Genomic DNA, 72,089 nt, shown 5'->3' with positions numbered 1-72,089 from the left:
GCTGCTGCACCCCCTGGCTTGAAGTGGTTTCCATCATATCCAGGGTTTTGTTTGGTTCAATGGCTCTCAGCACCCCCACTATACAAATTGTTCCAGCACCCCTGCATTGCTAAATATGACTGTTGCTAGCTGGGTTCTTTCATAGTTTTCTTAACTCGTATGGCAAAGTATTTTCAGTCTGTAAGCACATATGGTGTGGTTAAATCTATAGCACAGTTTTGCTAGCACTGTTCTAAGAACAAAAATATCAGGCCCTAATAGGTGTCTCAAGTAGCATGACCAAAGTTGAAGCACCCAAAGTGAATGAATACTTCTGAAGAATTTTAGGCTAAATTGTCTATAGGAACAACTAGAAAAGAACCCCGTTAGTATTAAAGTAGTTGTAGACAACATAGACCTTAGATTCAGGAAAAAGATAATTTGGGGTCATGGGAAATTACCTCCCCAACTCCAACCCATTAAAGTCACTACTGGAGTTGCTCACTCTCAAACACTATATTCTGTTAAACAGTTGTTAATGTAGGAAAGCAATGTGTTATATGAATGTCAATGTAAAAACCGGAGCGGGCTGACTGACCTTTTAAAAATTAGGGAGTTGAGAATAAAAAATGATTACCCTTCAAACCAGACTCCTTGAGACTACTCATTATACTATCATGTTAAAAATGCTTAGTAGGCTGCAGACAATTAACTTACAATTTCTCTCATCTTGTTCCAACTGGATCAACGAATATGCTGTCTGCATCCCCTCCATATTCCTTAAAACTCCAATGATATTCCAAATCATATTTTATAGCAGAAGATATGCTGCTATTTGGAATGCTGTTGACAGGTGACAAAAGCTTAAACTGATTTTTTTTTTTAAATAGATGCAACTGTTCAGGAATTTAATTTTTTAATATAGCTTTCTTAAAATGAGATGCAGTTGAATTTTATTTGCTCAGTTGTTGTTTTGTTGTTTATCCTGCCTCAAAATGGAAACTGCAAGCCCTTGGATCAATGGATTGAAAAGCCATATGGTTTCACTATCAGTAGCACATTCAAATGCCTCTATAGCCCCTGTATAATCTTGTAGAGCCATACTCCTCAATCAGTCACAGCAGATCACAACCAGGACTTCCTTCATCAAGTGTTTGGTGGGCAGGATGATGATCTATACTTCTTTCTTCATCCATGGAAGAACACTATTATTTCAAATTTGTGCTAAATTAGGGAACTATGAACATACAAATTCTGATAAAATTAACCTTTGTAGTTGCTGGGTAACAATTATAGAGGCTACATTGCAGAGCATGTGTAGATCTATTTTGGAGCAGGGTGGAAAATCTTCCACTCACTCAGTCTTTCAGCATCTTCCAGGTGTGGCAGTTCCTAAACATTGCTGAACCACAGTGTGCTAAAAGCTCTGGTCACCTGCTCTTTAGGTCCCTTTGTTTGTTTGTGTTTGAAATTTTATACCTCTTGGGGATGGAAAGCCTTAGTATATCTAAGTTGTCCTGAATTTATCTCCCAAATTGTGTTTGCTCAGTGGGAGTGCTTTCAAACAACTCCAGAGCATAGCTAATCCAAGCTATACATGTATATGTTCTTATCTTTGTCTGCAGTATCCATGGCTGTGTGCTGAGGTGTTGTGTTCTGCTTCCTTCTCTAACTCCATGCTGTTTCCTCATCATGCCTGCCTTTCATTCCCTTTCTTTTCTCTGTAAAAAGCACTCTACTTATGCCCTGTTCTCACTTGCTGAGAGTTAAAACTGCATTTTAAAAACTGCTTTAACTTCTTGTAGTTAAAACTGCTTAACCTTGTGGAGTTTCAGGTTTTCCACAAGCAGGTTAGGGTCTCCACAGCAGAGTTTGGTGAATTTCCGCAAAACCAAGTCTTTGTTTTGCAGAATTGTCACCTGAAAAGTTGGTGCTTTCACTTCATCCTCCATTTCTCCACCCTTTGCTTACAGTTTGGAAAAAAAATTCTATAATTCTTTCAATAGATGTCTTGGAAGAAACACATTTGTCACTCAAACGTTGCCCCTTTGTACTACGAAGTAGGCCTGTTATTACTTGAAAAATCTGCATATTTTAGAAAAATGTTCCACAAAAATTGGCATATATTCAAGGTTATAACAGAATCTAGTAACCTTTCAATTTGAAATAGTTTTGCATTTTATTGTGCATGTTCCTAACCCACTTCTTCTCTGTCTGGAATTATGAAACAAAAGCACATAATATCCCATGACTCCTGACACTGTTGTCATTGACCTGCATTACATGAAAGGAAGGATCCTCTAACCACCACCAGTGTGAAATCATTAAAATCAGTTTTACATGGGGCTGATCTGTGCAGTGTGAGCTGCTGTCCTGCCTGTTTTAAGTCTGTAAACAAACAAAAAGCCAGCAAGATATTTAATATATTTTGTAAAGATTTTTTTCCAGAATGTTGAACCAATAAAAGTTGCTCATTTCAAAAACTGAGAAAAAGGATGGAAAGATGAAGGTCAAAGTGCAGAGGAAGTTGTTGAAGAAATGCAGGCTCAGAACCTGGCAAGAAAAAGTAAAATACAGTGGAGATCATTGCCAACTTAACAGCCATAATGGAAAAGATGTTTGAGAGATGAAAAGAAAGATTGGAAGATAACATAACATTAAAACTATGAGCACCCATGCTAAAATAAGGCCTGATCCAAAGAAAAGAGGATCAGGAAAGAGTCTCATTGGCATAAGTGGACTTTGGATCAGACTCATATATTCCAATGAAATGGATGAGTGGAAACAAAGAATCTGAGCTAAGTAATCTGGATACCAACTCAGTAAGCCAAAGGTTTCAAAATGTGTGGTAGCCTCTGCGAAATATTTTGCCTTTCCTTTGAAAATTGCCCCTTTGTGGTTGAAATCAAGGCCTTTATTAACAGTATAAGTATAGTAAAGTTGAATATTACACGATTAATTCAATCTCTTAAAAGTTTCCTGGATATATGAACTTTCTTTTTTGGGAAAGAAAGTCCACCTAAAGTTATCAATGTTACACTGGTTACACATGTTTACTTCTGACCTTAAACTCATTCTCTTTTTGTAAATATTGGACCTTTTTCCTTTTTAGTTTTCATGGCCAAAAAAAATCCCCAGGATAGCACTTGAAATTTAATTTAAAAATAAAAAAAAAAAAAAAAAAAGGAGGCCCAAAAATCTTTGACACTTCCTGTTATATTTCTGAGCTTTCCACTTAGAACATACAGCATTGTGTAAGGAAGGAAACTCAGCGAATAACTTGATGTAAATAGAACAATAAAAAGCTGCAACTATTAAAGTAACAAATGTATTGTATAGTAATATAGAGGAGTTTCCTCCCGCTTCAGTTGCCCCTTTGAAGATGTGCAAAAATCCAACTGTGCATGGCACCAAGAAAATGGAGAACAATATTAAAATAACTGTAACTACCCTGACTTCTTTTATCGAGACCCTGGCATGAGATCCAAACTTTCTTCTGGGAGCAGGATTCCCAATATATTTACAATAGAAAGGAAGGGAGTCAGGCACAATAAGGACTTGATTTACAATGATACTATTATGATTATACAATACAGATTTTTACATTCAGAATGAAGAAACATTGTTATTTGTCAATAAAGACTTCTTTTTTTTAAAAGATGACATTTTAAAACCCCTATTCCAATACATGCAGTGGAAACATTGTTAATGATTGAAAGCTAACAAAACATTTCTATAGGCTTCTGTAACCAATCACAATTTTTTTCCCCCTGTGGTCCGAAGACATGAATAGCACTCTTAAAGAAGAGGAAGGGGTATATATCCTGGAAGCAGTACATGAATCCTACTATAAACAACTACCTGAGGCAAAGAGATTGTTTCTTAATGTATAAGATTATTCCAGGTGTCTGTCTAATATAAATATATTCCAGGCTGATCCCCATTATCCTATCACTCTCTCTTTGATCATGTACCGTGGTCTATAATTTCTGGGAGTTATCTGAAAAACAACATGGGGAAATGCTTAGACTTTACTACCTCTAGATACAAAAATTTGCTGATGGGGTCAAATACTGCTTAACCTTTCTCCATGAATAGGTCATACCATTGGGCTTTCTGCAGAGGATCTAAGTTAGATTGAAGGAGAAGGAATTTGCCCCAACAACATTGTTGTTTGATGGAGATAAGTCATATAGCTGCTCTTCTGTCACTGCTATGGCTCATGGGTGGTGGTAGCAGCTGTGGCTCTGAATACCAGAGGGCTTTAGCCCTATGGAATTGTATAATTGTTGCCTACTCCAAGTATGCCCTAAACTCTCACTTTGTACTGTGGAGCACAGTTTTATGGCCTCCAGAATTGTGGAATCCCTGTGCGTAGCCTCTCTGGGTTTGTCTTCACTTGAAACTTACATCAAGTTAAAATACGACTTTGAGAAGTTATGTTAACTAGTACAATGCTAACATCATCTTTACACTCAGCATAGACAAAAACATGTTGTGTTAAGCATTGTGTCAGCTGGTCACTAGTAAAAATTTAGAGACAGATACATGAAACTGTGTACTGTATATTGATTTTTAGAAACATGTTTATTGACACACAAACATTACAACACAAAATAAAATGCTGACTACAAAGAAGGAGAGTAATGGTCAATAAACTGTATCCCTCCTGAGGGTTAGATGACCTAGTAATTAATCATTTATATTCAAAGTCAATAATGGAAACCACTTTTCCTCTAAAAAGTCCTTCTCCTCCACAAAAGCTACTCTGCTTTTGATTATAATCCATTGATAAAAGGCCTTACATTAAAGACAGCCATTGATCCAGGACAGGAGAATACTCCAATAGTTTAAGGATACATCATACATTTTGTAGGGAAAAAGAAGATGCAATACAAGCTAATGTTTCTGTTTCATTATTGCCTCTCTAGATTTATTGTCAATAGGCCAAATGCTACCGCCCAACCTTGTAAAAGGGTGGCAGGACACTTCTGTTGACCTCCCCTGTAAACAAGGGTTAGAACCCTTCAGGGAATTCTTTTAATAGGTTCCTGAGGATCCACACAGCACATGGGGAGAAGGGTTGGGCTAGAATTTGTTATATTATTAGTTTCTTTGCAAATAAAGCCAAAGCTTACAAAAGGTGTGAGGACTGACCTTGTGCAACACATGGCACTTTCTTTCGGAGCAGGTTGTAAAAACCATATGCTCACTCACCCTCTTGCCTCCTTTCAGGTATGAATGGCCCTAAACACAGCTGAACCTTAGTGAGGTCACTGCAAAAGCATCAGAGGGTTTCTCTTCACTAGAAAATTACATTGAGTAATGCCCCCTACTCCCTTAGGGGTGATGTGTGTTCCTGGGGCCACAGAGGAGGCAATCCTTGCACTCTTTCAAATACAGGGACTCCTCATATCTTCAGCTCTTGTGTATGGTGGCTGAGAGGAGTGAAGGCTCTTTGGCCCAGATCCATTAGGGTACTTATGTGTTGCAATACTCACTCTTTCTCTGGCCCAATTGCTGTGTGGTTATTCAATTGTTTAATTAAAAGGGGAACAGCTTCAACAGGACAGACTGAGGGAGTCCCACATCAGAATAATCCATGGCCCAGTGGTTAGAGTTCTCTCCTGAGCCCCTGTTCAAATCCCTTTGCCTGATGAGGCAGAGGGAGGACTAGAACCTGGGGGTTTCCCATTTCCTGGATGAGTGTGCTAACCACATATAGTTATAAGAGTGGCCTGTGACCACCTCCTCCTCCAGGCTATTTTGTGTGGAAGCAGCGTCTGAGCAGTTCTACCAGATCGGGTCCTGCAAACAAGGTAGGTGAATCAATCTGGGGCTTACATGGGATCCCTAGAGAGAGGCAGCAATGAGCATGCCCAGAGGCAGAAAGTTATGCACTTAGGGAACTTTTACTGCAAAAATGTAGGGACTGATTGAATTTAGACACCTACAGGCTTAAGGCAGAAGCCAAGCAGGGGTTTTATGGATCACTGCAATGCCTAAAAATGGAACTTAGGCATCTAAATCTGGCCTAAGTACCTTTACAGATCTGTACCTTTGAATTATCTTCTCTCCATGCGCAGTCTTGGACTCAAAACAATCTGGTCCAGGGGATTTAATAACATGAACCTTAAAAAAAACCTCCTTTTAATATTTTTAGTTATAACTAGAGAGGAAACCCTAAAAGCAAAATCAGCTTTGTCCATTGGTCAGTAACCACGTTGCTTTCTCAATCGTACTTGGGACAGTAGTTGGCTTTTGCAAATTACCAACTGCAGCCATTCTTAGTTTTCAATAGACAAAGTACTTTTGACTTTGCTTGTATATTTATTGGATCTTGTGATCTTTTGGGGCCAAAATTATATCAGATCTTTGGCCTATTTTCACAGACTTTAGATTCACACAAATGATAGAAATATGTGACAGAGTAGGGTATTTTGGCGTTTGTTTTTGCCTTGTTTCTTTGTCTTCCTAATCCCATCCTCAGCTGGTATACATGTGTGCAGTTCATATGGAGTTAAAAGGAGTTTCACCTATTTACAGTAGCTGAGAATTTGGTCTGTTATGTCTAACATACATTTTAAAATTGGAAATAACTTGTAATTATTAAAGACTGAGGTGGCACTGCAACTGTAATGGACAATTATGTTAAGGAAGCTCCAATTAGCAAGAGTGCCTGAGAGTGCTTGGCAGAGATGGGAAAGCTCTGGAGAGCTTGATCGGGTGTGACTTCAAGGATAATTATCTGAAATGAACTCTAGAGTGAGATTTTCAAAGCTACTTAAGGGATGTGAATGACAGCTCTCATTAGCAATAAATGGGAATTGAATATCAAGATCCTCTAATCTGTGTTGATGATATCACAACTAAACTTTTTGGGGGTATCCTGTGTAAAGAATACCTTTCCTCTATCTAATTCTCAATTGGAGGACGGCCCAACTCTCCAATCCATTAAAGGCCTACATTGTGCTTTGGTTGAGGAGAGCTATATGGGACTCCTTTCAGAATTCACCAGTGCCAATCCTCCGCCACAGTGATTGATGTAGAATGAATCAGGATGAACTTTTCTGAGTGCACGGTTTTGTTTCTAGCCTTTGCCAATCCAGGGAATGAGACACAAACCCTTGTACCTGGCTGACTCCCTCTGAGCCTTGGAGATTTGCCCATCACTTAATGACAGTGAATTGCTTACAATAAAGAAGTGTTAGATGTAATTTGTTGCCATCTGCCTGTATTTTGCTAATCCACATGATTGGACACCACATTATGTTTGTTTATGTTTGCAATTTATCATACCTCTTACTCTCCTGTGTATGCAGACTCCTTTCATAAAGAAAGAACAGCCAGCCACAAAAGAAATGGTCTCAGCTATTGCACAATATATGTGCAAATTAATGAAATTAATTGGAAAATAAAAAGAACATACAGCACATATTGCAGATTTTAGACAGACTGCACTTGCTTACAGTACATGTACTTATTTATGCAATTTAGTCTTGTTTAATTTGACTATTTATTCCAGCAGCTGTCATATCACATTGTGTTTGTGCTACAGTACCTCTGAGATGCAGAGAAGCTTCTCTAGGGACACGGTCATATGAACTGTGTTTTTCAGAGAAAGAGATGTGTTTTAGTAAGCAAGCACATATCCTAGTTTTGAGTTCTCGGTACTTAATAACTAATTCTGTTCTCCACTAACCGGTTGTACTGATGTTCTCTACCATTTTGAATTTTTTAAAAATGGGAAACTCCTGTTTTTTTAAAAAATGCGCTTGTTATTTTGAATGCATGTTGTGGACATGTGGCTGGGGATTACTGTGCATGCAGGGTTTTTTTTTTTTTTGTACAATTGGAAAATACAGTTCTATACAGTATATAGCCCCAATCATACAAAGTGCTCCACCTAGTGGAGACCAATGTAACTCCAGATAGGTAGAAGTCAATAGGCTTCTAGAGATGCCACATTCTGTATATCCATCACTGACAGACTTTATTTCCACTGTTTGACTTTTCTCTGTACACATCCAGCCTCATACCCGTCCTTTAGTGCAGTGAGGATGGAGGCAAGGGTAGTGTACCAGTCCTGGATATCGATGGTCATGCAGGGCCATTCCCACAATCCACTAATCCCTTTGCTGCCTGACCCTTACCCAGTTGTATAAAGGTTGCCCCCGCCCCATTGACAGCAGTAGTAACAACCTTCTCCATGCCAACATGGTCCCTGAACAACACAGTTATAAATCAATGGTTCTATTGGAATTCTATGAACCACTGTAAAGCATTTAGTGGGAGCTATAATAGGTTATTAACAAGCAGACAATGTGCCCCTGTGTCTGTGCATTTCTTCATCAGTACTGACAGCAATTGTCCCTGGGCTGCATGAAATGGGGGGAGGGGGGGGGGAAGAGGAGAAGGGAGGGAGAGAAGGGTCAGCTTTTAAAAGAACATTTTAGTGACACTTACAGTTTAGCAGAAATCCAACACCACCCCTCTCCCACTGACCAACCCCTATTTTTTTTCTTCCCCATTATGAATGGAAATAGTACAGGAGGGAAGTTGGTTGGTGGCTTGCGTGCAGGTCTACCTAGATCTGGGAAGGGAAAGAGAACTATTTGTTTGTCTGAGGAAAGTCAGAGTAGTCCAAACATTTCAAATGTTTTGTACTGATCCCAGTCCCTAGCGTCTGTCCTCTCCCTGCACTGAGTCACTCTCAGTGAGTGAAGCATCCATTCCAGTGGTTGCACAAACACAATGCCATGTCCCTTAGCTGTGGAGAGAAAACTGGCTTGTGGTGTTAATTCAAAAGTTCAGGGAAGAGTATACACTTCTGGAGTCACTCTCTGTTTCCCTGTCCTTTTCAGTGCTGTTTGCTGGACACAGGGGCTGGAGTTTCTGGTGATGCAGAAACTGGGTTGATGAATGCTCTTTGTGGTTCTCTGTTCCTCTTCCATGGGAACTCTGTCTGCCTGCTTGCTTAGAATATAGCCAATTTCTTCTCAAATTGCCCTCCCCCGCCCAAGCATAATTCAGCAACTTTTTGGTGTAGCAGAAATTCAAGCTGGTTCTTTGGGTTTTAAGGCAGGGCAAATGTGCTTGGTCACCTTTATAGCTCACCAAACCCTCCACTTAGCATTATGTAAGCAAAATATTAGCAAAATATTTCTCTGGCAACGATGGCTGTATATCCTCCACAGGCCTAGAAAGCCACTTCTCTTTTCCAGTCTGATATTTTCAAAACAGCTATGTTCTCCAGCCTTTGAAGAAGAAAAGGGCAACTAGTAACATTTCCCTAAAGGAACCGAATCACACCCCAGCTGGCTCCTGGAGGCATTGCACACATTACAACATTTTAATATATGGTATCTTACCACTTTTAGCTTTGGCTCCTTCTTGGTGGACAGCAAAAGAAGAGGACTGTAACAGCTGCATTCCGGGGATGCTAAAAAGTACCGTTATGTTATGTGGGACAATTTTTTAGGTTCCTGCAAAGAAGAAACGAAATATAAAGCTAGCCTTGCGTTTGACTTGGCAGGGCATTCCAATGCTGGTAGGGAACACATTCAACTGGGAGGACAGGAGCAGCAACTCAGAGGTAATAGAGAAAGATGCTGACGGACTCTGGAGAACCTGTGTGTTGGCATAGACAGAAAGAATCAAGAGCAGCTGGACTTTCTTTGGGAAAAGCAGGATTGAGTTGTTAGGGAAGATGAGGCATTCCTGCAAATGGAGAGACAGCACGGGCAATGGGAGTGTGCCCACAGGGAATGGGAGCATGCACAGAGGGAACAGGATCATGCACTCATGCAATCCCTAGTCCAACTGGGTGGTGGAACACTTTTGGGGCCCGCCCACTGCCACTGCTGCTGCTCCTCTTCCGAATGGGCACCTCCTCCTCCTCCTCCTCCTCCACCTTTTCTTCCTCTTCCAGCTGCTGCCCACATTGCTGCTGGGGCAGTGAATTCCCACTCCCCACCCCACACCAGACAGGAGCATGCTGGTTGCTTGGAACAACATACTCTACTGCACCCAAACCCACCATCTCCTCAGAGCCCAGAGGAGGGAGATGATGAGTCCCATGGTGTCTCTGTAGCTCAGCCTTTGCTCAGCCCCCAAATTCCATGCAGTAGATGTCCTCATTTGTCTCCCCGCACAATAATCTACAGTTGTCCTCTCCCCTCACCATCCCCTGGGGGGGAGGAGGAGGGGGAGGGCAAGAGCAAGGAGATGGTTGTTTGCCCACTTCTCTAAGAACTTTTTTTTTTGGTTCATTTGTTCCTGTCAAACACCATTTTCGATCTATGTTCAATATATATAAATACAAGTTACTGTTCACTTCACTTGTGTGTACCTTGTCTTTCAAGTATGATCAACATGATACTTCCCAGAGTTTTGGGATGGGGTAGCAGAATTCATAGCGCATAACTGTGCATTTCCACGGCACCAGACTTTTAATAAATCAAACACTTTCATCCTTTCCACAAACCCTCCTCCCCCCAATGAATTTGCTGTTTTAAAGGTTTCTTGACAATGAAGTAAGCTGTGAAATAACTGTTGTTGTCCAAAGCCCCACATTGAAAAACAGAGGAGAATTTAATTGAAATGGCTTTGTCTTTGTTAATAATTTACATAATAAAGAGAAAAGAAACAAAAGTAAAATAACATTGAAGATATCTGACAATGAGCAGTACATTTATGACCTCTTTCCCCCCACCCAGCCATTACTACTGACAACCATGGGAGAGTATTCATGCCATGGGAATGATCACGCAGGGCTCCTGACAAGTGCTGTGAGCAATGCTGCCAGAAAACATTGTGAGGAAGGAATTTGTGAATTCCCTCCCCAAACCCTACAGTACTTTTTAAAAATTACTTTAACAATGCTTAAGTGCTCCCCATAAACCAGCCTGGAACAGTGCAGTTAACATAACAAAAACATTGCTAAATGATGGCATTACAGTGCATTATCATTCACCTCAGCACAAAACCACCGCAAGCTCCTCACGCAAATCAATGAATATCTGCTTCCTCATTCAGAACTTCTGCACGCATTGGTCATCTGTAGGAATGCATAGCTCCCAAATTGCCAGCCCATGGTTACGGCACACTGTTTCTGTAGGAATGTGTTGTTCCCGAATCGTATGCCCACGAGAACGGCAAACTGTTCCCTTGGCAATGAGGCAGGAGTGACCTTGTCCTAGCGTCTGTATTTGGGAAACTTATTGGCAACCTGACATCACCCTTGCAGCTGGTGTTCACGCGCTCAAGAGATGGGTTTGTAATCTCATGTGCATGTATACTGCCTGCCTTCTGTTTGCGCAAGAATGTAACCACTAAGAACTGTTGTAAACAAAGTAAGGAGAAGAATAAAAACCCCAGGAAAAGTTTTCCTGGGAGGCTTTTGCTTGAGGCTTTTGAAGCTCTCTAGCTACCAGAAACCTGGTGTTCTATTTCCTTTCCTGTGTCGTGGCCACAGCTTCCATGGCTACAAGGCAGGAGTGGCCTTCACCCCAGCGTCTGTGATTTGGGAAACTTCTTGGCTGGCCTGTTTGTCTCCCTCGCAGCTGGCTTTCACGTGCACAAGATATGGGTTTGTTATCTTATGTGGCTGTACACTGCAAGTTCTTTTTATGCGCAAGAATTCAACCACTGAGAAGTGTTGTAAACAGAGTAAGGAAAGAAATAAAAACCCCAGGAAAAGTTTTCCTGAGAGGCTTTTGGCTTGAGGCTTGTAAGGCTTTCTGGCTACCACAGACCTGGTGTTCTGTTTCCTTTCCTCTGTCGTCGCCACAGTCATCATCCCACGTTTCCAAGTTAATCTGGTCCCACCATGCTGATTCTCCAGGACCAGAAACAGTGGTCATAGGTAATTAACACTTTTGGGCATACTGTTATGATCCCTGCATTCAAAACATCTGCTCCATGGGACCCAAGTGGATTTTTATTCCCCCTCTGGGTCAGCTCTCTTTAGACCAATTCCGTCCAGTGTCTGGTACCATGGTGCATGAACATTTGTCCAGTGAACAGTAGCAGGAACAGAATGACATCATCATGGACTTGCTCCTTATCTCCAATGCAGTTTGGCAGAAAGGAGAGATGGCAGGGAGCTGCCAGCGTCAAATGCATGAAGGTGGCTAACAGCTCAATCAACATGCAGTAAGGCAGTTCCTAGAGTGTCCCCTGTGATGCACAGACCTCTGGGATATCATCCCTGAAATGTTAGCACTAATGTCATGTACCAAAAAGGTGCAGTTTGAATAAAGGAATATGCCAGTGCACAGCGTATACTCTGCCCAGCACAGCATATGTGGATACTTGGTGTGGGTACAGAGTACATGCTCTAGCAATACATGGATAAGTAATTGTGTACACTCACAAGTGTAGATGTAGCCCAACAGTTCTAGCGTAGCCCTGCCTTCAGACCCTAGCACAATGCTAAGTGACTGCAAGAATGACTTGTTGGCACTCCCACAGCCAGCCTAGGGCTATGTCTACGCTGGCAATTGAATGAGAAAAACTTTTGTCTTTCAGAGGTGTTAAGCCCTCTCCCCCCGAAAGACAAAAGTTTTGCTGCAACAAGTGCCAGTGTGAACAGCACATTGTCAGCAGGAGCGCTTTCCTGCCAACAAAACAAATGCTGCTCATTGGGGGTGGAAGTTTTTTGTAGGCAGGAGAGCCAACAAACAGCGGCTACACTGCACAGCTTTTAGCAGCACTCCTGTAGCGAGACAGCCATGTCACTAAAAGCTGTGTAGTGTAGACATAGCCTAATTTTTCCCCAACATATCCAGAGGCCGAAGTTTAGCCAGTTCTATTTCCTTTACAGGAAAGAATAGGAAAAGTATCTGGGAATGGAAGTTTCTAATAGTCCTAATGATTATTCTTTAAATGTTCAGTTGGGAATGGAGCAGGCACAAAGGCTGAAAGGGAAACATAAGTTGGAAGTAGTTTATCATCATTCTCCTTTCAAATTATTATTCTGTAATATCATCCCTCATGCCTTGTAATCCTTCTGTTTTGTCATGGGAACAATACAATTTTAAATAAAAATACCCAAGATTTTTTGTCAGAATAGCTTAGACTTATTTCTGTGTTTGATTATAGAAAACACACCATACTACTATGTACTTGTAACACACACTTGTCAAAGATATATATCCTGAATCTGGAATCAACAGCCCTAATAAGAATATATTCTGCTAGGCGCTTTGTGGAGTTCTTGTAACAAATGAGGTTCCTGTGATCTGAAATCACTAAACACAAATCAAAAGTTTGGTAAGCAAGTAATTTTTTAGTAGCAGGTCAGCTTCCCTACTCTCTGCTAGGCAGAGAAAGATCAGCCCACAGGAACAGGACATACTAGAAGTTTCAAGGATTTGCAAATGGAACAGGTGCTAATGAAGGAATAATTATCTTCAACTAGCCAGCAGATGGCCCTCAGGCATTCAGAGCCATATAAAAAAGAGAGATTGAACTCTCCTGTGGGAAATGGTTTCTGTGCTTTGAGACTTTGGAGTGTTTTGGCTATATCTTAAACCAGGCAGAGAATGTTCATGGATTTACACATAAAACAGCAACACTGTGCTCATAAGAAAGAGTAGGAACATGTTAAGGACAGGACAGAGGTGTTTGTTATTTTTTTGTTTTTTGTTTTTTTAAAAGCTTTATATCTTTTTGTGAATGTTCTCATAGTTAGTAAGCTAGGCTGGCTGACATAAAATCATTTGTGGAAGCAGCTCATTTACCTGGCATGTAAAGTGTACCATTAAAAGTACTAGATAAGGCTTTTTGGGTACGTCTTCACTACCCGCCGTAGCGGCGGGTAGCAATCGATTTATCCGGGATCGATATATCGCGTCTCGTTAAGACGCGATATATCGATCCCCGAACGCGCTCACCGTCGACTCCGGAACTCCACCAGAGCGAGCGGCGGTAGCGCAGTCGACGGGGGAGCCGAGGCCGTCGATCCCGAGCCGTGTGGACCCCAGGTAATTCAATCGTAGATACTTCGACTTCAGCTACGCTATTCTCGTTGCTGAAGTTGCGTATCTTAGATCGATTTCCCCCCCCTAGTGTAGACCAGCCCTTCATTTCATACTGTACATTCCCCTGAATTTGCTGCACAGATTTTCCAACAGGATTTTATTCTATCAGTCCCAAACTAAGCTTTATAACTCCAATTTACTGACATAAGCTAACAGTCTGCATTGAGTTTGGCATTAAAAAGGTCAAGTATAGTGTAGTGGAGAAAGAGAAATCACAAAAGACTGAATTGATGACAGGTATTTCTATGAGGCTTACAGGCTTTGTAGGTAGTTCTAATTTAAGTACCTAACATGAATTAGGGGAGCATGCTACCACTTGTACTGTTGCTGTTTGATTGTGTAGCTAGAGTCTATCAAAATAGAACATACTTTGAAAGACAACATAGTTTCAGTGCTGTTTGCTGAGTCATTCTAAGGAAATAAGTCCCCTTACTTGATGTGACATGAGATTTTATATAAAGAAGTGTAAGAATGCATATAGGGAAGAAAAGCAGTAGAGGCATATAAAATGCTATTTGAGCTTGATTGTAAATTTGCAATCTGCCTTGAGAAAGGGGCAGCATATAGCTGTGCTGCTGCAGGAGCAGACCAGACAGGGAATTGTGACTAACACCAGACCACTTCACTTCCCATTTGCAATCCTGTAGCATTCATAGTGCAACTATAACCATTGCTTATGTGGAAAAGAAACATTAGGAAAGTATTGAATGTATTTTAGCTGTCTTCTGTTGCAATTTAGCTTCTAGAAACAAGGAGTGCAAGTACCATGTGATTAGCCAGCTGTACAGACCATAGTTTTAGAACCTGTGTGTTAAATGACCAAGTAGAGCAGGGGTAGGCAACCTATGGCACGCGTGCTAAAGGCCACATGCGAGCTGATTTTCAGTGGCACTCACACTGCCCAGGTCCTGGCCACCAGTCCGGGGGGCTCTGCATTTTAATTTAATTTTAAATGAAGCTTCTTAAACATTTAAAAAACCTTATTCACGTTACATACAACAATAGTTTAGTTATATATTATAGACTTATAGAAAGAGACCTTCTAAAAACATTAAAATGTATTATTGGCATGTGAAACCTTAAATTAGAGTGAATAAATGAAGACGCGGCACACCACTTCTGAAAGGTTGCTGATCCCTGAAGTAGAGTTATAAAGATTTTAATACTTAAGCAATGTGCCCCATGTATTTATCTGTGACTAGCAATAAGGAATAGCATCATTATTGATGTCATTTAGTTTTGATCCCTAAATTGAAAGAGGAGAAACTGGATAAAGAAAAAGCTTCTGGGCTCTCCAGTGTAGGAGGAGGTGTAGGCATAAAAAAACAAAGGAAAACTACAATGCTGGCATATCTGAAAGGCCTGAAAAGTCAGCATTCCCTTCTAATGTCTGGAATATTTCCAGATTTAAATATGTTCAAAGCTACTTTTTACTTTGGAAACAGAATAATGAGCCCTGACAAGCCTGGAATCCATGTTGGCTAGCACTTCTACCCTCTGGTTCCATGTATGTTAACATCCCCCTCACACTTACTTATCTTCTTTATAATACAGAAATAAACTCCTGATCACATCAAGAGAAGCCTGCATGGAGGTTATATGCAGGCAGCATTTTGAAAGTTGCCTTTTCATTGTTTAAGTTGTCCTCTGTTGTACTCTATAAGTAATGAAAAGTAGGATCAAATCTAAAAACTACAGTGCACTAATACTGTAGATAAATGTTGATGTTTATTATACAAGTAGCATAATATGCGGGGAAAGGTAGAAGAAGGATATCAAGAAAATGATATTAGCTGTAAATGATCACACAATAGTCTGTTTTTCTGAACATGCCTTTAGAATAGCATTGCAAGAAACAGATAATACAAACTGGATTGTGTGATTATCCATTCGGCAGCACCATTTATCATTGCAACCCTGACACTGACAGCTAGGTATGACTGTCTTAAAATTGTATGAAATATAACAACACAGTTAGCTATCAAATGAGGAATGATGCTCTTGGTATGCCTGCATATTAATAGAATGCCATTCTTTACAATTATGCTATGAAAGCTTGCTCTCCTTAGACACATTAGTGACAATAGGGATAAAATGCATTATTCCAGAATAACTAAGATATAGTGAAAGATAGCAACAGGATTCATTCTTAGTCTTTTGCATCTTGTAACCAGCTAATATACAGTGAGGGAACAGGCTATTATATCTAATACTGGAGAAGTGGAATTGTAAAGTTAGTTTTTGTTTAAAACAAGTTGCTGTAATCCTTTGTTTAACAAGACACCACATTGCACACCTGCTGTGGCAGAGCCACTAAAAAGGAGCAGCTCTTGCATGAATTTTTAAGATTATCATTTATTCAAGGAAGCTTGTTATAACGGCCAACATCAACCTTCTGCCTTCATCCACACCTAAGTGTCACCCTATGTATCTCCTTTTTTACAGATCACCAACCAAGCAGTCAGGCAAGTCCCCTTCATAGATGACATCAATTGGTCCATACTCCAAGTATTATAAAGAATTCAAATGCCAGTTATCTAAGTATTCTAATAGCACCAGAAAGAGTCTTACACTCTTTCTTCATATGAGTGGCTTTGGCACAGCCGGTGTACAAGCAATGCAGCTCTTGTCAAAGTTACCTTTGATTAACTTAGACAGTTTCTGTTCAGGGCCCACTTGAGTTTCTGTCTGAATTTCCTAATAATAACAGCTGAGCTTTCATTAGCATCCTGGGAATGGATCAGATTCTTTAAAGAACACCATCATCAAATATTTAACAAGCTCACATATGTGCTATACACATTAGCAATATTTGCATATCTTTGCCATTCCAAATGCCCATCTGTGTACTTACCAGGTATGCTTAAATAACCACGAGGAGGGTTAAGGTCTTGTAGGAAAGGTAGTGGACTGAGACCCCTGTGTTTAGTTCCAAGCTATGCCACAGATTTTCTATGCAACCTTGTGTAAATTCCTTAATCTGCCTCAGTTCCCAATGTATAAAATGAGAATATCAATACTTCCTGTTGCTCACTCCTTCATCTGTCATTGTAAGATCTTTGGGGAAGGGCCTTTTTACTGCTTTGTGTTTGAATAGCACCTGGTACAATGGGGCTTTGATCTTGGTTGCAGCCTTTAGGTGCTACCATAATTCCCTAGTGGGGAAGCTACAGATGACCATAACCAGAAAATAGATTTTTAATTCACCACAACTTGCCCACTAAGCCACGTCCTGTTAACCATGTTAGTTAAAATGTGTTAGTCAGCATATTTTACAATGTAAACTATTTTTCTAGTCTAGTCATGGCCTTTAAAAGGAGTGAAAGTCCATTGAAATTCATTGAAGCAATCTGAGATTTTTCTCTCAATTTCCCTGTAAATGGAATTGCACTATCACCAACATGAAACACACTATGCAATTCACCTACCAGTATCTAGCTATGGAACTGATGTGAATGTTATGTACAAATAAAATAAATTGAAAGTCAAACACCATAGACCAGATCCTGACCACTAAAGGGAGTTGCAGGGTCACATCACATCTTATGATCGGGGCCAAATTATAGATGATAATTCTGCATATTATCTTTGAGCCACAGCTATTTCTCTTACTGACAGAAAGTGCTGCTAGTGCTGAAGAGCCAATATAGCTATGGAACAGTGAGCTAGATTTTATTCTGCTTTATCATCTGTACAATTGTCACCAACATTATAATTGCAGAATCCTACTACTAGCAATGATGTAGGAGATGCTGGTAGAGAGAACAGAGCTTGATTTTCAGATTCTAGTTTGAAATTTCAGGGCTGACAGTTTGACAAACCATGGTTTGATTTGTAAAAACTATGCAGAGTTTCTATGAAAGTCACTGAGAGACAATAAACATGGAACCCCCTTCATGTTTATTTTATAGTCACTCTTAGTATAATCACATTTGCTGTATTAAATAAAAAGGAACCAATCTAATTATTTCTTGTACTTCTGCTTTTTAAATTCTTTTCTTAGTATCAATTAAGCTGTTTTTTCATTCATTTTCTAAATTGGCAGTACAGTTGAAGCAGCATATTAAATTTGTAGAGGGAAGTTGATTGCCATCTCCATTCAGGACGAACTTGCCAGGTGAATTTCATTTAATGTATGTTGTAATACAAACAGGACATGTTGCTCTGTCTCTCTCCTCTTCCAGAATGATTATAGACGCCATGCCAAGCTGTTTAGTAGTTGAGAACCAAATAGCCAACTACCCCCTATAAACTGGCCAGTGTTTGGCCTTAAGTGAATCTGGGAACAGCAAGCATACTCTGATGGAACACTGAGTAAAAAGAACAGAATAAGGGCTACCTGACCAGTAAGCCTTCCCACTAGCCATTGCAAATGTTGTCCAAGTTAAGGGAAGGGACCCTGTGTGTTGCTTGTGATTAGCTTGCAAAGGGTTTCCCTGCTGGTGGAGTACACACCGTCCTCCCTCGTCCTTTGGATTTGGGAACCCCAACGTACATGAAGGGAATCAGACAAATGTGGCACAGAATAAAATACATTCTCTTTGATTTTGCACAATTAGGAGAGACTTTGCTATACCACCATCACAATGCATAATTGCAACCAGTCCTTGGGGTCATTCAGTTGACAGACTACTTGCTTGCACTAAAACATAGAAAACGCATTAAATCTGACCATTAGTATCCTAAGATTCTTGTAACTGCTGAAAGACTTTTTGTTTCACCTTAGCAAAGATACATTTTAGAAAGATCAAAAATCCCTGAGAAAGTTAGTGTTTTTGTATTTGTGGAACTGTTCTTAATACTTACATTTTGTAAGAAACAATGGAAGCAATTGGAAAGTTAACGTGGTGATTTCAAAATGAAACATTATATTTTTCATTAAGGTCATTGCTTAATAGGAAACCAAGTTTAACTTAAAAATGGAAAAAATTATGACACTCTTTATAACATTCAGGAAGCTTCAGTACAGACCTCTGAAAATAAGAAAGAGCTCTTTAAACATATGTATATCTCTAAAGAATGTGTTGCAATCTTAATTTCTTGATGGTATAATTAAACAAACACTGCACTGATTAATTGTGGTCTGGAATCCTTGCATGCTTTTATCTCTCAAATCACAGGCTATATAGTCAGAGCAAGATATTCTGAGACATTCTGCTCAGGTGTCAGAAGTAAAACAATTATCTGAAGTGACAGAGGGGGACTGGTAGTGATCCAAAACTGCACAGTGTATATATATATATATATATATATAAAAAATAAAATAATCAGCATAGTTACCTGACCACTTGAGCAGTTAGAGCTGTCAGTCTTAAGAGAGGCAAAGGATTGGATGTACATAAAGGAAAAACTATACTGTCATGCCAGAAGTGGTCTCTCCAAGGTATATTTGGGGCACAATGGAGGGTTTGTGGGAAGTCTGCACATTGCCACTACCTGTGCTATTCCTAGCCTCCAGATAAATAGAAAATTTTGGCCTCCAGGAATGTCAGTTCAGGGCCCATTGAGATTGCTGTCTTTATTTTAGTTTTTTTTTTAAAGATTTTGATGTAAAAATTCTCTCTGAAGACATTTTAAGTAGCAGATGGTTACTTAAATGTTCTAACATTAGCATTCAATTTTTGGTGCAAATCAGACTGACAAATACAAATCAAGAAGTTACTATCTGTCAGGGATATAAAATACTAACCTCCAGATTTGGTGCTGGCAAACAAATGAGACCCTGAGTCTAATAGTTTCTGATAAGTGTACAATTCCTTTGTATTTCCATGGAAAACAACTTGCAAAATCAGATAGTATTCCCAGTCTATGCCTGTTTTATGTGCTAGTTTTTTTCATTTGTGTCAATGACACAACCTTTTGCATCCAAAACAACATTTTTATTATGGCAATTCAGTTTTTAAAACATGCTGAATTTTCAAATAAGAAACCTACAGAACTCAGTTTTTCTTTAATGTCACCACATTTCTCCTGTTCAAACACTTAAGACTTGCTGATCAAAAATGCCTATCAAATTGAGCTAAATTAGTGCACTACAAATTTGTGATGCTCAATTTAACATTACTGTGAAAAATCCATTTGGGATAATAGCCTTTGCCCCAGGGATTGAGAAAACTCACAAAAAATAAGCCACAAGTCCTGGATTGCTAATTAAAAATTAGTAGCATTGGGAGATGTTTAAAGTTTCCTTCTAATTTTTGACATGCAAGCCCATATTCTCTAGTATGGCTGCTTTGTGCTGAATGACTAAAAGATTATAGTCTGAAAGATAAGGTGGCTGGCTGTGGGAGGGTCACCCCATTAGAGCTCTATGGATGATTTTGTGGTTCTAACTCTACCACTCCATGCTGCTGGCAGAGACATGGCTGGGACTCATCACACCTATTCCCAGCTGCTCTATCAGCCACAAATGTTGAGACTGTTCACAACCCAAACCTCTGAATTGTGCAAATGGTCTCTGCCTTTGTAATGGCCTGAACCAAAATTCAAATTCAAATGTTGAGGCTAGATTCCACCTGTATAGTTTTAAAAGGACCCTCCACTGCACGCATAGAAGGGCTCTAAAAGCTTCACATGTTCACAGGCTGCCTGCTCAGTTCTATCTGAGGCATAATTAGAGTAGTCCCAGAGACTGAGTTAGGTGTAGCCACAGCGGACAGCTGCCCCCCTTCTCTAGGAGCAGTGTTAAGGACCCTAATGGGCGAACGCTGAGCAGAGGGAGCGAGGAGCTGACTAGCCTATGATTTCAAGGAGGCAGTAGATAAGGATAAGGAGTCGTAGAGCAGTTTTTAAACTAAGGGCTGGGGGACAGCCGACAGGTGCGGAGGAGCACATGGTGCGGACAGAGACATCTCTTAGGGGATGATCTATTAATGGAGATTCTCTATGTCCTAGTAAGGAGGAGAGAATGGAAGATGATAAAATACAGGTAGGATCTGATGAGAAACAGTCAAATAAAAAGAGCCCCATTCAATGACATCATGTAATGGCAGACAGCTAAAAAGTGATAAGTTTTTAAAGTGCTTATATACAAATGGTAGAAGTCTAAATAATAAGGTGGGTGAACTAGAGTGCTTCATATTAAATGAGGATATTGATATAATAGGCATCACAGAAACTTGGTGGAATGAGGATAATCAATGGGACACAATAATACCGGGTACAAAATATATTGGAAGGACAGAACAGGTCGTGCTGGTGGGGGAGTGACACTATATGTGAAAGGAAGCATAGAGTCAAATGAAGTAAAAAACTTAAATGAACCAAACTTTACCATAGAATCTCTATGGATAGTAATTCCATGCTCTAATAATAACAATATAGCAGTAGGGATATATTACCGACCACCTACACAGGATGGTGATAGTGACTGTGAAATGCTCAGGGAGATTAGAGAGGCTATAAAAAACTCAATAATAATGGGGGATTTAAACTATCCCCATATTGACTAGGTACATGTCACCTCAGGATGGGATGCAGAGATAAAGTTTCTTGATACCTTAAATCATAGCTTCTTGGAGCAGCTAGTCCTGGAACCCACAAGTGGAGAGGCAATTCTTGATTTAGTCCTAAGTGAAGCACAGGATCTGGTCCAAGAGGTGAATATAGACTTTAAGGTCAGAAGGGACCATTATGATGGTCTAGTCTGACCTCCTGCACAACGCAGGCCACAGAATCTTACCCACCCACTCCTGTATCAAACCCCCAACCTATGTCTGAGCTATTGAAGTCCTCAAATCATGGTTTAAAGACTTCAAGGTGCAGAGAATCCTCCAGCAAGTGACCCATGCCCCACGCTGCAGAGGAAGGTGAAAAACCCCCAGGGCCTCTGCCAATCTGCCCTGGAGGAAAATTCCTTCCCGATCACAAATATGGTGATCAGCTAAACCCTGAGCATGTGGGCAAGACTCACCACCCAGACACCCAGGAAAGAATTCTCTGTAGTAACTCAGATCCCACCCCATCTAACATCCCATCACAGGTCATTGGGCATCTTACCGCTAACAGTCAAAGATCAATTAATTGCCAATATTAGGCTATCCCATCATACCATCCTCTCCATAAACTTATCAAGCTCGGTCTTGAAGCCAGATATGTCTTTTGTCCCCACTGCTCCCCTTGGAAGGCTGTTCCAGAACTTTACTCCTCTGATGGTTAGAAACCTTTGTCTAATTTCAAGTCTAATCTTCCTGATGGCCAGTTTATATCCATTTGTTCTTGTGTCCACATTGGTACTGAGTTTAAATAATTCCTCTCCCTCCCTGGTATTTATCCCTCTGATATATTTATAGAGAGCAACCATATCTCCTCCAGCCTTCTTTTGGTTAGGCTAAACAAGCCAAGCTCTTTGAGTCTCCTTTCATAAGACAGGTTTTCCATTCCTCGGATCATCCTAGTAGCCCTTCTCTGTACCTGTTCCAGTTTGAATTCTTCCTTCTTAAACATGGGAGACCAGAACTGCACACAGTATTCCAGATGAGGTCTCACTAGTGCCTTGTATAACGGTACTAACACCTCCTTATCTCTACTGAAAATACCTTGCCTGATGCATCCCAAGACCACATTAGCTTTTTTCACGGCCATATCACATTGGTGGCTCATAGTCATCCTATGATCAACCAATACTCTGAGGTCCTTCTCCTCTTTTACTTCCAATTAATGCATCCCCAGCTTATAACAAAAATTCTTGTTATTAATCCCTAAATGCATGACCTTGCACTTTTCACTATTAAATTTCATCCTATTACTATTACTCCAGTTTACAAGGTCATCCATGTCTTCCTGTATGATATCCCGGTCCTTCTCTGTATTGGCAATACCTCCCAGGTTTGTGTCATCCGCAAACTTTATTAGCACATTCCCACTTTTTGTGCCAAGGTCAGTAATAAAAAGATTAAATAAGATTGGTCCCAAAACCGATCCCCGAGGAACTCCACTAGTAACCTCCCTCCAGCCTGACAGTTAAACTTTGAGTATGACCTGTTGTAGTCTCCCCTTTAACCAGTTCCTTATCCACCTTTCAATTTTCATATTGATCCCCATCTTTTCCAATTTTGCTAATAATTTCCCCATGTGGAACCGTATCAAATGCCTTACTGAAATCGAGGTAAATTAGATCTACTGCATTTCCTTTGTCTAAAAGATCTGTTACCTTCTCAAAGAAGGAGATCAGGTTGGTTTGGCATGATCTACCTTTTGTAAAACCATGTTGTATTTTGCCCAATTACCATTGATCTCAATGTCCTTAACTACTTTCTCCTTCAAATTTTTTTCCCAAGACCTTGCATACTACAGATGTCAAACTAACAGGCCTGTAGTTACGCGGATCACATTTTTTCCCTTTCTTAAAAATAGGAACTATGTTAGCAATTCTCCAGTCATACGGTACAACCCCTGAGTTTACTGATTCATTAAAAATTCTTGCTAATGGGCTTGCAATTTCATGTGCCAGTTCCTTTAATATTCTTGGATGAAGATTATCTGGGCCCCCCGATTTGGTCCCATTAAGCTGTTCGAGTTTGGCTTCTGCCTTGGAATTGGTAATATCTACCTCCATATCCTCATTCCCATTTGTCATCCTACCATTATCCCTAAGCTCCTTATTAGCCTCATTAAAGACTGAGGCAAAGTATTTGTTTAGATATTGGACCATGCCTAGATTATCCTTAACCTCCACTCCATCCTCAGTGTAGCGGTCCCACTTCTTCTTTCGTTGTTTTCTTCTTATTTATATGGCTATAGAACCTTTTACTATTTAATTCCCTTTGCAAGGTCCAACTCTACATGGCTTTTGGCCTTTCTCACTTTATCCCCTCATGTTCTGACCTCAATAAGGTAGCTTTCCTTGCTGATCCCTCATATCTTCCACTCCTTGTAGGCTTTCTGCTTTTTCTTAATCACCTCTCTGAGATGCTTGCTCATCCAGCTTGGTCTACAACTCCTGCCTATGAATTTTTTCCCCCTTTCTTGTGATGCAGGCTTCTGATAGTTTCTGCAACTTTGACATGAAGTAATTCCAGGCTTCCTCTGCCTTTAGATCCACAAGTTCTTCAGTGCAATCCACTTCCCTAACTAATTTCCTTAATTTTTTAAAGTTAGCCCTTTTGAAATCAAAAACCCTAGTCACAGATCTATTTTTGTTTATCCTTCCATTTAGTTTAAACTGAATTAGCTCATGATCGCTCGAACCAAGGTTATCCCCTACAACCATTTCTTCTATGAGGTTCTCACTACTCACCAAAACCAAATCTAAAATGGCATCCCCTCTTGTTGGTTCAGCAACTACTTGGTGAAGGAATCCACCAGCTATCGCATCTAGGAAATTCTGAGCCCTATTATTGTTACTAGCACTTGTCCTCCAGTCTATATCTGGGAAGTTAAAGTCTCTCATGATCACACAATTCCTATTTAGTATTTACTTCATTAAAAAGGTCTCCATCCATATCCAAATCAGATCCCGGTGGTCTATAGCACACCCCAAGCACTATCTCAAGGGAGGCTCTAGTAGCTTTCTTCCCCAATGTGATTTTTGCCCAGACAGGCTCTGTCTTATCCATTCCATCCCTTCTTATTTCTTTACAGTCTACCCCATCATTGATATACAATGCTACTCCACCACCTTTGTCTTTATTTCTGTCTTTCCTAAACAGCACATATCCTTCAATACCTGTACTCCAGTCATGACTACTATTCCACCAGGTTTCTGTTATCCCTATAATATCCGGTTTCACTTCCTGCACCAGTAACTCTAGTTCCTCCATTTTGTTACCTAGGCTCCTTGCATTGGTGTACAAACATCTTAATTTTTGCTCTTTGGCTTTGCTCACATTCTTTACCCAATTAGGCATAGACAGTCTACTGCTGGGCCGCTTAGTAACAATGACCATAATATAATTAAATTTAACATACCTGTGGTGGGGAAAACACCACAGCAGCCCCACACTATAGCACATAATTTCAGAAAGGGGAACTACACAAAAATGAGGAAGTTAGTTAAACAGAAATTAAAAGGTACACTGCCAAAAGTGAAATCTCTGCAAGATGCATGGAAACTTTTTAAAGACACCATAATAGAGGCTCAACTTAAATGTATACCCCAAATTTAAAAACATAGTAAGAGAACCAAAAAAGTGCCACCCTGGCTAAACAACAAAGTAAAGAAGCAGTGACAGGCAAAAAGGCATCCTTTAAAAAGTGGAAGTTAAATCCTAGTGAGGAAAATAGAAAGAGCATAAACTCTGGCAAATGAAGTGTAAAAATATAATTAGGAAGACCAAAAAAGAATGTGAAGAACGGCCAGCCAAAGACTAAAAAAGTAATAGCATAATTTTTTTTAAGTACATCAGAAAAAGGAAGCCTGTTAAACAACCAATGGGGCCACTGGACGATCGAGATGCTAAAGGAGCATTCAAGGATGATAAGGCCATTGTGGAAAAATAAAATTAATTCTTTGCATTGGTTTGCATGGCTGGGGATGTAAGGGAGATTCCCAAACCTGAGCCATTCTTTTTAGGTGACAAATCTGAGGAACTGTCGCAGATTGAGGTGTCATCAGAGGAGGTTTTGGAACAAATTGATAAACTAAACAGTAATAAGTCATCAGGATCAGATGGTATTCACCCAAGAGTTCTGAAGGAACTCAAATGTGAAATTGCAGAACTACTAACTGTAGTCTGTAACCTATCATTTAAATCAGCTTCTGTACAAAATGACTGGAGGATAGCTAATGTGACGCCAATTTTTAAAAAGGACTCCAGAGGTGATCCCAGCAATTACAGACTGGTAAGTCTGACTTTAGGACTGGGAAAGCTGGTTGAAACTATAGTAAAGACCAAAATTGTCAGGCACATAGATTAACATAATTTGTTGGGGAAGAGTCAGCATGGTTTTTGTAAAGGGAAATCATGCCTCGCCAATCTACTAGAATTCTTTGAGGGGGTCAACAAGCATGTGGACAAGAGGGATCCAGTGGATATAGTGTACTTAGATTTGTCAGAAAGCCTTTGTTTGACAAGGTCCCTCACTAAAGGCTCTTACACTAAATAAGCTGTCATGGGATAAGAGGGAAGGTCCTCTCGTGGATCTGTAACTGGTTTAAAGATAGGAAACAAAGGGTAGGAATAAATGATCAGAATGGAGAGGTGTAAATAGTGTTCTAACTTGTCCCCCAAGGGTCTGTCCTGGGACCAGTATTATTCAACATATTCATAAATGATCTGGAAAAAGGGGTAAACAGTGAGGTGGCAAAATTTGCAGATGATACAAAACTACTCAAGATAGTTAAGTCCCAGGCAGACTGCGAAGAGCTACAAAAGGATCTCACAAAACTGAGACTTGCGCAACAAAATGGCAGATGAAATTCAATGTTGATAAATGCAAAGTAATGCACATTGGAAAACATAATCCCAACTACACATATAAAATGATTGGGTCCAAATTAGCTGTTACCACTCAAGAAAGAGATCCTGGAGTCATTAAGGATAGTTCTCTGAAAACATCCACCCAGTGTGCAGCGGCAGTCAAAAATGTATAGTATGTTGGGAATGGCTTCCGTATGAGGAGAGATAAATAAGACTGGGGCTTTTCAGCTTGGAAAAGAGATGACTAAGGAGGGATATGATAGAGGTCTATAAAATCATGACTTGTGTGGAGAAAGTAAATAAGGAAGGTGTTATTTACTCCTTCTCATAACACAAGAACTAGGGGTCACCAAATGAAATTAATAGGCAGCAAGTTTAAAACAAACAAAAGGAAGTATTTCTTCACACAATGGACAGTCAATCTGTGCAACTCTGCCAGAGGATGTTGTGAAGACCAAAACTATAACAGGGTTCAAAAAAGAAAGTTCATGGAGGATAACTTCATGGAGGATAGGTCCATCAATGGCTATTAGCCAGAACGGGCAGGGATGGAGTCCCTAGCCTCTGTTTGCAGAAGCTGGATCACTTGATGATTACCTGTTCTATTCATTCCCTCTGGGGCACCTGGCATTGGCCACTGTCGGAAGACAGGATACTGAATTAGATGGACCTTTGGTCTGACCTGGTATGGTCGTTCTTATGTTCTTATGGTCTGTTGCCTGGCAAAGGGGGCTCAGAGGAGATGAGGCTCAGAATGGAGTGGGCAAGGATGCCTGTTTATTTTCAGAAGGAATAAGGGAGCAATTACACCAGATGAATTATTGGTGTGGAGGAGCTACAAACTGATGAGTTGTTTGATCAGAAAAAAGATTGTGTGCAGAAGATGTGATGGTGTCAGAAATATTTTTTGGGGGAGGAGGCGGGTGTATGTAATTATCAGCCTCAACCCCTCACTTGTTTTACCAATTGCTACCTCTGACAGCATTCCTTTACAGAATGATGATTCACTTGTAAAGTAGTCAGGAAGATCTATATATTTAGGATTTCTTTTGAATTATAAATCAGGAGGTCTATTATATGAACATTACTTTTGGGGTAGTTGTACATTTGTATCAAGTAATGTGCAGAAACATTTGTGGTAAGTAGAGAGTGCTTTAAAACTGTACTAATTATTTGGTATTGGATTTATAAGACACCCACCCATTCCAGCATCTCTGAGTGAGTATTTGTAAAACCTTGAGTAGTAAAATGCCACATAGATGCACATACATTACGTAAATGTAAAGGGGTACCTCCTGTTTCCCCCAGTGTTAAAAACATCTCAATAGCCATGCTACCTGAGAAAATATCTTGGACAAAAAGATACATGCACATGCATTTCCCCCCTGTAACTTATAGCATCATCTGTCCACTACTACCTGTGATTAAACATTGTATTTATTTTTTAGCTAATTGCAATGGAGAAGAAATATGGTAAATGAAAGCAAATGTAATAATAAGGGAAGAAACAGTATGGTGGCAGTTACTGGGAAGTGCATTGTTTTCTGTAGGAATATATACATCTTGCTGGCTACCCCTCTGCAGGAAACAATATCCTGGATAATGCAAATTTCTTATATTCCATTAATTTCTCATTGAAGTTACAAGACCTCCCTGCCAGGAATGATACTTCTCTCCACAAAAACAACGAGTAGTCCGGTGGCACCTTAAAGACTAACAGATTTATTTGGACATAAGCTTTCGTGGGTAACCGGACTCCTCGTTGTTTTTGTGGATACAGACTAACATGGCTACCCCTCTGATACTTCTCTCCAGTCTCTATTGGACACAGAAAAGCTAACACAACCGTTCAATTATGCAGGAGATCTTATTGCTACCACTTTGATTGCTAGTTAGGCTTCTGCCTCTATTTTCCCTGCTGCTGGGGCCATTGCACCATTCTGAGCAAAAAGGGGCACATTCTGGATGTTTATTTGGCACAATACAGAAAATCAAGGTCAGTGTCGGAAAGACAAAACTAATGACACATAATATGTAGTACAAGAAGAGCTGATGTTACCTAGTAAGGAAAAATTGTTCAAACAATATATGCATTACATTATGTTAGCATACTGTAAAACTTTAAAAAATCTAACTCAAAATGAATATCACATCCTAAGCAAAGATTGCCCTCTAATATTGTCTTGTTTAGTAATAAATACTGTTAATAAAAGCAATATTTCCCGCATAAGTGCAAGATAAATCTGCTTAAGTGCATCAGGCAGTGTTTTTGAACTGAGTACTGACCTATATCCATAGTCTTCAACCCTTAGGAGATTTGCACATTTTCCCAGTGCATATGGCATTCATTCTAATGCCACAAAACCAAATGTCCTGGTGGCAGAATACTGATTTTTATGGGATAGCTGCATTTGCTATTTTTCAATTTAAATTGTTGGGAAATTGTACTCCTGTTGGATGTAAGTCTTCTGGGACTAAAGACCTACCGTATATCATAAAGAAGCATAAATGATATGCAGTGAACTATAAAATCAGTGATGGACCATGTCACTTTGCAAAAGGTTAGGGAGTTGGACTATGGGCCCTAGACGTATTTTCAGTGTTACCAAATTCTAAAATATTGACTGTCACTAACTTGAATTGTATCAACTCCAAGCAGCACCTCCCCATTATCTAATGCAGGGTTTCAGAAATGCTTCTTCAAATGATATAAAACCATAATGCCCTTTGCTCAAGTATTCGAAGTACACATTAATTATTCTTAATATTTATTTAGGGTCTAATGTGTGCTAGGAGCTTCACAGACAAACGTAACAATAAAGTACCAGGTCGTCAGCAGGTATAAAGGGGAGTAAATTCATTGTCTTCAAGGAAGTTACAGGGATTTAAATCAGTTTAGGATCTGGCCTATTGTTTCTACAACTCCGCATTTACTATCTATATAGTCAACATATAGAGGATCCTAGGAATGGGGATCCTCTGGGAGGGGGAAATGCAAGGTTTATAGGTTTGGTGAAAGAAGTGTGTAGTACACATAAGCAAGAAGAGTGTTCGGGTGGTCAAATAATTTAATCCCAGATCATTTATAATTCCAGTGAAGGTTGTAGAGAGTGCCTTGATATAGTGACCCACTCTTTGCTTCCAATGTAGTAGTGACCCACTCTTTGCTTCCAAAAACTCCTTTCCGATTAGCAAATCTTCCTTGCAACATACAGTAATATAGTTTAATGGGCACATAACTTTAAACCAAGACTTTGCCATCTGTTTTGTATCTAGTTATAAATGGTAATTCATACATAAAGTGTACTGTAAGTGATTTAAATGCCTGTATGTGTGCTTTATTCAAAACAGCATGCATCTGTTATGTTTTTCTCGTGGTTGAGATACAAATCACTTTAGAAAACTGCTCTCCTCTGGTGTATATTGTTTCATGGCAAACAGATTCACTGTCCAAAGCAGAATCTGGATGACATAACGCAACATGAAAGCAAAAGCATCAGGATAGCCAGACTCCAAAGTTAGAAATATTTTACAATAATAAATTAAACTCAGCTGTTAATCCCCTAGGGGAGTTCTGTCAGGAAACTTGATCTTGCAGGTCATGTTAGGATGAAGTCAGCTTTACTCCTGAAAAATGTTCAAAATTACCTTTTTTCCCCACTTAAAATGTTATTGCACTATACATGTAATGGATCCAAATGTAGGGAATGTAAATTTGAATCCTTAACATGAGGTGCAATGTTCACATTACCTTGTTTCATGCATGTCTTTTTTCAGCCTCTGTTTTGTGTGTACTGAACTAACCTTGGCATCCAACTATAAGTTTCTTTCTCCCTGTGTCTGAAAGCAAACAAAGGCTGTGCTCCAGATTCTGTGTCAAGTATCTAGGTCCATTTTAATTCCAAGAGCTACCATTTGTCCCTAAAAGCTTCCTTTCTCTTCAGATGGGTTTGGCCAGGAAAGAATGCTCGTTAGATGCCTTTGCCAACATTGCTGTAGACAAGGAGGCTGGAAGAACTCATAGATGGTCCTGTTTGAGCCCTATTTTGAGGGTTTAGGTAGGAATTAAGTGGTGTATGCTGGTTGCACTGGTCCTATGCATAGATGTGAACTTCACCCAGAATGAGCATCCATCCTTTCTATACTCTCTATTCTATTCCTTCCCCTGAAACCTTTCTCATTTGGGAGCTTTGCCAGGCTAGAGAGTGAGGGACTTAATGTTGCTACTGATAGAAGAATCTCACTGAAAGATAATCAGACATCATGCTAAAGTACCTGGGAGTGGACTGTACATGCTGAATACTTTCTGGATCAGATTCAGCTCTCATTTACATCATTGTAAATCTGGAGCAACTCCAGAAAAGCCCAAAGTTACTTTGGGCTCACAGTACACTGATGCAAGTGAGATCAGAACCTCTTCTATTGTAATTATTTTTGCTTTTCCATCTGTGTCGCTCTGTGCTCTTCTTTTCATAGTCTCTCCAGAACTGAATGCAAACCAGATAATGATGGAGTGAAATTTTCAAACCTATGCTGTTGTGGCAGGTAAGAAAATAGGGAAAACAAGTTCCTTCTTCACCTCTTCTTCTAAAATCTCCATATAGTTGAATTATACCAGAGGAGGGCAACCTGCGGCCTGCATGAGGCCCATCAGGGTAATCTGATGGTGGGCCATGAGACATTTTGCTGACATTGACCATCCGCAGGCCTGCCCCCCTGCAGCTCCCAGTGGCCATGGTTTGCCGTTCCCAGCCAATGGGAGCAGCAGGAAGTGGCGGCCAGCATGTCCCTGTGGCCCAGCGCTTCCTGCAGCTCCCATTGGCCGGGAACCATGAACCATAGCCACTGGGAGCTGTGGGGGGCCATGCCTGCGGACGGTCAACATCAGCAAAATGTCTCGCGGTCCGTAATCAGATTACCCTGATGGGCTGCATGCGGCCCATGGGCCACAGTTTGTCCACCACTGAATTATACCATTCCATAAATACTATATGACAGTTACAAATATTCTTTTAATGTACTACCCTTTTGTAAAAGAATTACTGTTGTAGAGAATCTGTGTCTGCAAAAAACCCTCTAGTAACTTTCCATATTCAATGATAATTCATCCTCCTTGTACTATAGCTTTTATATACAAAGCAATGACTATAGATTAATTTATTTTCATAGTGCTAAATGGAAATTTTATCCATTCTCTTCAGTGACAGTATTCCTCTCAGCAAATGTCTTAATCTAATTTTTCTCACAGCAACTCCATATCAGCGCTCAGATTTCCTCATTGTTCCATATGTTCATTGTTGCACTAGTCAACTGTACCTTTATCTGTCACTCCAACGCCATTCCTGGAGATGAAATGAATGGCTCTAGTTCATTCAGGATTAGGAATTGAGTTGGGTGAATACAAGAGATTAATATTTGTGAATATCCTTGTGAATAAAACTAGCTGATTTGCTTTTCTGGTATTCATGACCCCCACGAATGTTCAGGTGAGTGAGGTTTTATGCAAAAGACTATTCTCAGAAAGCAGGTGTCATGACGACTAACATGAACAACATTCACAAGAGTATTCACATGGGCAGTGCTCCTATGGGCATTCTGAAAGAGGTTGGAAGGAGAAGGACTGAGGTTGTTGCAGAGCAGCAGAAGGCAGAAAATATATCTACAGTAGTGATGAGAACGTTGGTGTTATTGGTATACAACCACTACAGGGAGCAGCAACTGAAGAGTCAGCAGCTTGGCATCAATACCTTAGGACCATCAATATACCAGGTCAACTTACTGTGAACCTGGATTGCATCTAGGAGGTGAGGGAATGACTGCCTTGGAACAGAAACCTTTTGGTACTGCCTTGGAAAGTGACATCCAGAGATATATGCTGTGCTGCAACTAGCTAGAACTCCAAGGAGGAATGATGAACAGCAGTACCAGGAGGATCATGAGTAACAGCAACGGTGCCACTAAAATGGGGATGGCTAGCACTAGGTCAGATGATGACAGGATGGGACTACAGCAACATATAAGAGTAATAGAGGGCCTTGCATTCTGTCTTTGACATAATATCAGCTCTCTGTTCTGGTTGCTATCCTGTCACTCCTAGAACCCAGATGGGTAGTCTATCCCATCAAAATGATGCTCTTATATTATAAAACACTTAACTGTGGTCTTAGTACTAGTGTAATTTTTGGAGTTGCTTTTATTGCTACCTTTTATATTTTTCTAAAATCCATGTATATTGTGATCCTTAAGACTTATTTAAAAGCCCCTCAGAGGATTGCTTGTGGCTCAAATACAATACAAGGAACTTAATTCTTAATCATATAAAAAGGAATATGTGAAATGGAATTGACAGATTTAATGCCCTTTTTGACTATGAATCCGTAAATATATTGTTGCTTCTTCAGAGAGCTGAAATTATGCAATGATGAAAATGTTCATTAAATCAGTAGCGCAGTAATGGGGGCTTTTAATTTGATAAAGAGAGATTCTTAGAACTAAATACAGTTGCTGCTTTGGTGACACTCTTTTAGTATTCTCTGCTGACTGGGATGGCAACATTTTGTGATGATAGTAAGTTGTAATACATTTTTTGGCAAAGTTCAGAATGTAATCATTTGAGCCATATTCATTGCCATTAGTGCTGCTTGCCTTGTGAAAGAGTGATAAACACCACTTCAAAATTAATCCATAACTAAAGTGCACACTTTTAAGGGAGTACGTTTCTGCAAAACCTCACTAGTGCTAAAAGTCTCAGAGAATAAAGAAATGTCTTATTGCCAACACAATGCTCAAGGGGGATTTTACAAAACCTCTAAAACTAGGAGGGATTGCAGATATGTATTTATATTTTAAAAAAACATTTATGTGACTCCATTTCCTCAAGGTATGTACATAGCTAACCTGCATAAACCCATGCTCTTTTTACTGTTATTCTCATCCTTCTAATGTTTGTTACACTCACTTGCTAAAGTGTATGTGTGCAGCGGCGGCTCCAAGCGCATGCCTGGGGCAGCAAGCCACGGGGGGCGGCCTGCCGGTCCCTGCGAGGGCGGCAGTCAGGCAGCCTTCTGCGGTGTGCCTGCAGGAGGTCCGCCGGTCCCGCGGATTCGGCAGCAATTCGACGGTGGGTATGCCAAAGCCGCGGGACCAGGGACCTCCCGCAGGCACGCCGCCAAAGGCAGCCTGCCTACCGTGCTTGGGGAGGCAAAAAAGCTAGAGCCGCCCCTGTATGCGTGAGAGTAGTCCCATTGAAATTAATGAAATGACTCATATGTGTACAGTTAACCCGGTGTGTAGCTCCTTGCTATATAGGGGTCATAGACTGGAAGATCATCAGGGCAGAGTACATGGATTAAATCCTAGCTCTACTGAAGTCTTTGGGAATTTTACCATCGACTTAAATGGAGCCAGGATATTACCTTTGTCATTGTATGTATTTCACACTGGCTAGTGCAATCAGACACTTATCATGACTGGGGTCTTTAGGTGCTACCTCAATATAAAAAAAATAAATTAATAATAAATAATTATTTACTTGAATTACTCACCCTGTTCTATCATCGGGGACAATAATCATCAGCTTCTAACCAACGCAACTTGATAAGGTTATTTTTTTCCAGATAGCTGAGTGGCATATTTCACCAAACAGATTAAAGATTTTTACCATTTTTAGAATAAAATTGGGAAAAGTTATATTAGTAGTTGGCTACTTGACTGGAGCTTTCTGACAAAGCCCAGAGAATGTCATTCTCTTTGTGCTTTTTTTGGATCTATTTTAATAGTGAGATGAGTTGGAATTGAAATACTTGCTACCAACAGATAGGCAGCTAACCTGAACCACTAATTATCTGGAAAACATCAGGTTGAACATTCAGTACTGTAATTACCTCAAAATTACTGGATGAGTCTGGGCAAAGTGTTGTTTCTCTGATACTTACCTTCATATCTATAGCATTAAAAAAACAGAATTAAACCCCCAAAATGGGGGGCAGTGGTGTCAAAACAAGGAGAATAAGATCAGAAACAAACTGCTTTTTAATTTTGCTGTGGACTTTTATCTTTCTAACTGATGCATTGCTCAACTCACATTATGTTAAGCAACTGGTACATGGCATATAATTTACTACTTTTACTGATTTAAACACTTGTGGCAAGCACCAAAGCATTGTGCAAAAAGGCAGAATTAAGAAAAAAATGTTAGTAAAGGAAAATCTGAAAAGAATTTCTGTTTTAAATGTGCCTTGTATTGGAACAAGAAAGTCAACAAAGTAAATTTACCAAGGTAAAGAATTCCACTTTCACAGACCAATGTGAGCAAAATGCCCAGTATCTGGAGGTGGCTAATGATAAAAAGGTAGATGGAATGGGAAAGATCCTTGTCCCTGTGTGATGCTGGCTGGAGGCACTCAGAGTTGTGAGGCATCTCGGTACCACTGGCCCTTAGTGAAACCCCTAGGAGACGTCACACCCTGCTCTGGTGTCATTCCACTGGGTGAAAGCAGTAGGATCTCTGAAAGGGTCTCTAAAAGCACTGTAACTAGCTGAGGGAAGATTTCCCTGGTAAAGGAACTGTGGAAGATTCCACAGGCTACCTTCTAAGGATCCCTTTGCAATTTGGGCATAGGGGGCATGATGGAGACGGGAAGGGCATATTCGGGATAGAGTCACAGCACACATTGCTGAGGAGATTCTAGGCAGCGCTGCCTCTCATAGGAGAGCCCAGCGAGGCTTCTGTAATTTAGATAGCAACTCAAGGCTGTCAAAATTATGCCAGAAAACCATTCCAGCCCCAGGAACAGTCTAGCATCAATAGGGTGCAAAAGGTGGCTTAAAGCCACCTTATTCCCCTCCCACTGGGCTGTGAATTCTAGGCTGCACCTCTTAGAGGCATCACACGGAATCTCACCTTACATATGTATCTCAGTCAATTACACTCTCCCATGTCCTAGCTAGCAGAGCTGGTTGGACGTGAATTGGGGAGCAGACTGTGTATTATAAAAACCTAATGCAGAATATTCCCCAGTAGAAAACAGGATTTCAAGAGGAATTGTGCCTCAGAACAGTGTCGCTGAGGATCAGTTCCTTCCCAGGGCTGCTACTGGAGCAGCTGAACCTAAAGACTGAATCTAGCTCTCAGTTAAAAACATTACAGTATATTGCCATTTATATTTTCAAAGTGCTTTGCAGATATCAATTAACAGATTAATCACTTGTATATGAGTAAAAATGGCACCTATGGTTAAATTACTGAGGATAAAATTAAAAGCTGCCAAACTCTCAGTCCTCAGGCTTTTGAGCATAAGATGGTCAGCAGTGGGGGTCCGAGAGCGATTTCTTCCCACAGTATAGTCTGCACAATTAGATGCACTGAGCGGAGCTTCTGAAGCTTATTCAATTGGCCATTGTCAGAGACAGGTTACTGAAGTTGAAAATAGACTGAGAGTCTTCCCTGGTACAGAAATTCTTCTGTTTATTTACTAACGCACAGAGAGATTAATGTTTCACTGAACATGAAAAAGAATGGAAGCTTATTCTAATGTCCTGAGAATAACGTAATTAACTAATGATAAAAGTGTTTTAGCAGTAGAAGAGTCAGGGAATCCAATTATGTATTTTCTGTTGTGCTAGTCTGGGTCAAGATCTAGCTATTTGCTTAGCGAAAGACAAAGGGCCAGATTCTCAGATGGGTTAAATCAGCATGGCTCCACCAATAGCTGACTGTAATTGAACTTTGTCTATTTATGCCAGCTGAGAATCTGCCCATATGATACTATACCTGCGGGGATCAAAGAGATTTTACAATACTGATGAGTCTTAACCCAAATTCATCACCAATCTGTGGAGGCATGTGGACCCAATTTCAGGGTCCCACATGCCTCCAAGACAACTCGGTCTGGGTAGATTCCAGTCACTGTTTCTAGCTCTGGATCTAGAGGGCACCCTCCCAGGCTGAGTCCTTTTGTCTCACACCCACCCTTGGGATATGATGCGCTGCTGTCCAGCCACCCGTACCAGTTAGCATGTGGAGAGTTAGCGCTCTGTAGATTTGCACCCCAGCTTACAGTACACTATCTCTCCATATAGACAAGCCCCAAGATCTCTGTGGTAAATGGAAAATTAGTATACTTATACTCATCTTTAAGTCTTATAAAATTAGGAATTCTCAGCTACAATTCTTGTGTATCTAGGGAAATGTTTCTTCACTAATGTGGCCAATGGAGGCCAGGATATTGAGTGTTAAGACACTGATAAGACAGTGCATGTGGGAGGGACTTTTTGAAGTATGTTTTACTTTGTGGGGTTTTATATTTTTGCCTTTTTAAATACTGCTTGCTTTAGTGTTCCCTGCTACAGAATTTTCAAAATTGTTTGTAGAATTGGATAGTGTCACAGTCACTACTGCTTTATCATTTTCCATCAGTATGCTCTGCAATATAGTTGTCTCCTAAAAAGACTCCTTGTTTGAAGCTTTATGATCTTTTTTTCCTCTCTCCTTGACTCAAAGTCACTATTTTATATTGACAACCGAATGGCAGATAGCTTTGGCTAAAATTCAGGAGACACAGATCCTATTCTGTGGCAAAATGCTTAGTGATTTTATTCATAACATTTAAAATTTCTGTAGTGCTTATGGCTTTTTTAACATTTCATGAACTATTTAAAATTAATTTAGCAAAAGAAGAGAAGGAAAATAGAGGGGCTTTTTGTCTTGTATAGCAACACTACTGTTTTCTTCCTCAACTGGAAATGATACTATGATATTGTTCAGTAGGTGGTGAAATATTTTGGACAGTATCCGAGAGAAGTTGGACACAGCCGAGACAGAAATGGTATCTTCAAGAACACATCCTTGTAACTAATTTTTGTGATGTTATGTAACCTGTAGAGACTCTTAATAGCCCAAGGTTGTGGATGTAGCCACTGACTTTGTTAAGCCTGAGTTGAATATTGCATTTACTGTACCAAAAATGAAAATTGTTATGATGAGGTGTGGTGGTAGCTTGTAAATATAATGGACCTCCTTTACCACTGTATTACACCATGAAAATCAATGAAATAACAGAAAACTGATGTAGTACAATAGCAAATCATGCCCAATGAAAGGCAATGAAATCTTTACTCAGAAAATTCAGACATGCTACAGGTATTTTTTCTAGTTTATATAAACCCATGGTGTTCTAAGTTTGCTTGATTACTGCAAGGAATGCCTTGGGCTTAGGACTGAGCCCTCGTGAGCAAGTTTAGAGTTGGGGATTGCGGAAAGTGGATTTAGGGGAAATTAATTAAAGAAGTCTAGGTGTGCTATGGTCATAGCTTGGGTCTCTGTCTCAAATCTTTGGGACTAGGGACTCAGATGGAAGATGGTATTCATTGCATAGTAAAAAAGTGAGACTTAACAACGCACCTCTTGTGAGATACTAAGCACATTGGACATCCATTGAAGGCTATGGTAACTAAGGATGTTTCCCATTTTGGAGTAGGTGCTCATCATTTTGCAGCCCTAGATTATGCCAAAGAATCCAGCTGGGGAGCATCATTTCATATTCCTTTTCGATAATGTGAAGTAAAATAATCAGCACCTTCTTATATCGGAATTCCTCATATGCACAAGATGGGACTGATTGACTTTGGAGCCTCTCTCATATCAAAGGAGCTATTCTCATATCCTGTCCTATCAGGGTCATAAATGCTGTAAAAGAACTTTTAGAAGTAACTGAAAGAAGTGATGGACCAATGAATCATTGTTTGGATCTGAATCAAGTCGAAGTCTGGGGCTCTGTTCAGAAAGAAAAGGAAACGAGAAATGTGATGGAGTAGAGTATGTCTGTACATGTCTATATCAAACTAAAAACTCCACTTTGTTTTGTGAACACAATTTTGATTGCAAAACTGTTCTGTGCCTTCACTGTATCTCTGTAGTCTCAATAATGAGCTGAAACCCTCAGGAAATGTCAGGAGATATTTCTGCACCTAGCAGAAGGCTGGTGATGCAGAGCCATCAAGTGTCATTAACTTGGAGGGTCTGACATTCAAATGGAAGCACCATAGGATAATGATCTAGCTGCCACCAAAAGAAAGAAGTTCTCCCAGGTGGGCTTGTAACCAAGCAATGGATCACCTGATGACAAACATGATGCCACCTAGGAGAGTCATCTGACCACGGGACTAGAACATTATAGAAAACTCTTTCACTGGCCATTTTAGAAAGAGAAGAGATATAAGCATAAGAAGGCAAGTCTTGCCAGGAGGAGAATGAAGAATGGAGGATCCTGGGATCTTGAAAGGACAGTGACCAAAACCCAAAGGGCTCTTGGAAAGGAAGAGTGAGGAAACTGAGGCAATGTTTTATGTGTAGGTTTCTTTTATTTTCCCTAATACTGCATATCACTTGTGCTTTGTGAGTAATGTGATTGGTTTAGAAATTCTTTTTCAGTGCCTGTGTCCCCCTTGCTTTCACTGTCATGTAGTACCTGGGGGGGAAACAGTAATCCAGAGGGTCCACGCCTTCAGTGGATCTCTGAAAGCATGCAAGAGCTACTGGGAGGCTTGGAAAATCTGGCACTAGTTTCAAGGACTGGGCAGTTGGTTGCAGAGTCCCACCTCTCAAGAAGTGTGATAGATGGAGGTTCTCTGTACCCTGAGAGTGTGTCTAGAGCCTCAGAGTCAGAAACAATAACTAGACTCTGCTCAGACCCAGACAGCAAGAGGGCATGAGGTCCAGTGGATGGATACTGCAGTGTATTAAAAACAATGTTAAAAGAATTACAGTCTGCCACTTAAAATGCTTCTTCTGTGTGCAGGCTAAGGGGGGTGTTCTGTAGGGAAGCCTGGGATCTGGGAGGTGGCAGTCTGTAGATAGCAAGCCTAGAGTCAGGTCAGATGAGTTATGCTTCTCTGTTTTAGGGTGCAGCCTGATTCTCTCTTTTTCTGTTTTGGGGGTCTTGCATGTTATAATTCTGAATTCTAAGGTTTCAGAGTAGCAGCCGTGTTAGTCTGTATCCGCAAAAAGAACAGGAGTACTTGTGGCACCTTAGGCCAGGTCTACACTACCGCGGTAGTTCGACGGCTGGCAATCGAACTTCCGGGTTCGATTTATCGCGTCTGGTCTGGACGCGATAAGTCGAACCAGGAAGTGCTCGCCGTCGACTGCGGTACTCCACCTCAGCGAGAGGAGTACCGCGGAGTCGACGGGGGAGCCTGCCTGCCGCGTGTGGACCGCGTCTGAACCGCGGTAAATTCGAACTAAGGTATGTCGACTTCAGCTACGTTATTCATGTAGCTGAAGTTGCGTACCTTAGATCGAATTGGGGTGTTAGTGTAGACCAGGCCTTAGAGACTAACAAATTTATTAGAGCATAAGCTTTCGTGGGCTACAGCCCACTTCTTCGGATGCATCTCTAAGGTGCCACAAGTACTCCTGTTCTTTTTTCTGAATTCTAAGTAATCCAGTAGTATTATGGTGCAATCTTCCAGCAAGAATATTTTATAGCTTGGTAAACTGAAGTGAAGAGACGTAACTGTGTGGTGAAGAAATCCCAGCCTAATACATAGGTGTTCATACAGCTACAATGCTGTGGTGCCATTTTTGGAAATATCAAATCTGGAAGATGATAGATGATAGACCAGTGTTTTCTGGACTGCAACATCCTTCTGCAAACCGGCTCTCCTCAAAATAGTGTAAAAATAAACAACAACATTATCCTGCTATAAAAACAAATTAAAGATTTTGGAAGCTCTTGTTAAAGCAACTAACCTTCCAAGGTTTTTATATATTTTTAACAGCTCTCACAATAAAAGGTGAAAGCAAATATTGTTTTACAGGTCTTTGAAATAAGAAAATGCCAAGATGGTGAACGTCATTTGAAAGTTACATAGGGATATGAGGGATGTATGGAAGAGGAGAAAATATAGGTGTGAAGTTCCCCTGGTGTTGTCTGGACCGGTGATCTGATAGTCACTCCAATCCCCGACTCTGGGAGCCAGCCTTACCGTGCTCCACTGTGAGAACCCCCAGTCCCAGGCTGTTCATACACAGCCTCTAGCATGTATGCTGCTTTCAGCTACGTGAGTGAGCACTTTTGGCCAGTCGCTGCTTGGATGGTGCAACCGAATGACGCTAGCCAATATCTTCAGTCCCAGACGCAACCCTACGAACCTCCATCTTGCAATGTCCAGTTATGCCTGCTGGACGCTGCAAGCTTATATGAGTTTGTCAATTTAACAAAGAAATTTATATATACCAGGCTTGTTATCCCAAGGGGAGTCTCTGACATGCTTCAAACCAAACACACTGCTTCAGGTAGAACAAACAAATTTATTAACTACAAAAGATAGAGTTTAAGTGATTATAAGTCAAAGCACAACAAGTCCGATTTGGTCAAATGAAATAAAAGCAAAACACATTCTAAGCTGATCTTAACACTTTCAATGCCCTTACAATCTTAGATGCTTCTCACCACAGGCTGGCTGGTTGCCCTTCAGACAGGCTCTCCCCTTTGATCAGTGCTTCAGTCGCTTGGTGGTGGTGTCTGTAGATGGAGGTGGAAGAGAGAGAGAGCCTGGCAAGCATCTCTCCCTTTTATCATGTCCTTTCTTCCCTCTTGGCTTTGCCGCCTCCCCCTTTTAGAGTCAGGTGAGCATTACCTTATCGAAGTCTCAAACTGACCAAGGGAAGGGGCATTACTCACTCGAGAGTCCAACAGATCCTTTGTTGCTGCCTGGGCCAGTGTCCTTTGTTCCTGTGAGGTTGGGCTGGGTTTGTCCCATACATGCCCTGATGAGGTGTGAACTGCCCCTCTGCTCCTGGAGAGTTTTGCATGGGCTTGCTTTATAATCATAGAATCATAGAAGATTAGGGTTGGAAGAGATCTCAGGAGGTCATCTAGTCCAACCTCCTGCTCAAAGCAGGACCAAAACCAACTAAATCATCCCAGCCAGGGCTTTGTCAAGCCGGGACTTAAAAACCTCTAAGGATAGAGATTCCACCACCTCCCTAGGTAACCCATTCCAGTGCTTCACAACCCTCCTAGTGAAATAATGTTTCCTAATATCCAACCTAGATCTCCCCCACTACAACTTGAGACCATTGCTCTTTGTTCTGTCATCTGCCACCACTAAGAACAGCTGAGTTCCATCCTCTTTGGAACTTCCCTTCAGGTAGTTGAAGGCTGCTATCAAATCCCCCCCCTTACTCTTCTCTTCTGAGACTAAACAAGCCCAGTTCCCTCAGTCTCTCCTCATAAGCCATGTGCCCCATCCCCCTGATCATTTTTGTTGCCCTCCTCTGGACTCTTTCCAATTTGTCCACATCCTTTCTGTAGTAGGGGGTCCAAAACTGGATGCAATGCTCCAGATGTGGCCTCACCAGTGTTGAATAGAGGGGAATAATCACTCCCCTCAATCTGCTGACAATGCTCCTACTAATGAAGCTCAATATACCGTTAGCCTTCTTGGCTATAAGGGCACACTGCTGACTCATATCCAGCTTCTCACCCACTGTAACCCTCCGCAGAACTGCTGCTTAGCCAGTCGGTCCCCAGCCTGTAGCGGTGCATGGGATTCTTCCGTCCTAAGTGCAGGACTCTGCACTTGTCCTTGTTGAACCTCATCAGATTTCTTTTGGCCCAGTCTTCCAATTTGTCTAGGTCACTCTGGACCCTATCCCTACCCTTCAGAATATCTACCTCTCCCTGCGGCTTAGTGTCATCCGTGAACTTGCTGAGGATGAAATCTACCCCATCGTCCAGATCATTAATAAAGATATTGAACAAAACTGGCCCCAGGACCGACCCCTGGGGGACTCCACTTGATACCGGCTGCCAACTAGACATCGAGACGTTGATCACTACCCGTTGAGCCCAACAATCTAGCCAGCTTTTCCACCTTACAGTCGATTCATCCAATCCATACTTTTTTAACTTGCTGGCAAGAATACTGTGGGGGACCGTATCAAAAGCTTTGCTAAAGTCAAGATATATCATGTTCACCGCTTTCACCATATCCAGAGAGCCAGTTATCTCATCATAAAAGGCAATCAGGTTGGTCAGGCATGACTTGCCCTTGGTGAATCCATGTTGACTGTTCCTGATCACCTTCCTCTCCTTCAAGTGCTTCAAAATAGTTTCCTTGAGGACCTGCTGCATGATTTTTCCAGGGACTGAGGTAAGGCTGACCGGTCTGTAATTCCCCGGGTTCTCCTTCTTCCTTTTTTTAAAGATGGGCACTATATTTGCCTTTTACCAATCGTCCTGGACCTCCCCCAATCACCACGAGTTTTCAAAGATAATGGCCAATGGCTCTGCAATCACATCAGCCAATTCCCTCAGCACCCTCGGATGCATTAGATCTGGACCCATGGACTTGTGCATGTTTTTTTAAGCCATGAGGACACATTTTCAGCCTCAAAACTATATACATGAAATTACAACCTATAACATTACTAAAACAACAATGCTCAGTGCATCATGAGCCTTCCGAAGACACCCGACATGACAAACTTTGCATTGGATACCACACAATCATATTATAAGGATGAACATGGGGGTGCAGGGTGTTCCCCCGAGGTACCGAGCATCACAATAGGATTTGTCATAATGGGTGAAACCAGTAATTCACCAAGCCTGGGTGAATTGTTTGTGTAGTATAAATGGAGACTAAAGTAATAAATGGGGTAATCCTCAAGAAATCAAAGCCCCCAGCTTATTCACAGATGAATTGTAGCTTTCCATTTCAGATACCACAATTTTCCTAGTTGAAACACTGATGTGTCTAACTTTAACACTTATCATATCAGGCAAAAATCCTCCAAATTCTAGGCCTTTCATTTCCAGCAGCAGGTATGATGAATGTGTAGTTTGAATCTCAGCAGTATATATGTCTTTTATGGAAGACTGGAGATTTTTTCTTGTAAGGAAATCCAAATCATTTATGTAGCACAATAAATCTTCCTTCATTTCAAATAGAATTTTTAAAAATGCAGGCAAAGTGGCTATGTAATCTTCGCATAGCATGTGGAGAAATATTTCCTTACTCTACAGACATAGGCAGACACACATACATACAACCCTCTCATGATCTGGGCAGCAGCAGAGTATGAATTGGTGATTTTGAAATCATGTTTGTTTTGCTGCAGTTAGTATTTTTTTTTTTAAAGATTGTGTTTGCGTAGTTGCCTTCATACGTATTTTATTCTGGGGATAGGGAGGGAGGAAGGATGGTTTGGGGAATAAATAAAATCTTGTTGACATCTTCTGTAAGAATCCTTCCTATAGATCCAATTGACCTCCATTGAACATACTCAAAGATGTCCATGCAAAAGGACAAGCTGTTCATGGATGACTGACAGCATATATGCCCTTCTGAACATATGCCTGTAACATATATGGATAAATTGATAAATAATCTTTATACTATATGTCTAACAAGGTGTAGATAGCAAGTAATCTAAATGAACCCTCCCCCAAAGGGAAATTATAATGATAGTAACAATGCATTTATATAGTGATTATAACGGAGATTCCAAAGAGCTCTATAAATTTTACTACATTGTATAGTGATATGTATGAATCTCTTTGCCCATTACTAAAATATAGAGGGAAATCTGGCAACAGTTTATAAGCATACTGTAAATCTACACAAGGAAAGGGAGTCACATATTAATCTTCCTCTTCAACCCTCCCCCCACACAAATAAGTAAAAACACAGACTGGGTGGGAAATGAAATGACTGAGTTATAAAAGCTAACTAATCTCAGACCTGCAAACATCCTGCAAACAGAACTGGAAATTGAAGCAAATGAATGCTTTTAGTTACAGTTATTAACTCAACAGGCTAAGAGTGTTCTTCTTAGCTAAATATCTTCTCTGTGAGCGGGTCGGGTGGGGATACTTTATGCAAATCATTAGCTAAGCTAATGTAAGGTTAGAGTTCACCTAGTTTAATGGAATTTATACCCTCAGTATATATTCCATATATAAGTGCTTGAAGTGGGGGATAACGTGATAGTATGCTCTGCCTCACATTTTTTTTCCATCCACTGATGGTTAATAGTGTGGCTATGACATCCCTACATACATCTCTCAATTCTAGCACTGACTGTCATAGCATTTGTATTTAAAAGAGAGAGGCAGTTTTAGAGAATGGGAAGATAGAAGCAATGGGAAGTCTAATAAGTGTATATGGGATATGAGCTGCTTTATTGAATAAAAATATAAGAAAGGGCATACAGGGTAGAAGGGGAGAGAGGGACCCAGCCAAGCCTACCCCATTCCTTGTTTCCCCTGAACCCAGAACTCTGTAGCTGGGAGTCCCTCTCCAGGAACACAAGGATCCATAAAATCTCCCCCTTCCCCATGCCATATAAGCCCAGGGGGAAGAGAAACTCTTGGTGAACTCAGCTCATGATTAGAGGCTCAGCCTGCAGGAGTAGATATAGCAGCAGTTGCAGCATGGATCTTCAGACACTGATGATCTCATCAGAGTCTTTTCTATAGCTTTTCCTCTGAACATTCTCTTCCATCTGCTGACAGGCTGCTTGTTCCAAACCACTACCAGTCTCTTCAGCTCAGCCTAACTTCTACTGCCCTCCATGCTCTGCAATTTTCCTCTTCCCCTCTCCCCATCCCACTTACCTCCCTCCCTTCAATGTCTCCTCTTGCTTCCTTCTGTCTTTCTATTCCCTTCCTGCCAAAACTTGACTGAAAAAATCTAACATGACATTTGCAGGCCATCACATCAATCTACTTGGAGGCTAGCCCTTCCCTCACTCCTTTCATCTGTCTTAGCTATTTAGACTGTAAGCTTTCCAAGGCATGGTCTTTTTTGTTTTACTCTACATCTGTACAGGACCTGACACAATGGATCAACAATCTCAAATGGGGCCTTTAGGCATTACTGTAATACAAACATATAATTAATAGGAAAATCTCTATAGGAAAAAACCTCCAATACATTTCCATACATGGAAGCTAACATATAAGTTCACCATAAATGTGGCAGTTTTAACTGGATCAAGATAAAAGGAAAAGGTTAGTGCAGTAAGATAAAGGTGGAACTGTAACAAAGTTTGGTAAATCATATCTAAATTACAAACCTATTTGAATTTGAAGAAGGAAATATCAAGGACAAATCAGAGCCAGACCAATCCAGGCAGTGCTCAGCTAATGCACTTAGTGAAACAAAAAAACTCTAAGAGTTCAGGAGACACTGCAAATCATCCAGATTCACACTGCTGCAAACGCTGAACAAGTTTAATGCCAGAAGAGTGAGAACTGAGGGCGAAGAAATCAGTGATCAGCATTTAAGGAGGATGAGACGGGAATAACAGGACTGTAACAAATATGAAATTAGCGTTGACAGCAAGTGTTTAGGAAAAAGATGGACAAGTTGATGACCATAATCTATAACCTGCATTTGCAGAAGTATGGTGAAGAAGATTGAAGCTAATAAACTCTATGGGTCAAACAGAAAAACAGGAAACCATCAGAGATTAAATCTAATCTTAATAGCCTCGAAACAAGATGGAGAAAGGCAATGGAGGTTGAAAGGCAATGAATTAATGAATTAAAAAAGTGAGAATTAAGATAATAGCTAAGGAGTTTATGTTCAGCAATAATAGAGGAGAGGAAACAGAATAAAAAGCAGAAAGAGCTGCACAGATGAAAGTCCTCTGTGACACAGAGCAAAGGCCATATGTAGAAAAGGGGATGGGGAATGGAAAATAAAACAGAACAAGTAGGAAGTTATCTGACAAGAATGTACAGCTGGTCAATTCACGAAGTTCAATCCTTTATAAGCCTTAATAAAATTCACGCTGAGCAGGTATCATATTGCTTTACAAGAATCACAACTATGCTGTCTTACTACTCTTTCTTCTAAATGGGGGGAGAAATCACACAGCAGGTTGACAAAGACATTACAGAAATTATGTTAATATAACCCCTTATCTTTGAGAATGCCAGAAACTGGTGAGCAAGCTCATTTAAAAAAAGTTTTTCCAGTTTGTTATATTCATGAGACAACAGCAAACTTAAATGCAATAGAGAAGTTTAAAGTGGGGGGGAACATGAGGGCAGCAAGAAAATAAAGTCAGGGATGTCCTGCCAAAATTGTAACAAAAGCCTCCATCTAAAAATCTTCACTGTAGTTGGTGATATAAGCAACATCTCCCCTTTACCCCAACAACTAATCCATTGGTTGCAGTGTCCCTTTGACCTCTCCAAAAGAAATAATCCATCAACTCTATAATCTTTCTCTCTCCCAAATGACCCAGTACTGTCTTCTCATCCTCCCCCCCCCCCCCAACCAGTGCTTTTTGACTCCCCATTATTTCCCCTCTAGATGCAGCCTACTCAGAGCTGTTCATCATAGCAGCAGCAGTGGTTGGCTCCATTTTCAGCTTCTGCTAGCAACAAATGGCAGTCAAGTCATCCTGTGGCCTCTGGCTGTTGTGTGGGGAATAGATCCCTTTGGTGATGAGTGGTGTAGTCAATTGGGGAAAAGGTTCCCTTTGGTTCTGAGTTGGGCAGGTTCCCTGATGTTGGGAAGATTTCCCTGGCTGGTGTGAGCTATGGGGAGATGGAGTTTCCCCAGGTTCATAGGTAAGGGACCAGGGCTTCAGTTTCCCACATAATACCAGCTTTTCAGACTCCAGGCTGGGACAGTGGCTGTAAGGAGAGGCATAGATTTCAGTGGCTACAAGACTCCCACTGGAGACGGCAGCCACTATTCCACCCTTTGACAGTAAACAGCATATGCTCCGGCATATGCGCCTGCTCTGTTGGTGGGGTTGGGAGGAGGGAGAGGACTTTGTGCTGCCCTTTCCATACCCCCCTGCTAACTTTGAGCAGATTGTGTGTTCACAGCAGTGTAATGATAATGATTGTAAACACCTATTGTGCAAAGAAATGAAGGGTGGCACCTTGTGACCTTTCCACTCCCTTTGCACACTTTCACAGGGTTTCACACTCTTGTCCAGAATGCTGTATATTCTGCAGATGGATCGGGGGAAGCACAAGGTTAACTGCATATTTGGCATAGAAGTGTCTGATTTTGGTCTTGTTAGCCAGGCAGATTGCTAGGGTAGATGTACTACAATTACCAAAGAGAAGGAGAGGCACCTATTTCTAACAGTATTAGTTCTAACAATCCCTCCCCCAACAATAGGCTTGTTGCTTGAGCCTGAGATCCGACTCTCACTTTCCCCTTGAAATAGCATTGCACATACACACACGTGTACAAGCACATATGCAGACATATTATAAGTTTCTAAACTTAATACTATTAAAAACTGGAATAACTTTAGAAAGAGGGAAAAGGCAGTCAAGATGCTGACTTAGTTTCAATTAAGCAGACTGCCTCATCCAAGTACAAAGAGATGGTAGCTAGAGAGAGGCTGAGGAACAATGACAGACACCAAAGGAATAAAAAGAAACAAAAGGTTGGTGACAAATAAAGAAATTAGCAAGGAGAAAGAAGTAGAGAACAGAAACAGAAAAATGTGATCATGCTGGGGAAGAATGATAGGTATTTGACACAGAAGACCATCACACAGCGATGTAGCTAGGAATGGAAATTTGGGTGTGGCCCCAATTTATGGTGAATGGGCCATGACCAAATGTCTGATGTCACAACAAATCATTTATATTGCAAATGATTTAAAACAATGAAACCTAAATAGATTAAATGTCAGCCCTGTGCATCGATTTAACATAAACAAATAGTTTCCACATAAATCTGCAGTAAATGTACTTTAAAGAGCCAAGCAAGTTGCATCACCAAACCAGAAAGAACATAGTCATTTTAAATGTTAACTGATGAATAAATTAAATAAAAGTCAGTAAATTACTTATATTACCTAGGTACTGTCCTCTTGTCTCCACTCCACCTTTCTACAGGAGAAGGCATTAGGACTTGCCATTAAGTATGGTAATTACAGGATCATAATCCAGAGAATTGCACAGGTTCCTTTCAAATGACAGGAGAGACAGCATATTCAGGCGACTTGTCAGTACTGATGTTTGCACAGCTGTTTTAATCCTATTCATGGTGAAGTAGAGCATTTCTACTGTATAGCTGGTCATTAGGCATGTAATCAAAACCCTTAAAAGTCTATGCATATGGAGAAAGATATTCAAGTGGCAATCATCTAAAACTTCTATTAGTGTTGGATAATTTTTTTCAGCGGTTGATTTGCACTTCATTTGTTGAATGAACACTGAAACGTCAGTTTAATCCAGATCAATACTGTACAAGATATATGCTGGTTTGAGACTTTCCTGCTAGCCAAAATGTGTGCAATTTTGGCAAGCATGTAGCCATGGCTTTCATGAGGCAATATATGTTATTCTGAAAGTGGTTGTTCAATTTAGAAAGCTGATAATCTAAACTATGCCTCCCCATTGCTGTCAATTACTCATTAAAATGCACCACGGTTGAATTTCAAAAGATGAAGTAACAAATGAACCATCCAGTTGATTTGGTTATTTTCTCTTCTGACATGACACTACATCCCAGATTTCAATTTCATACCTCTCCATCAATTCATTAGCTAACTATGGCACTTGACTGAAACCATTCACTTTATTGCTTCTTAAATTGAAATTGAAGATAATAAAAATTGGTTTGTTTAGTCTGAAGAAGAGAAGACTGAGGCGGGTTATGATAACAGTTTTCAAGTACGTAAAAGGTTGTTACAAGAAGAAGGGAGAAAAAAAAATCTTCTCTTTAACCTCTGAGGATAGGACAGGAAGCAATGGGCTTAAATTGCAGCAAGGGCAATTTACGTTGGGCATTAGGAAAAGCTTCCTAATTGTCAGGGTGGTTAAGCAATGGAATAAATTGCCTAGGGAGGTTATGGAATCTCTGTCACTGGAGATTTTAAAGAGCAGGTTAGACAAACACGTCCTCAGGGATAGTCTATATAATACTTAGTCCTGCCTTGAGTGCAGGGGACTGGGCTAGAAGACCTCTCAAGGTCCCTTCCAGTTCTATGATTCTATGAAATTACATATACTCTCTTTAAGGCCCTCTATCAGACCAATACAGTCAGTAATGGACAGAGTTGTGCTTGTCTGGCTATGCTGGAATGAGGACAACTGATGTAAATAGGCTGCAACTTTATTCCTAAATGGGAGTACCCAAAAGATAAAATTGTGCAGTGCTGTGCAGTTAATTAATTAATGTATTTACATATACCGGGGGTGGGGGGTGAGAGTGAATGTTGATAGCCCTCCCCTTACTCATTCTGGTCCCCAGCAATCCCACTGCTAGGACCTTGCCACCCCTTGCCTTGAATGAGAGCTAAGGGGAGCTATAAAGGAGGGGGAGATTCCCTCCCTATCATACCAGTCATAGAAGCCCCCCTCCCCCTCCATTTTCGCTCCTTTAAAGAATACCTCCTTTAAATCCTTCCTCATCTATTTTATCTGATCACCATATCCATTTCCTATGGAGTACCTGCTCTGGACATATGCCCCAAGCTTATATAATGAATTGTGACAGCAGCGTCTAATGCGCCTTTTGTTCTTTGCCTCCCACTAAGAGGCCAACTCACTGTGGGGAAAGCGAAAAAACCCATCTTACCCTGGCCAAACTCGTGGTGAGGAAAAAATTCCTTCCCAGTGCCCCAAAGAAAGGAGCAACTAGTGTAATGTCCACAGTGGATCATGCCTGAAATCTGTATTTCAACTACTTCCATGGGTGTGTGTGAGGGGGTGGGTAATACCCAGCCCGGTCCTGGTGAAAAGAGGGCTTTTACTGTACAGATGTGGGCATAAATAGTCTCTTCTATTCCAGTCACCTGTGGGGGGGATGGGTCAGCATCTTCACGCTGACTTGGTATGGAGCTGTCTCCATGTGGCAGGTAACATTCTGGTTCTCCAGCCATCCCTAAGGGGAAGCACACCTTCTTTGGCAAGCCCGACAAGGGTCACCACTGCTTAATGTGTGGTGAGGTCATCTGCAACCATTTGGTAGTGCAGTCATTCAATTTTCCAAAAGTTACTGCTAAAAACAAGAACTTTTTTGTTTGAATTTTTTTGGAGAAGAGATTGAGCCTCCCCTGTTATTGTCCTCCACATTATGTAAATTCCACTAACACATCATGTATGACATCATAAAGCATTAGTACTTTGCTCACCACACCAGACTTGGACCTCCAACATGTATCGATAGCCAGTTCAAGCTCAAGGTACTCTTGCTTGGGATGTAGTTTATTTGATTCTACAAAAACCGAAAATGCCCATTGTAAAAGCGTGCAACCCGTTTATAAGCTCAAAAAAACAACAACCAGTGGCAATATTTGCAGCTATTTTAATCACTGTGGTAAGGACCAGCTTAATGATTGTTACAATGCACATAAATCACTCTCAAAAATTGTGGTTCAGAATTACATGTACTCCTCTTTTATTTCCAGACATAACATATGCCCCATCTAAACTGAAGCAGATACACAATTTGTGCTCCAGTTCAAAGCACTTCCAAAACGTGAATTTTCTCAGAAAGTCCATTTGCAGTTATGTCACCTGTATCCACAAATTTCACTACTCTTTCTTTAACTAGTCCATTGTGCATGTGTCTAGCACATAACATTTCAACATGCTCCCATTTTGAAAGATTTTTGAATTAATTGCCAAGAATTGCATAGTAAGTGCTGAGAGGTTTATATAATTATTGATTAACCTTGCCCAGAAGTAAGGAGGCTTCAGTTTCTAAAAGGCCGTTCTGTATATCTGGGCTCATCATAGTAGCATTTTTAAGAATTTCCTTGTCAGATTTACTGATTAGTTTGAAAAGCTCAAGAGCATCCGAAGAAGTGGGTTGTAGCCCACGAAAGCTTATGCTCTAATAAATTTGTTAGTCTCTAAGGTGCCACAAGTACTCCTGTTCTTTTTGCGGATACAGACTAACACGGCTGCTACTCTGAAACCCTTTATTTAAACTTTCCTGGCCTTCTCTGTGTCCACGTAAAGAAGTTTGTTTTGAACAGCACAGCACAATGTCAAGCATGACTTTAATATGCTCACTATTTTTATCTATTAATAAGGTTTTCGTTGCATCTTTGTTTAGCTGGTTCAAAATATTTCCATCACCTGATATCTTCCACTCTTTATGGTTGCTATTGCATGCACTTTGCTTGATTCATGTTTGGAGCAGGTCTGATACATATACTTCCAATCACTAAAGCCATGCTGACAGAATATGTCTTCAGAGCAAGTCACCAGAATGCCTACATATTTTGCAAAACACTGCATTTTTAGACATGTGATATTCCAGCCATTGAAATCTTGTATACCAATGTTTGCAAAAGTGTGATTTTTTTTATAGCAGATAACAGAAGTCAGAAAATGTTGAAGTTTTGGCTAAGTCAGTGATTCATTAATATTAGATAAATCAGAAGGCCAGCTTGGACTTTTCTTACTCTGGAAGCAATTATATTAGCAGCTGGACCATCCCACATTTTTTTTCATAGGTTGTCATTTCCCTTGCTGAAAGAGATGTCAGTGAAGAGTTTTCAGATTCAGAAGGTGTCAGTTGGTTTTGTGGATTCATTACCTTTCGGTTGTCTTCTTAAGAGATTTAATACTCATTTGTTTTGCTATGTTGGCTGAAGCACTGCAGGTAGATTGCAAGTTTGCTTACACTATGTGCATTTAAAATAAAGTTGGAACATGGAATATGGAAATACTTGGGACTTCTAAAACATTCAAGCCACATGCTTCACAACTTGTCAATCAAATACTGCTTTCACATAGTTTGTTGTGTGAGAGGAGGATCCCACAGAAACATTGCTTCACAATATCTTTGTCTTTGCTTGGTCAAACTCCCCTACATAGTTTTGAAATAGTCTATTTTCCCAGTACCTGAACTCTTGCCCATGAGGTACATGGTTTTAAAAAAAAAATTACTTAAACTTGGCATTCATGCAGGCTCAGATTTGAGTGGTCCCAAGCCCATCTGTGGTTATGCCCTTTCCCTCAAATGATTACAGTTCCACTGGGCTCAGTGCCTAACTCCCTACCAACCATGGTAAAATTAAAACAGACTAGAGAGGTTAAATTCTGAAAGAAAAGCATGTGCAATATACAGAAAAATACTGCCTTTCAGCAAGGATGCATTTTGCAATGTACTGAAGTGGAACTGGAATGAGTATCTAGCTTTTTAGCTACTCTTATGGCATGCAGGGCCATTGTGTCTCATCTGCTCCCAGTATTTTAAAATAGAAATAAAATAACACACACTCTCTTTCTTCTCAGCTGGGAGGAATAGCTTGATTAATTTATGGGGCTTTTTGTTTGCTTGCTTGTTTATGGTACTCTGAGTGTGTAAAGAAGTCATTGAAGGAAAGCTAAATCAAAGTAAAAATCTTTGCATTAAGTTCCAAAACAATGAGCACCTCACAATCTTTAATGTATTTGGCCTCAGAACACCCTAGTGATGTAGAGTAGTACTATTATCTCCATTTTACAGATGGAGAACTGAGGCACCGAGAAATTTAGCAACTTACCCAAGAATGCTCAGAGAGTCTGTGGCAGAGCTGGGAATTAATCTTCAAAGTTCCAAGCTTGTGCCCTAGCCACTAGGAAGTCCTTCCTTACTTCCTTTTCTTTGCTCTTGATGTTAGAATGGAGGAGAAGAGAACCGAACTTTAGAGCTTATAGAGTGCCTTGTTAGCTCTCCTAGGGCTGCAGTAGATGTTTTTTTCTAGCATATTAGACAAAAAATACCTGGCATACAGTAAAGATTATCAACTCTGAGAGGTGTGGTTGGACTCAGCAAAATGGAAAGATTTAAGAAAAGACTCCTGTGAAGTGTATCATTCTGGAAGTTTTAAAATGGACCTAAAAAGAACATTGGTGTTCTGAGGAAAAACAATATCAACTGCTGTTGTATTTGAATGCAGCTCCTAAAGAGTGCAATGTGCCAAAGAAGTGGTAATTACAGAACTAGCTAATGGTTCCAAGTGAAGATTGAATGAAAAGTTACCACGTACCTTGGAAGAAAAAATATCTAGCATTTAAGAATTCTATAAATAAAGTGGTTGGAGTTAAAGATGGTCCTGAGCTCCGAACCCAGACTCAAACACCTCTGGACTTTGCAGCAGGTGAGAATCTGTACTTGGATTGGGATTTGACATCTGGCTGTAATCTCTACAATGAGCTGAAGCAAAAACTTGAATATAAAAATCTAGATCTTAACTTTGCAACTCAGTTTCATCACAATTTGGAAAACATATTGCTCCTCACTTGAAGTAGCAGCAGAAATTTCTCCTATCAGTCACTCTCATTAAAGAGTAAGGACACTTTAATATATAGAAAAGTAAAGAAAGCAGTAAAATAATATTATGATGCAGAAGAAAAAGTATTATGTTATATGTGACAGATATTGAAACTTCATGCAGTATTTTTGGGGACTGTTGTATTAACTTAATGAATATTATGGCTAGGGATTATATTCTACTCCATGGAGAAGGAATGAAAAACAGTGTGTGGTAAATACTGCAATCTTTGGCACTGTAAACAGCTTCAGAGCAGTATCATCCTCTGAGGTGATTTGCATATACTGATTCAGATAGGTACTGGGTACCAAGTGTCAAAGAAAGAGCATTTAGTATAAAAGGCTGAATTTAACCTGACAGAGGGTTAAAGAAACACACCTGACCTTTTGTCAAAAGGGGACCTGACCCTGCTGAAATGTTGGAAGGACTCTGATCTGCCAGCCTCTCTCATGTGGTAGTTGGGCAATTTCTCGTACATTTAGTATGCATTTAGACCTTTTAATTGTTGTACGTGATTTTTCTGTATGCTTTTGTCCTTAAATGAATGTACCTTGCTTTGAAAGAGATGTAATTGCTGACATACACTTGTAATTACTGGCATACACTGTTCAGCCCTTGGAGAAAAAGGGGCAGGGGTTAGACTCTTTGTCAAACCTGCTGGAGAGAATCACAGTAAGTGCAATGTAGCAGCAAACCTCAGCCTCTGGTAAGTAGGGAGAGGGACATGAGTCCGTGCAGCTAGCCCTGAGAGGGCAATCCTTGAGCAGACCACGGAGGGGTGTCAAAGGTGCAGTTACATTGAAACTGTGACATTGGCTATGGCTACAAAAAGCACAACTAATCCTATATGATTACTAATAACTGCCAGAAAAAATGTAATATAGAGAAAATCAAGACCACTACCCTGGTGAAGTTTATTTTCAGGGCAGGCACAATGCCATTCTATTCATTCGTTTATACTTTATCCATTGATAAGAATGCTATGGCTTGGTTTGACCGGATTGCATATGCCAAATAAAATAAATTTATACTACATCCAGCATGACCCCTGACTGAGGCCTTTAGGCATTACCATTGTACAATTACAGTGTGGTGTTAGAAATGAGGACCTAACAGTCAGTATGTTAATCTAGCACTTTTGCCTCCCAAAAGCCCCAGATCACTGCTCAGTATAATTCCCATCATATAGCTCAGTCTTCTCTATGGGGAAAACAGAAAAGTAGAATGAGGCCTGGTCTACTCTACAAATTTACATAGATATAGCTCTGTCTCTCAGGAGTGTGAAAAATCCACACCCCTGAGAAACATAGCTAACCTGACCTAACTCCCAATGTAGACAGTGCTAGTTACCACCTCTCGGAGAGATGGATTATCTACTCCGACAAGAGAACCCTCCCATTGGCATAGGTAGCATCTACACTGAGGCTGTGCTGCTGTAGCATTTTAAGTGTAGCCAAGCCCTCAGTTAAGTAAATGGGATTCCTGAGAAGTGGGTGTCACAAGACATGCTTTTTGGGAGAATACGATCACTTCCACTGCAACTCAACCCCACCTGAACTCCTGTGCAGCAGGAACTGCCTTAAATCATGAAGGGCAATGAACAAACCATGTAGCTCAATAGCAAGAATTTTAATGAAGTGGTGTTAGTTTGTGGGCTCCTATAATGTATAGCAGAGGGTGCTGTAGGACAAAATTTTACTGAGCTTTTTTCAGTTTGTGATTTCAGCAAAAAAGAAAAATGTAATCAAAAATGAAATTTTGCAGGAAAATTTTCATCTGCAATGAAAAGTTAGTCTTGATGACAAAATTTTGACCAGCTGTACTGATTTTGTTTCTATTTCTGATCCTATTGCTCTGTTTGGCTTAAAAGGGAACAGTCAACATGGGCACACAGGAATTAATGCAACACTCATTTATTCTTACAGCATTACTTTCATTTCTTTCTTAGTACAGGATAAGGCAATCAACATCCCAACATCTTATTGACTACAGTATTTAAACAATAAGCATTGGACTATTGTGACAAAGTGGGGATTTTCCCTTGTTATGTTGTATGTGAGCTATGTGAGTCTTACTGTTGAGACTATGTGAGTTTTAGTGTTTTGCATGAGCACTGTGTGTGCCTCAGTTTCCCTGTGTGCTGCAACAATGCCTAGGTGGTGGGAATTAGGGTGTGTGACTTTCTCTGAGACCCTCTGGGGCAGGTGAGGCTGCTCCAGCTGCCTGCATGTATGCTATGGCAGATGCCCTTCGTAACCTGAGACCCAGGAGGGAGAGGTGACCAGGTGACTCTTTGCCTGGGAAGCGAGACAAAGACCAGGAGGGGGAGCAACAGGGGTGTCGGAGGTCGGATCACTGGTAGCGGGGCAGTCTGCTCTGGGGGACTGGAAGAGGGGAAGTTCAGGGCGTCTGGCCCAGTGTTCCCCCAAGATGGGCTTGGCTGAAAGTCACTGATTTCTGTGCTAGCAAGCTCTGTTCTACGCTCTGTTCCTGTCAACTAATAAATCCTTCTGTTCTACATGCTGGCTGAAAGTCACTGCTAACTGCCGAGTTGGGGTGCTGGGCCCTCTGGCTTCCCCAGGAGCCCTGCCCAGGCAGACTTGCTGAGGGAAGTGCACGGTACGAAAGGAGATGCTGAATGCTCTGAGGTCAGACACAGGAAGGTCAAAGCTGTGTAAGCTTCTTGCCCTGGTGACAGTATGCTCAGAGAGAGGAGGTATGCTACACCAGAGTCCTGACTGGCTTCATATGGAGTAGTTCCAGAGCATTGGCTCAGTGACTCCATGACAACTATATATATATGCTTATATGTGTGTGAGTATGTGTGTGTTTAAAATCATAGCTGCCAAAAGATAGTCTGTTTCTATAGAAAAAGTAAAAAGTATATTGCATTTCAATTTTTTATATGTTCATGGCAAAAACTTGAGGTGTTCAGTGGTGTTTAATTGGAATGCCATGTTTTTTGGCCTATGGGATCCTTATACCTAAGGCCATGTACATGGCACTTTGTAAGGGATACGCTATTGTCAAAGCTAGGGTTACCATCCGTCCGTATTTCCCCGGACATGTCGGGCTTTTGCGTCTCTAAATAGCCGTCCGGGAGGAATTGGTTACAAGGTTAAAATGTCCGGGTTTTTTTTCTCCCTCGCCTCCCTCCCTCCCTTCCATGCAGAGTGCGGCTGCTGATTGGGCGGCTGGGCCAACTGACCCACTCCCATTGGCCTCCAGCAGCCAGAGCCCTCCCCTGCTCCCCCCTCCCTCTGTCTGCAGCCCTGTGTAACACACAAACCGACCCACCAGGCAGAGTATTTTGCAAACACGTGGAGCCAGAATGGTAAGGGGGGGGGCAGTCAGGGAGCGGGGGAGTGTTGGATGTGTCCCCGGCCTCCACCTGCCACCCCCCCTCCTCGCGTCCCCCCCCCGTGGGCCCCGCCCCACCTGCCTCTCCCTTGTCTGCTGCCCCTGGGTCCTAGTGTCCCCCAACTACTAATGGGAAGACAGGCTGCCCTTACCCTGCCCTTCCACCCTAGCCCTGAGCCTCTCCAACATCCCAAACCCCTCAGCCCCAGCCCTCATCCCCCCACACCCTAATCCTCTGCTTCATCCCTGAGCCCCCTCCTGCATCATGAACCCCTCATCCTCAGACCCACAGCCCTCACCCCTGCATCCCCTCCTATCCCCAAACTCCCTCCCAAACCCCCTCCCCCCTTCCCACACACCCCCTCCTGCCCTCAAACTCCCTCCCAAAGCCTGCACCCCCTCCCTTTGCACCGCCTCCCACCCCCAAACTCCATCCCAGAGCCTGCACCCCTCACCCCCTCCTGCACACCCACCCCCTGCCCCAGCCCGGAGCCTGCACCCAGCACCCAAACTCTATCCCAGAACCTGCACCCTGCACCCTAATCCCCAGCCCAGGACCCGCACCCCAGACCTCCTCCCCCCACCCATCCCCCCTCCCAGAGCCTTAGGCAGGTTGGGGGGGGGTTCTGGGCACCACCAAAATTTCTACAACCCTGCCACCCATGCGAGTGGATAAGGGTTGGGGCAGTCAGGGGACAAGAAGCAGGGGGGGTTGGGGTTCTGAGGGGTGGGAAGTGGGAGGGAGTGGATGGGGGCGGGGCTAGGGCGGGGCTTCCCCCCCCCCAAGTGTCCTCTTTTTTGATTGTGGAAATATGGTAACCCTAGTCAAAGCTAATTCCCCACTCTGGCACTTCAAGTGCAGAAAATGGGGGTCCGCAAGGACTCTAAAAATTAATACTGGCCACTCCAGGCTTGTATTAAACTTCCAAGGTTACAGCTTTTCTCTGACCTTGGATTGGTAGATGCTTCCACCACCCAAGTGCAGAATCCCTTTGAGGACCTAGAAGGGCGCACTTGGGAATTCCTTCCTGTGGGATACCATCAAGCCCTTTCACCCCCCGCTCTGGGGAAGAGCTGAGAAAGAAAAACAAAGGAAATCAGCTGTTGCCACCAGCTAATTAAACAACATATGGACAAAACTCTTAGGACACAAAAACGCAATCCTGTTCATAAAAAAGGTAAATTTTATTAAAACAAAAAGAAAGAAAATACATCTGGAAACAGGTTATTGCTAGATTTTAAAAGAGCAAATACAAGGATTAAGCATCAAGAATAGTTTCTTGAGGTCGAGTTTAAAGGTTACAAGCAAAACAAAAGCACCTGGGGTTAGCACAGAGGAGTCCACAAGCCATAAAGAAATAAAAAAGAGATAAACCTAATCACTTCTTCCTAGACATTCCCTGATCTACTTACATATCTGGTGTTTCAAATGAGTAGTTTCTAGGTATGATCTGATGATTTTTCATACCTGGCCCAAAGCTTCTTACAGCATCACTGCTCTGTTCCCTCTCTCTGGAGAACAGACAGACAGACAAAAGGGGAGTCTTGTTTCAATTTTAAAAAGTTCTAGCCTTCCCATTGGCTCTTTTAGCCAGGTGCCCACTCACTTCCTTTTACCTATGCATTGCAGTGATACTTTTTAACCCTTTACAGGTAAAGCAAGTAGAGAACAGCTACTAAGAGGGATTTTATAGCTAACTGGCTGGCTGGGTCCATAAAAGGGCACTACCACCACTTCATTATCACAGCTATATATTGTGAAATGTTCAAAACAGAGAATATTTTAGAATGAGAATCTGTGCATTTAGAGTTAAGTTTTCAAAAGCATATGAGGGATTTTGGAGTACAAGTCCCACTCAAAGTCAATAGGACTTGTGTTCCAAAATACCTTAGGCACTTTTGAAAATCTCCTCAGAAAAAGATGAAAAATTGCAACAACCACAAATTAGCAGAAATGGTCACAGGAAACGGAAAAATTGATATAAGGCTAAAATCCTAGCTAACATAAATCAGGAGGAATTTTTTTAGTTTTCTAAAGGCACCCTTAGAAATATTTGACAGCAAAGCACAACCATATTCTCTTAATTAGGAGGAGGACTATAAATTTCTTCACTGGAAAAAATACTCGTATTTTATTCCAGAGATGGCAGCATTTCAGTGTTGGCAAATTGACGACTATATCTGTATCTATATCAAGTCTGAATAGGTTTTGGTATCTCTGAATGAATGACACTATGTAAATGTAATTCATTACTATTTACAGAAATGTGTCAAATGGCACCCAGGCATTCTGTAATTTTTTGTACCTCTTCCAGCATGAGCTGTAGTTTGTCAGTAGTCTCTCCAGGTAAGGCAATATCACCTACATACTCAACATCCTCCAAAGATGAAGCCTTACATTTCACACCTTGTACTTTGGCCTCATTCAGCTTCATCATCAGATAGTCTTAGAACATTAAATAATGCAGGTGAGAGAACGTATCCCTGGCATACTCCTGATGCTTTTGAAAACCAGTCTGTAATAAAACCATGGGCCCTCCTATGGCTAAATGTATAGTGGTGCACTTTTTCACTAGGCACACTAAATCCTCAGGCACCTCATACTGATGTAGTAGAATCCACAGTGTTGTTCAATGCATTGAGTCAAAAACAGCTGAAAAGTCCGTAAATGTGACATAACTTCCTTTTGTCACTCTAGTCATTTTTCAGTAGCATTCTGCAGAGCAGAATCTATGGGACTTAAGATCAATGGTGGCATAACCAAAGCTGTGCATGCCTCCTATACAATGGAAATGAACGTCCTGCTGACTGTGCATGAAGGTGGAAATGATACCAAATGGGTGAATAGCTATATCTATCTTGGTAGCCAGTTGACAACAGGAGGTTCTATAACTGAAGAAGTCTAATGTCGAATCAGTGTGGCCTAAACAGCATTTTGGCGTCTTCAAAGGCCTCTGTTTGGGTGACAGGATGTCTGTGAGATAGCTAAGCTATCAATATTCTATATGGTAATGATGACAGCTTTGCTTTATGGAGCAGAAACAGTGTTAAATACAGCTGAGGAAAGGAAACTAAATAGTATTCAATGTAAAATGTTCTGGTGTATTCTTAACATCCATTGATTGATTTTGTCACAACCAAGGAGATAATTAGATGATCCTGTCAAGTTGCTGTCTTGCTCGTGTTAAGAACAAGATGACTGTAATGGTGGGGTTATGTAAAATGTGCAGAGGAAGGTATGCTTTTACAGAAGGTTTATAAACCAGAGGTCAAAGGAAATAGAGCATAAGGCTGACCATGAATGAAGTTGGAAGATGCAATTCTGAGGGATTTAAGAAGTTTAAATCCTCTCATACTGAATCTTGCCAAAGGAAGAAGATTTTCATGGGACCATTCAATATGGAAGTCCATTCTACATTCCACCAGCACTATATCATGATCAAGTGAATCTGCTGCTGCTGCTGCTGCCTAATGACAAACTTCTACAGAAACAACCAAGAAAAATGATTTTCAGTATTCTGGAAAAAAAAAAGTCAATAACAGAATTTCCTGATTGCTTTGACTTCACACAATGAAAAATCATGTACCACGCTTGCCAAGTATAGGGTGCATGATTCTCTGCCTGCTGACAGCAGAGTAAATCACGACAGGACTACATCCACTGAAATACATGGAGTTACACTGTTATAATCTGAAGAAGTGAGGTTCTTACCCATGAAAGCTTATGCTCCCAATACTTCTGTTAGCCTTAAAGGTGCCACAGGACCCGCTGTTGCTTTTTACAGATTCAGACTAACACGGCTACCCCTCTGATGCTTGACTGTTGTAAAATCATCCCCTTGGGCTTGTGCTGATACTCATCCAAATTAGACCTTAAAATGAGTGTTCTACATTTCTATTGGTTGAGGACACTTTAGTAGTTAATTGCAGCTATGCAGTAGTGGTTAAGTATTTAGAACAATTTACTGTTTAAAGTACTTTACAGATAACTGAGTTTGTGCACCACAATCAAATCTCTAATGATTGTATCAAAATGCCATATCTTATAAGAACCATAAATTCAAAAAGGTGATGCTGACATTTGGGCTTCAAACAACACCTTTAACACTTTACCTTTTTATTTATTCAGTTATACAGTAAAGTTCCTTTTAATTCTTTTTGTCAGTTATAATAAATTAGCATTCAATGTCACCAAAAGAAGACATTGAAGGATGCTGCATAAGCATCTATGACAAAAAATAAGGAGCTGTGTCAGCATTATATTGTCTCACTGAGAATGTTTGGTTGCACTAAATTAATTTCAAAATGGGTCTTTAAACCACAGACTATATAAACAAAATATATTAAACATTTGGAGCTTAGATCCCGTCCATTAATTTTTCAAAAGTGCTATTCTCTACTGTAACTGGTTTGGAACTGCAGCTAGTAATCCAGTTAAGAGCTTTGAAACTCAAATCTATGCTCTATATAAAGTATCCTCTTGTTGCACCAGTTGGTGCTTAAATTCTAGGACTGGTTTAAAAGGGCATCATAGCCAGTACCCAGGCTTTTAATTTAATTGAATCAAATTGCATACACTTAAGGACAAATTATGTGTATCTCTCTTAAATAAGCTATCAATATGTTTGATAGATCTTAATAATAAATCATAATTAATAAATCAGTGTCTGAACTATCTGCAAGTGAGTTACAGTTTGGCCAATGAAAAATGACAATAAACCAAGGTCTTTATGTAGCTTTATTGCCTTAGCGTGCACAGTAGACCGACTGTTCAGAGAACTTTAAAAGCAAACAGTAAAGTTACAGTTTAAGCAACACAGTTCCAGGATAAATGAGAGTATATTTGTCAAGTTCTCTCCCTCTCTTGGAACTCTGCCTTGTCTACAGCTTCCTTTTTTAGTGCCCTTTGCTGAAATATTAAATTGTTCTGATAAACAATTGATTTTAGTTCCTTTTAATCAAACACACATATGATTCTGTGTAATCTCACTTCAGCTGTGGTGCTGAGTATAAAAAAGCCCCAACACAAGTTTTTGGAGCTTCAGGGTAAAATTTTTGTCCCCACGGTAATGGATTCCATTGACATCCATGAAAAATATACAAGTGTAGTGTAGTGGATATACAACAGAAATCTGCATTGCACTTGAAAGTGATCTGGACTAACTAGGGTTACCATTCGTCCGGATTCCCCCGGACATGTCCGGATTTTTGAGCTAAAAATAGTGTCCGGGGGGAATTTGTAAATGTCCGGACTTCCCTCTCCCCCATGCAGAGCGCGCGCGGCTAACAGGGCAGCCAGCCGGATGGTGCCACTTACATGTGGCTCTGACAGCCAGAGAGAGCCCCTCCTCCTCTCCCTTGCAGCTGAGATCACTCCCTCCCTCCCTCCCTCCCTGCATTCGCAGATCGCCTCCGGCAATCTGGAGCTCCTCCCCCGCTCCTCCTCCCCTGCCAGCCAGCCTGCCGGGACAAACGGCTCAGGCCGTTCCTGAGCAAGTTCACAGAGACATTAGGCGAAGGCCAACAACAAGGGGGCCAGGGGGTCGGAGAAGGGGCAGGGAGGTTCTGGAGGGGGCAGTCAAGAGACGGGGGGGGTCGGGAGTTCGGGGGGGGTTTCTGGGGGACGGTGTGGATAAGGTTTTGGGCAGTCAGGGTACAGGTAGGGGGTAGGGTCCTGGGGGGCAGTTAGGAGAGGGTCTTAGGAGGGGGCAGTTAGGGGATAAGGAACAGGGAGGCTTAGGTAGGGGGTGGGGTTCTGGAGGGCAGTTAGGAGCAGGGGTCCCAGGAGGGGGCAGTCAGGGGGCAAGGAGCGAGGGGTGGGGGGTTGGGAGTTCTTGGGGGGGCTGTCAGGGGGCAGGAGTGGTGAGAGGGATCGGAGCAGTCAATGGGACAGGGAGCAGAGGGGTTTAGATGGGTCGGGAGTTCTGGGGGGGGGTTGTCAGGGGGTGGGGAGTGATTGGATGGGGCGTGGGAGTCCCAGGGGTCTGTCTGGGGGTGGGGGTGTGGCTAAGGGTTGGAGCAGTCAGGGTACAGGTAGGGGATAGGGTCCTAGGGGGCCAGTTAGGATGGGGAGAGAGTCTCAGGAGGGGGCAGTCAGGGGACAAGACGCAGGGAGGCTTAGGTAGGGGGTGGAGTCCTGGGGGGCAGTTAGGGGCAGGGGTCCCAGGAGGGGGCAGTCAGGGGACAAGGAGCGGGGGGGAGGGTTGGGGGTTCTGAGGGGGGCGGGAAGTGGGAGGGGCGGGGTGGGGCTAGGGCAGGAGGGGGGCGGGGCTAGGGCGGGGCTCCTCCCGTCCTCTTTTTTGCTTGCTGAAATATGGTAACCCTAGGACTAACAGAACAGGGATGGGATGTGAAGGAGAGCTATGCCTGATTCCAGTCCTTTCAATCTGCTCCCCAGTTGCTTTCTGACTTGCCCTTCTTTACCCACTTGCCTTCAGGAAAGTTGAACAGAAAGAAGAACAGCAGGAAAGAAGAAAGATAGGAAGCAATTTGTTCTGTAGCAGCTGTGAAAGTTGCATGTAGAGGGTGAAGGAGTAACCTGCTCCAAAAACACTAAACTGTATCCCACAATCAGCCATCACTTTGGCAGTATAGCTAACACCGTTCCAATTACAGCACTGGTTGTAATCACTGAAATATGCACTTTGTAAAAATTTTCAAGTAGCCAGTAAATTTGAGAAAAATATTTATTTTTCAAGCAGAAATAGAAATGAAATTGTCTAATAAATTTCACTACAAATTATTTGATTTGCTTTATTTGGAACTGCTGCTATGAAAACTTTTAAGGGAATGATAATGGAATAAAACAGAGACCCACAGATATTTTAATTCATGTAGATGAACCTAGTGTTAGATTGCTATCCTTGATACAGAAAGCCTTGCCTGGAAGTGATACTTGATTCCAAAATAACATTTATGTTACCTAGCAACAGTGGGTCACTTCACCTTGAATAGTCCCTTAGAATATGTGCTATCTTCTTATGCTAAACTATCTGTTTGATCTTGTATTTAGCAGTGACACTCTGTGTACCTTTCCCAGATCTGAAGAACTCAGTGTAGCTCAAAATCTTGTCTCTCTCACCAACAGAAGTTGGTCTAATAAAAGATATTGCCTCCCCCACCTTGTCTGTCTAATATCCTGGGACTGACATGGCTACAACAACACTGCACCTAGCAACAATGACATTTTTAGGGTCTCATTGAAATCAATGAGCTTATCCATATCCATTTACTATTTTTTAATCAGGGTTTGCCTCTTGAATTCTCAGGAAGTAGAATAGATTACAAAGAATTTGTTGGTGGAGGCAGGTGTCCCTAATATTTTTTCATACATTCAGTGAGAATATTTGAGGTAAAGCACCAAAGTTGATCCATTTTGGTGCTCTTTAGGATCAGTTTTTATCAATATCTGTTACTCCAAAAATTACTCTAGGTATTAATATTAAATAAACAAACTGAAAACAAGGCCCAGCAGATTCTGCTGAAGTGTAAGCACTTTTCCATTAGGGATCAAATCCACCTATTAGACATAAAAATGGATTGAGAAAGAACTTGGAAGGATAAAATCTGTTGACTTGGAAACTAGTGGTGTCTGGTAAATTATGTTTAGGAAAGAAGATGTCAATTTTATCAGGTATCAGGGAAAGTCGTTTTAAAAGAAAAAAAAAAAGCTTATATGCCCCAGAATGCCTACACAATTGTGTAGATCAATAAAATGAGGTAAATGGATTATTTAGTATTAAACAGGATCCATTTTTATTTTATTTGTGGACCTTTACATTGATTGAGTTTTTGCAAATGGCAAAATACTAACATTCAAAAATGTAAAAGAGGATTAAGTTCAGCTCTAGATAGCATGGCCAGTATATACTGAGTATCATCTGGATTTGGGATCCTTATCACGTAAAGTGGATGACTTTCTTTTTATGTAGACTAGATATCTACAGCGCAAACATATCAAATGGGTAGGAGAACCACATTCTAAACTAGATTTCTTGATTTTGTTCCTTGTGTACATATTTTATACTGATTAAGGCTGGATTGGAAACATTAGTAACAATACTAAATTGATTTGCATAGCTTTATCAGATACAAAATGAGAGAAAACAACAGCTAAGAAAGACTTGCTGTGTACAGTATGTGATGAAGAAAAGGAAAGTCTGGTACATGATTGAGAGCACATTAAAAGGCAAGGTGCACCAGAGTAGTCCTGCCAGACAATATCAAATAAACTCAACCATTGACAGATGTATACAGATGAAAAGACGAGAGGGCTCATGGATCCTGCATATTACAATTTACAATGGCTAAGAATCAGTACAAATCTATTCTGACAACCCTAATGAAAACAATTAAGGCTGCAATTTTTCACTCCTGAGAAATATGGTGAAAGATTTCCAGGTCTGGGGACAAAATTACCTGTTTTAGATCGGCAAAGAACCTCCCTATATACAGTATTTCTTATTTCATTTAATTTACAAATTTAGAGTTGTAGTTCAGTGTGAGATGTTTGCTGCTTGCAAAACCAATTTTATTTTAGTCTAATAGTCAATTAAAAAGATCATTTGCATTACCACTTAGGCATACACAGTCATGTCTAATGCAGATCTCAGCGTACTTTTTATATTACATATATCTGTGAACAGAGATCACAGAATAGGGTAACCTTTTTTTTTTTTTTTTTTAATTTTTTCCCATCAAGAAACATCAGGAACAATTTAAACTCCATGATAGTGTAAACCGTATTTAAAGAAAATATTCTTTCTTCCACCATTTAGATTATTTTAGCCACATCCCTGAATATCAATAAACGGTTGGGCCAAATTCAGCACTTGGGAACATCAGAGACTTGAGTTATTGTGATATAACTGAGAGCAGAATTTGGCCTTCAGTCTATTTTTTGAGGTGATCTGGAAGTGGAGTGGACAGACCTTTAAAGTTCCAAATCCATTGCTTAATAAAATAAACCCCTTTACAGTCCGAGTACACTTATTTCTCCCAAGACTCTTTTTTTTCCATTCTTCTGTGCAAGTGTAATGCACCCATAGCTGGTTCAATTGTGCAGACTGAAATTGAAACCTATGGATCCAAAGACATGAATTGTTACTGACTGAACTAAAGGACCAGGTCCCTTATTTTAGCTGCATCAGCAGACTCCAAAACAACTAAATGTTGACTAGCCAATAGAGGGGAAGATGAAATCACACTGTTAATGTGGATTACACAAGTTTCAGGTTATTCACTTGCCATTACATTTTGAAACAATATAGAGGGATAAATATGATTATATATCCCTATTAGAAGATATTAGCTTTGTAGGGTTACATTGTCCATTTTTAGTCAATGATCCAAGAGCAAATTATATTTTGCATTAACTCTAAAACTGTAAATGGCTTTAATGTTCAGTCTCCTCCATTTAATTCAAAACTGAATGCATTTTCATTGCGTATTTACATTTTAAGGCTTATTTTAATTTTTTTTAAAAGGTGGATCTCTAGGGCATGTAACAACATTTTCATGTTAGCAAACAGAAAAGGAATATTAATTTCAAATGGGATGCACTGGTGTCTATATAGTCTCTATGTTCAAACACTGAAATCATAGAATAAGCTGTAATGAAACATTGCTTGGTTTCCAAGCTAAGCCTTTACAATAGCATATGCTGCTATGGTTTAAAAAGAAATTTCATAATTTCACATATTTGCACTAATTTTCAGAGAAACTAGTCTCTCCAGGTGGTAAAATAGTCTAGCGTCCTTTCAGTTGGAATAGAGAAAAGAAAAATTGCCTTTGTTCCTGGAATACTCCTTGATTGCGAGGTGGGAGCAATTCTTTGTGAAGAAGATGGAATTGCTTTGTTTGCTTGAGAAAGAATTGTCTCCTGCATCCTTCCTGCTGCTGAGACCATGTGTACTGCCGGGGTGGCTGATTAGAGATCTGTGATAACAAATCAAAAACCATGGTTAATAATCCTCTGAAGTAGAAGAGAAATGTATGGGCAACCGTATGCTTCTTTAAAATAGATTAAATATACTAGTTTGCATAATACAAACCATTCTGGTTCCAGTAGGTGCAGACAGCCATGACAACTGCTAAAATAAAAGCTGAAAGCATTGGTACAATCAAAGCTTTAATAAACAAACCTGATAGGATAACAGTACTTTCCGTAGAAAACTCAGTAGAAAAGTCAAGTTGTTATTAACCTCATAGAGTCAAGTTACTACATTGCTATTCTGAATTCTTTCTAATGATTTAAAGGAAAAGCAAAAGAAATAAAATGTTGTCATTACATATAGGTATGCATTAATATATGAAAGTTTCCCCATAATATTAGTGTAAGGGCTTATTAACTCCCAAAATGCATTTTTAGTTGGTAAAATAAAATTTACTCATGAATCTCCTGCCTTTTCTTTGCCATTTCTGCAATAGGATACTGTGATCGGTGTCGGTCCGCCTACCCGCTAGGGGGCGGTGGGGAGCTACGTCGTCACGGGCTGGCCGGGGTTACGCCTCCGCCAGCGGGGAATTAGCAGCGGAAAGGCTGCCAGCCAGAGTCTGTAGCGCGCCCCTCAGGCAGGGGAGCACCGGCAAAGGTCAGTAGCGCGCCCCTCAGGCAGGGGAGGGCCGGCAAAGGTCAGCAGCGCGCCCCTCAGGCAGGGGGGCGCCGGCAAAGGTCAGCAGCGCGCCCCTCAGGCAGGGGGGCGCCGGCAAAGGTCAGCAGCGCGCCCCTCAGGCAGGGGAGCGCCGGCAAAGGTCAGCAGCGCGCCCCTCAGGCAGGGGGGCGCCGGCAAAGGTCAGCAGCGCGCCCCTCAGGCAGGGGAGCGCCGGCAAAGGTCAGCAGCGCGCCCCTCAGGCAGGGGAGGGCCGGCAAAGGTCAGCAGCGCGCCCCTCAGGCAGGGGAGCGCCGGCAAAGGTCCCGGCGTGGCTCGGCCGGGTAGGGGAACGCAGGCCCACCCTACACCACTGCGTTCCAGCCCAGGGCCCTGACGGTGGCAGGACGAGGGTCCCGCCACTGGATCAGCGGGGTCCTTCCGTGATACAGACTCACCACTGTGCAGCTTTGTCCCTGGGCTACTTCCTACCCGATCGCTCGTCCGGATCCCTCTGATCCCGTCAGTGCGTCGGGGTAGTCCGCTCTTGGCAGCTCCAGCTCCCCCTCAGGCTCAGGCTCCTCCAGCTCTCCCCAGTCCTTGGCTGCTGGCAGCTCCAGCTCCCACTCCGGCTCCTCCAGTTCCCCTGGATACTCGGCAGCGGGCAGTCCTGGCAGCCCCAGTCCGTCCTCCCGGTGCGGTTTCCCTTGGTCCAGGGCCTCCCCTGGCGCGGCAGCAGGATCTGAAGGGAGCAGCCCGCGGTCTGCGTCTGCCTCCCTCCTTGGTGCTCCTCTGACTGAGGTAAGGGCCCCGCCCTTTATACTTCCTGTTCCACCCCTCCCCTTCCGGGGGGTGGAGCTAGCTTGGGCTGGCCCCGCCCACTCCGGCTGAGAGAAAGGCCCTTTTACCTCCGGTTCGGAGGGCAGCCACCCTGGCTCCCTACAGATACCCTGAAATTTTTAATGAGGAGGGGGGAATGCTAAGTAAAACAAGTTGTAGTCTTTCAGTTTAGGAGGAAGCCAGGGAGCTCTGGGCCTACTGAAGAAGCTTCTCTGACTTGTAGAGAGATCTATTATCTTTTCAATTTCTCAGGCACAGAGCATGGCTCTTGAATCATACGGAATCATCTTTAAAGATACCCTTGGCCATTCAAACATTAGTATCTGCTAGCATCTATGAATATACAGAGCACCATGAGAAGAGTACTTATTACAATCAACCTCATCCAGTCGGAATCAGGAATAAAAGAGTTAAAGTGTGTCCCCAGGTCTTTTGAACTCACCAATCCTTTTATGCCATCTAGAATGGTTTCTACCACAATATAGTTTGCCAGTGCGTGTGGAGCCAACTGTAGAATAGTGTTGAAACTAATGCTGAAAGATTATTGTAACAAAGACATAGCAAATTGGTTTAGCTAGTCAATTTAGAAAGGGATTTTAAACATAGTTTCTTACTACCGTTATAAGTCCTATGTAAATAAGACTTTAAATTGGAATTAAACCTATAAATCACTTAAGTTTTTGCATTCCACAAATATACTGAGATTCTATTTACTCATTAACTAGTAGAAGTCCAAGCAGTATGAGCTTTCACAAACATAGATGAAATAAGAAGTACAGGACAAATAAAATTAGGGTCGAATTCTGCTCTTATCACATATAAATTCAGTCTTACACCAAATTTACAGGTGAGAACAAAATTTGGCACTACATCATCCTACTTCAATCAAAGTAAGAATGATAAACTCCTTGTAGCAGTAAAATTAGGCCTGAGAAATAAAATATTTAAAATCTTTTCTAAATGTAAACATGTAAAGAAAAAGAATTTCAGGAAAACTAACACAGTTAAAAGAGAAAATAATGAGCAAAAAGTTATTAAAAGTGTATTGCTGGCAAAAATACATGCACATAAGGTTTTGCATGCTCAAATTGGAGGCCAGCCTTTGAAAATTTAGGCCTTGATCTTCTAGAGGAAGAATTAAATACACAGTTTCAGAATAGATAGAGAAGGATTTGAGAGAAGCAGAGGAGAAAACAATCTTGACACACATTTATCTGCTAAAGTTTTAAAAGTGGCACACTACACCTATAAATTATAATCTTCATTCTGCTTTTGGATTTCAATGTTAGGTTTTTTTGGTTGAAACATTGAGAAAATTTTGTCCAAAACAAAAATTATCAGTAAAAAATTTGCTTTTTGGGCATAAAGCTATTTTTGTTAAAGATGCTCTGGGGGAAAACTTTTTACCACCTCTACTCAATTTACAAAATACTTATTTTGGAGAATATGGCACTAAGATGTTAATTAATGTCTACTAAGCAGAGCGGATCAGGAATTTTTTGACAATTTTTTTTCCAATCAAAAAATGCAGATTTGTCTAAACCAAAACTTTTCCCACAAAATGTTGGCTTTGATGAATTTCCTGTTTTGAAAAGAAAATTTGAAAAAAAGTTTCAAAATTGTTGAAATGGGACAAATTCCATTTTTCATTTCAGAGCAACTTTGTTTCACAATTTAAGTTAACTGTAACTGATAAAAAAATAAAAATCAAAGGATGATATTAAAAAGAAATGTTTCAAAATATGAAAATGAAACAGTTCAATTGTCCAAAACTAATTTTGTTTTCAGATTTTTGGTTTACAAAAAAATAATAATAAAAAATGAGATTTCAATTTTTCATCCTGATTCAGGATGGGAAAAGGGTATTGGAATAATAAAAACAAATTCCTGGGATGGGAAAACCATTCCTCACCCAACTCTGCTAATAACTTACCAGGACTCACAGTTCAAAATGTAAAATACAAAACTGAAAAATATATTTCTAGGATAAGAACAATCTTTGCAAAATTAACTGTCCCAACAACTGTGTGCAAACAGAAAGGACATCATAGAAGAAATCAGATTTGTTTTAGACAAGAAATCAAGCAAGTAATACTGGCAATTTCTGACTCTCCTGGTCACTGTGTTTATCCTACAATAGTCCAAATAAAAGTATTGATGCAATTATAGCCTAGGTCAGTATAAAAGAGAGTACTGTATACTCCGAGATCTGCAGCATGTTCAATAATTCTACTGGTTACCACATGGTTATCTATTATTGCTCTTTTCTGGTAGAATTTTAAGAACGAATTGCCAGAGAAGAAGCCAAGCCAATGTCAGTGTGTTGACAAATTTCATCCTTTCAGACTTGTATGATAATTAAAGAGCAAGTTTTCAGCACTTGGTCAATGTCTGTTGCTATCAGTGATTCTTCTGGCTAGGCCTACAGTGAAGTAACTTCTCCAGCATACATATCATGAAGTTGTGGGCTGCATATGACAGCAGTGCCTATGAAAGAGAGAGAGAGAGAGTGCAGTGCAGAATTGTACAGACAACTACTGGCAAAATTCTTATCTAAAATGTCAAATTATGGCCAGGATTGTGAAGTAGAGATTGTGAAGTAAAGGAGAGCAATGAAAACACATCAACTCCTCCTAATTCTATTCCTGCCATGGTAAATTTATTTAAATGGTTTACATTAGAACTAAAGCAATCTCACTCTGGCAGGATTTGCTGGTGGCTATTTAAAACTACCCAACTAGAACCGCAAAACTGGTGACCAGGTGACTTATAGTATGCAACCTTTGGATCATAGCTGTTCATGGAAATTGTGCCTGTTGAAGAAATCATAAGAAATCTCATAACGTCAACATTTGCAATGTACGCTAAAAGAAGCAGTGTCTCATAGAAGATAATTGATTTAATAGATACTACCTTTTGGATGAGCTGTAAAGTTATGGTCTGACCACTTGTGGCCTTTAAAGAATCATGACAGGACCAAAGTCATGACCAAATTTAAATGGCTAACTGCAGCGTTTCACCCAACAAATGGCTACCTTTCAATGGTTGGTGCAGTGGATCTTAACAAAAAACAATATACCCATGTTGTCAAATCTGCATTCTTCAAGAGGTAGGAACATTTACATTGTCAAACAAAAGAGAAGTTGAGCCATGTAATCCTCCCTTTGGGCCTTTCATTTGTGCTTCATAATCAAGAGTATTTGATAGTGTACCATAATTTCTCTTAAATAATGAAAGTGATATTCAAACAAGTACAGTGCTGTCAGATAAAATATTCTGGATGCAAGATGTAGGAATTTGCAGGATATTTAGTGCTGTTCCTGTAGAACTTCAGTACTGTGCACAGATGCTTTACTGACCATTTGACAGACTCTGTGGTGATCTCTAGGTTCCTGCAATGTGCTTATAACTTCACTGTTCTCTTCATCTAATGTGTCTTGCAAAGAAAATAATTGTAAAGAAATAGATTTATACACATTTATACATTTTAAAAGACATACAAGAGGTTTAAATGACTAATTTTATCACTGAGACAACGTGGGTGAGGTAGTATCTTTAATTACATTCCTAATAAATAGCCAACTCCATGCAAGTTCAAGAAAATTATTTCCAAACTTAAAACATCATTATATACATATAGTCTCCT

This window comes from Terrapene carolina, unplaced genomic scaffold (genome assembly GCF_002925995.2).
Source record: "Terrapene carolina triunguis isolate 2854851 unplaced genomic scaffold, T_m_triunguis-2.0 Scaffold66, whole genome shotgun sequence".
NCBI classification, from domain to species: domain Eukaryota; kingdom Metazoa; phylum Chordata; order Testudines; family Emydidae; genus Terrapene; species Terrapene triunguis.
The sequence above is the reverse complement of the archived record's forward strand: the minus strand, read 5'-3'. Positions refer to the sequence as shown.